Below are 52,048 nucleotides of genomic sequence, written 5' to 3'. Positions count from 1 at the left end.
CATTCTACCCTCCAAATATGATCTGGGGCTTGATATAAAATGAATATAATGGAAGAAAATACTCGTAAAAAAATCATTAAGGATGCATTTATGAACACAATTGGGAAATTGTTGATAGTTGATGACAAAAAACTTGAAATTTGATTTGATTTGTAGTTGTTTTGTACACAGTGGAAATAGAAAAGTCTTTGCCTGTACGCTATTAGTTTGGGGACCTGTACTTCTTTTGGAGAAATGTTAACATTGACGTGAGCAAGCTAAGAAGGGGAGCATACCTTGATGTCGGAGAGAAGAGGAGACCCAGGAGATGGTATGGAGTACTTGGACGATAAGTTTTCTAAACGAAAACTGTACATGCAAAGGTTCTCCTGGTCAGCTGGGGCTGAAAAGGCTGTACTGACCTTGCGCTCCCTAACTGCTCTCAGGAGGAGGAGGAGAAGGAAGAGGAGAAGGGGGAGGAGGTGGAGGAGGAGGAGCAAGGAGAGGTGGGGAACTCTGTTTGATAAGGACTCTAAATTTAACAGAACTAGTCTGAAAATACATCCCCCTATCTCTAATGTAGTCACAGCAGGAGTCTGTCCACGACCGTACAAGGAGCAGAGGAAAAACACACACACACACACACACACACATTGGAACAACAGGATTAATGTCTGAACTCACCACCTCCCCCTCTCCTACTATAGGTGAAATAAACCCTAGCCTGACGAGCTGCTGGAATACATGCTGTGACACCTCACAAGCCGAAACAAACAGATACCATACCAAACGCCCCCCCAGAGTGTTCTAGCAGGTTATATGGGGGGGGGGGGGGGTCTAGTGGGTTCAAGGGAAGTCTTAGAGGGGGTTCTAGGGCAGTGTTCTCTCAGGGGGGGGTCTAGTGGGGAATGGACTGGACGACATTCATATTGCGATTTTGTAACCAGTGGCCACCCAGAGCGCTTTACAATATTGCCCAACAATCACCCATTCATGCAAGGCGACAGCCACCCCGGGAGCAGTCAGGGTGAGGTGTCTTGCTCAGGGACACCTCAACACTCCTAGCCTAGGAGGAGCCGGGGATCGAACCAGCAACCTTGCGGTTACCAGCCAACCCGCTCTACCTCCTGAGCTACTACCGCCCCAAAGGGGCGTCTTAGAGTGGGTTCTAGGGCAGTGTTCTAGTGGGTTCTAGGGCAGTGTTCTAGTGTGTTCTAGGGCAGTGTTCTAGTGGGTTCTAGGGCAGTGTTCTAGTGGGTTCTAGGGCAGTGTTCTAGTGGGTTCTAGGGGGTTCTAGGGGGTTCTAGGGCAGTGTTCTAGTGGGTTCAAGGGGTGTTACAGTGGGTTCTAGGGCAGTGTTCTAGTGGGTTCTAGGGCAGTGTTCTAGTGGGTTCTAGGGCAGTGTTCTAGTGGGTTCTAGGGCAGTGTTCTAGTGGGTTCTAGGGCAGTGTTCTAGGGGGTTCTAGGGCAGTGTTCTAGTGGGTTCTAGGGCAGTGTTCTAGTGGGTTCTAGGGCAGTGTTCTAGGGGGTTCTAGGGCAGTGTTCTATAGGGGTTCTAGGGCAGTGTTACAGTTGGTTCTAGGGCAGTGTTCTAGTAACTAAACCCAGTGTAGTAAATGCCGGCTGAACCCCTAAGCTTCTCATTAAATGTTAAAACACGTCAACAGCATCGCTGCGACCTCTGCAACATGATCCTCAGCGTTAGTTCCCATGGAAACAAGAATAGCAGTGAGGCCGTCACCGTGGTGTTGTCGGGCCGACATGAGCTGGACATTCATTAGATGTTTTGTGGCAAAGGTTGTCCTGGGTCCTCCTAGATGTAAATGTAGCTAGGTTAATATTCAGGCCTAGTTTTGTTAGGGTTTAAATCTATGGGTTTAGGTATATATATATATATATATATATATATATATATATATATATATAGGTTCTGGTTTGGGTATAGATTAGGGTTTGGGACAGACAGACAGACAAATATATACATTGTGGTATGGATAGATTAGGGTATTGACAGATATGGGTAAGAGTATAGAAAATGGAATGATACATTTGTGAATAGGTAGATTAGCGTACAGATAGATCAGGTTACAGATAGAGTGGTTATACATAGACTAAGGTTAAGGTAGATAGATCAGGTTATAGATAACAGTATAGATAGATGAGGGTATATATAGATGAATGTATAGATAGATGGACTAGGATATAGGTTAGTGTATAGATCAATCAGGTTAAAGATAGATTAGGTTATATATAGATTAAGGTATGCATAAACTAAGGTTAAGGTAGATAGATCAGGTTAGATTATGGTGTAGATAGATGAGGGTATAGTTAGATGAAGGTATGGATCAGGATATAGATCAGATTAGTTATAGATAGATGTGGGTATAGAGAGAGTACGGTTCAGGTAGATATATCAGAGTATAGATAAATTAGGATATGGGTAGAGTAAGCTTAGCATAGCATAGATTAGGGGTTATTTATACTGAGGTTAGATTTAAGAGCATCTACAGTGACCTGGTTCCCATGATTTAAGAAGAAGAGAAGAGAGGGAGGGAGATGCTGTCTGTATTATGGTGATTAAAGAAGAGGAAGAGAGAGGGGGATATGGTGCCTGTATTGGTTTCCCCAGGGACTGTGAACTGCTGTGAACAGCTCACAGAAAGTAGAGATAAAAAACTGCTTCTCGGTAGTATGAAAGACCAGTGCTGACTGCATGCTATCAGAGACACAGCATCCGCCCCTAGACTGCAGCACTACTCCCTGTACTACACGACTACACCACAAGGGGATGTCTTTGAGCTATAGCTTTTAAAACAGTTTTCTTTTTTTTGCATATGCCATTCTGTTGGTTGTTGCTGATGTTGTTGTATTATATTAAGTACAGCAACTCATAAAATAAATCATACTCAAAAGACTTCAGGGAATCACATTTAATGTTCAATGAACTCAGCTGTTGTAAAAATATATAAAAAAACAGACAGCAAAGGTAATACAAACAGGTCGAACTCTGCTGCATTTGGTGTAGTTGATCATCTCTCTTTTAACAAACATTTACAATTATAGAAAACAAGCTGTGTGGGAACATTTCCAACAACTTCAAACCTTAACCCAGCTATAAAAAAACTAGATCAATATTTGCACTTAAAGCACCTTTAACTGAATGTTAGTTAATTGTTTTCTGCATAGACATAATGTTTAGTTAAGCATATCATAGGACTGCATGTAAAGAAGATGGACTGCTGTGCGTGCATTCCAGTATGTTTCATTAGAGATGGATGGAACGCATTGAAGTATTGTTGAAAGGCTAGCCAACTAAATGAATAGCCTAGCTAGGGATAAATATAAATTAGGATAGTTAGCTATTATTAGTCATTAGGTTGGCCAGAACCAGAATAATTAGGCTAGTTAGTTAGAACCAGAAATATTAGGCTAGCCAGAACAAGAATCACTAGAACCAGATTCATAAGGTAGGGTTACAGGGGAGTGTTCCAGTGGGTCTAGGGCTCTAGTGAAGTTTGACAGGAGGAAGGCTTAGAAAGACTTCCAGCGTATAGCTGACAGGATGGTGTGGACAAAGTAAAGGAGCGTGGCCACGTAGGAAAAGACCTGCAGCATGAGGAGACAAACAGCAGCACATTGTTAATACAATTCAACAGCACTCAGGAGGCCTTAGCACGTTGATAAGACATTACTACCATACTACAGCACCCAGGGGACATTGGCATGTTGTTAATAATACAGTATCCAATATATCTAGCTGGTAGTAATTAGTTAAAAGTTCATACTTATTATTGTGACTCGCCAAAGCAGATATATCCCACTGGTAGATAATAGTAAAGAGTTAATAGTAAAAAGTTATTATTTATTATTTATAACTAAATAGTAATTGGTCTAGCTTGCCATAGGTGAGATATACAGCTGGTTGTTATTAGTACATAGTTAATTGTTAATGGTAAGTAGTTAGTCAAAAGCAATTATTGTGACTCCTCACAGCAGAAATATCATGCTGGTAGTTAACAGTTAATAGTTAACAGTTAATAGTTAATAGTTAATAGTTATTAGTGAATAGTTACTAGTGTGACTCACCACAGCAGATATATCCAGCTGGTAGTTAAGAACCCCATCCTTCATCTCTATAGTAACTCTGGCGAGCGCAACAGAGGCACTGAGGTAGAAGAAAGCAGCAATGCCGTGGTACACAAAGTCCTGACAGCACAGAGAAGAGAAGGACCAAGTCAGGGAGGAGGAAACAGTAGGGTGGACAGTTGGATCACTCTCTGATCAAACACTCATGTTATAAATGTTGGATCACTCTCTGATCAAACACTCATGTTAGAAATGTTGGATCACTCTCTGATCAAACACTCATGTTATAAATGTTGGATCACTCTCTGATCAAACACTCATGTTAGAAATGTTGGATCACTCTCTGATCAAACACTCGTGTTAGAAATGTTGGATCACTCTCTGATCAAACACTCATGTTATGAATGTTGGATCACTCTCTGATCAAACACTCATGTTATAAATGTTGGATCACTCTCTGATCAAACACTCATGTTATAAATGTTGGATCACTCTCTGGTGATTACATACTCATGTTATAAATGTTGGATCACTGTTGATCAAACACTCATGTCATAAATTTTGGATCACATGTTTTAAAGTTTTAAATGATGGTTTAAAGAGCTCCCTACTGCAGCAGCCCAGCCGGGTTTGTTGTGGTGGGCCCCGCAGGCGAACAGCACCATCCAGAGGAAGGTCACGACGAAGCAGAAGACGGAGACGAACATCACCCAGCCCTTAGGGTTGGCTGGGACAACCAGCGAAGAGGCCACCAGGATCCAGACCAGGCCTCCAAACACCTCCAGCACACAACAACATGAACCATCACTAAACCATTAACACTTTGGTATGAGTTGGATCTGTTTAAATAGTTTGTGGCTGGGGAGTCTAATCTACGGGTAACATCACCTGGAGGTCCTGTTGTACTAGTGGTGAGTTACTCTACTGGTAACATCACCTGGAGGTCCTGTTGTACTAGTGGTGAGTTACTCTACTGGTAACATCACCTGGAGGTCCTGTTGTACTAGTGGTGAGTTAGTCTACTCTACAGGTAACATCACCTGGAGGTCCTGTTGTACTAGTGGTGAGTTACTCTACTGGTAACATCACCTGGAGGTCCTGTTGTACTAGTGGTGAGTTAGTCTACTCTACAGGTAACATCACCTGGAGGTCCTGTTGTACTAGTGGTGAGTTACTCTACTGGTAACATCACCTGGAGGTCCTGTTGTACTAGTGGTGAGTTAGTCTACTGGTAACATCACCTGGAGGTCCTGTTGTACTAGTGGGGAGTTAGTCTACTCTACAGGTAACATCACCTGGAGGTCCTGTTGTACTAGTGGTGAGTTAGTCTACTCTACAGGTAACATCACCTGGAGGTCCTGTTGTACTAGTGGTGAGTTAGTCTACTCTACAGGTAACATCACCTGGAGGTCCTGTTGTACTAGTGGTGAGTTAGTCTACTCTACAGGTTACCATCAACATACCAGTCCCCATAATTATGAAAATCCTGGGGAGTGGTGACTGCTGGTATGCTAGTCGCAGTTTTCCCGTACAGCTTTAAAAATAAATAAAATCACACATACTTCCTACAATTCATATTTGGTCAATAATATGTATTCAAACAGATCAGGAACTAGCATTATGCGGAATAAAAAAACAACTCCTTATTATGAATCAATAAAACAGCAAACCACAAACAGAATTAATATGAATACTGAGAGAATATAGAACCTACCAGTTCTGGGAGGTAGAAAATATCAGGAAGGCAGGTACATATTCCGATACCACTGGGAAGGGTTCCCAAGGGGGCTGCGTTGGATGCCATTGCTGTGTCACACCTGAGCAGTCTTGACACCTCACCTGAGCGATCGTCACACCTCGACTGAGGGAGGCAGCTGGACGACAGCCGTTGTCTCAGGGCAACCAGACAACAGGTAAAACTGGTAATCCCATGACACGGTCGACACAGTCAAATAGGAAGATGTTTGGTCATTTGTAATCGATGTACAAACCCCACCTAGGTATGTTTATCTCGCAGAATACCTCTGTAAACGGAACAAAGCTGTGACCAAACCCAACAAGCAGCTAGGTTGTAACCAAGCACTACACTCATACACTGTAACCAAACACTACAACAACAACAACAACAACAACAACAACAACAACAGGAGAGAAACATCACAACCGTAAAGATGGAAAAGGGAAATGGCTCGGAAATATAATTGAATATGTATATTTATATACAAGCATATTTATATTTATATACAAGCATATTTAAATATGAATAAGTCTAGCAAACATAGAAATAGATCTACTGGGAGCATTTATCCTTTTCTTTATCTTCTGGTCGACGATGGTCCTTACTTTATCGACTGGTAGACGATGGTCCTAACCTGTATCTACTGGTAGACGATGGTCATACCTTATCTACTAGTAAACGATGGTCCTAACCTTTATGTACTGGTAAACAATGGTCCTTCATAACCTTTATCTACTGGTAGATGATGGTCCTAATCATTATCTACTGGTAGACGATGGTCCTAATCTTTATCTACTGGTAGACGATTGTCCTAACCTTTATTTACTGGTGGACGATGATCCTTTATCTTCTGGTAGACGATGGTCCTAACCTTTATCTACTGGTAGGTGATGGTCCTAAACTTTATCTACTGGTAGACGATGGTCCTAACCTTTATCTACTGGTAGACGATGGTCCATCTTAACCTTTATCTACTGGTAGGCAATGGTCCTAACCTTATCTACTGGTAGACGATGGTCCTAACCTTTATCTACAGGTAAATGATGGTAACCCATAAGCTTTATCTACTGGTAGGCGATGGTCCTAACCTTTATCTATTGGTAGACGATGGTCCTTCATAACCTTTATCTACTGGTAGACAATGGTCCTAACCTTTATGTACTGGTCGACAATGGTAACTCATAAGCTCATCTACTGGTAGACGATGGTCCCTCATTAAGTTATTCTACTGCATCACAGCGAACAGGAGGATTCCTTTTGTTCTTTGAAGTATTCCTTTTTTTCCTGCACCGAACATGGGCCAGTATTTATTGAATATTGGTTGTTGAATTATATTTAAAAAGCAATAAATAGTATACCTACAAATACACAATAATGTGATATAGTATATTGGCTTTGTTCTCATTTCCCTGTTTTGTTCCCCTAGTAATTATCTCCATGGAGTTTTAAAGGTGTCAGAGAAACACTTCAGATAAGAGCTCAAGTATCAGCTTTCCTGCTACTGTTATCTGACACCCCAGCCGTTCATGGACAGACCATAATATCCCAGCCTGTCAAGGACAGACCCTACCTCCCCACTAACCCCAGCTGGTCCAAGACGACCATAATACCCCACTACTAACCCCAGCTATCCAGGAAAGCCCATAATACCACAGCCTGTCCAGGTCAGACCGTAATAATAATAATATATAAAATGTTACAGTCTTTATCCAGAGCCAATTTATCCAGAACCTTTCATCTTTAGTGAGTGACTAAAGATGAAAGATTGGTTGTTGACTAAAGATGAAAGCAGGTTATTTGTTGGTTAAAGGTTAAACAATGTTAGTTGTTGACCAAAGTAGAAAGCAGGTTAGTGATTGACTAAAGTTGAAGCAGGTTCATTGTTGACTGAAGATGAAAGGTTGGTTGTAGACTGAAGATTGAAGCAGGTTAGTGGTTAACTAAAGTTGAAAGCAGGTTCATTGTTGAATGAAGATTGAAGCAGGTTAGTTGTTGACTAAACCTGGATTGAGGGAAGAAGCATAAGCACAAGAAGTCCCTAGTGTATAGACTAGGGACAACCGGTCCATCCCTGACGTCTGTTGGCGCCGCTCCATCGAGATATGATGCACTGAAGCATTGGTGGCATTCCTGTCGACTGCTGCAGATGTAATCAAAGTGACAAAAACAACAGATATTGGTTGAGATGTCGTGCAAAGATAGACTAAGCTCTTCTATTGGTTGTTTCAAGCTCTGATGACCTGCTGAAGTTATCTGTGGCCGATGATAAAAGATATCAACAGCGGTATGAGGCGTTTAACCCTCATGCACTAAGAAGATATTTGCGGGATAAAATCCGATGTCAATGTCAAACTAGTACAATCATGTTAAAGGGGACATATTATACCACCAGGTGTGAGTGTGATTAGCCATTACAAGCCGTTTTGAAAATGTGCCGCTTCTGACATCACAGATGGGCGTTTCCACCTAGATGTGTGCTGGATAGATCAGTCTACCAGCCTACCAAGTGGACTGTAGCAAACGTTGCTCATCTATCCATCATACATCTAGGTAGACACCCCCACCTGTGATGTCTGAAGCGGCACATATTCAAAACGGCTTGTAATGGCTAATCACACTCACACCTGGTGGTATAATATGTCCCCTTTAAGGACAAAATCTTTCTTACTCTTCAAACACTAACACTAACCCTAACCACCCTTCTTACCCTATGAACCCTGCTAACCTACTAACCCTACTAACCATAACCCTAATAACCCTCCTAACCCTACTTACCATAACCCTACACTACTAACCCAGTTCCCTACTAACATAAACCCTACTAACACATACCCTCCTAACCCTACTAACCCATGGGATAATAGGGTTAGGGGGGTTTGTGTTCCAGATGTGGTCAGAAGTGGTTTTGGGGCCATTACGGTAAAGGCTCATTTATGCTCTACGTAAGATACACATACGGATACGGACGGAGCCTTCTGTCCGTACTCTGCGTACATTTCGTCTGTATTTCTGCACGAAACCAGGCCCCCAGAGCAGTACCTACTTCCGCAATCCACCAGTGCTCAGTGGCCAAGCCTGGTATTGCAGTTTTTTAACGGGTCCCTCAAATCATGGGGCCCGGAAGTAGATATCCCTGTTCACTCCAATACAAGTAGGGGAAAAGGATTGGAAAAGGATCTCCGCAAATTTTCTCTGGATATCAATCAAAGGCTCATAATTATCTTTGGACCATGTACTATTAAAATGTAAGTTTTCTCTTTTCAAAACGCCACCTCAAGCATTTTATTAGCCAGAGAAGGAGGGGTGGGCAGCTGAAAGGAGTAGTAGTGAAACTAATGTGGTTTCGGCTGGGCCTCCGAGAGGGCTCAGTGCATGTATAGTATCACATATAGTGAATAATTGGGGGGGGTTAGTAACTTATACTACCATGGTCGGTAAACAATGCGACTGTGCTCACTCAGACCTCTCGCTTGTGATGCTACAATGCTAACAATGAGAATAGAGAATATTTCTACATCCAGAACGTCATGCACTAGGGCGTGGCTAGGCTCCCATGATGCGGAAGCAATTCTGTCCTTGATGTTGCCCTGCGCCACTGAGCAGTTTCCATAGGAATGAATGGGCATGGTCCATGTTAGTGGTCTCACTGACCACCGCTGTCTAAAACACTGCCTGCGTTTTTGCCTCCTTCTCAATAGATGCAGTTATCTCCCCCATTGTCGCCATGTTTGTTGTCATAAACTTTTTTTTTTAAACTTTATTGGAGTAACTTTTGAATCTGAATTACGCCCTCTAGAGGATGTTTTGCTCAACGTCCATTCCAACGTAAAGGACGCATGAAAGTATGAGGGCAGTGATGGTTAGAACGTTGATAATGTACGTCTCTATTTGCGCATGAAATGGGAGCATAATGCCGCATTCAAAATGGGAGTTTCAGAGGTTCGGACCTCAAAGGACCCATGACATGTGTGTGGTGTGGTGTGATTAGCCTTTACAAGCCGTTTTGGAAATCTGCCCCTTATGACATCATAAGGGGCAGAAAGTGGGCGTGTCCACCTAGATGTGTGCTGGATAGATCAGTCTATCAGCCTACCCAGTGGACTATAGCAAACGTTGCTCATCTATCCGTCACACATCTAGGTGGACACGCCCACCTGTGATGTCTTAAGAGGCAGATTTCCAAAACGGCTTGTAATGTCTAATCACACCACACCTGGTGGCATGTCATGGGACCTTTAAGCTCAGAGGAAAGTGATTTGAACACTCTGTTAGGTCGGAGTTTTCGCTTGTGGAAGTTTCGTGTGGAAGTAAAGCAACCCGAGTCCTCCGGGTTCACGTCACAACAATGGATGCCCATTTTGCTGTCATTACATTGATAGACTAAAGTGAACTTGCAGCAAGCATTAAGAGGCAAACTTAACACCCATTAGGCTGTTCTTTATTTAGATTCCCGTCTGATGTTATATGTCTTAGGCGACATGTAGTCTTTCTCGTTATGTCTTTTCCACAACTGCTAGCTACAATATACTGTCAAACTCTTAACATGAAAAATTATATTAAAAATTCACAGACAACATATGTTGACATTCATGGCACAATTCAAACGGGACCAGAAAATAATTATTTTCTCACAATCACTTGCATTAACGATTTTTCAACCTAGAGGTACACTGGGGTTTAGCGGAAACCGATTCTGTTTAGTTCTGACTTTTTTTTATCGGATAAAAAAACCCCTGCTGTGAGGAACTTTTAGATTCCCAACGCAGTGCACATGAACGGTCGCTGCCGGGAACACGCGTAAGCGTGTGCGTCATCACTGACGAGGCGTCTCGTTATTACCAGGACCATGAACGCACCTTTATTTCGGAAGAAGGGAAGGTTTACACGTTAGAGCTGCCGAACCTCCGAGCTGTTTTGAAGGCGGCATAAAAGACGCGCTGCGTGCGGCAGAGACGTCAGCTACAATAATACGGAAGTTACTCAATGCGAGTCTATTCCTTTCGTACAATGTTAATATTCAAGTGTTATCGAAGCGAAAGAGGAGTTGACGTTTGAATGTAAGAATTCATACTAGTGTAAATATACTACTGATACATACTGTTCCACTTATTTATCCAAATACACGGGATCAAATGGATTCAAACCCTGTCCCCATAGTCTCTATGTCGAAATGTATTTCCGTCTATAGTAGGCCCTATATGTCTACATGTCTAGTCTCTAGTGTCAACGTCTACAAAGTCTAGTCTCTACTGTCAATGTCTACAATGTCTAGTTTCTGCCTGTAGTCTCGTGTCTAGTCTATGTCTAGAATGTCTGGTCTCTATGTCGAAACCTATATCTGTATATTGTCTCTATATCTATTGTCAATTTCTGTAGTCTGTAGTCTGTCTATGTCTATATCTATTCATTCTATGTGTCAATCTCTATTCTCTATTTCTATAGCTATTGCTGTGAAAGACCACCAGGTGAGAGAGACCACCAGGGGAGAGCGACCAACAGGGGAGAGAGACCACCAAGGGAGAGATACCACCAGGTGAGATAGACTACCAGGTGAGATAGACTACCAGGTGATATCGACTAGCAGGTGATATAGACCAGCAGGTGATATAGACCAGCAGGTGATATAGACCAGCAGGTGATATAGACTAGCAGATGAGAGACTAAGTGAGAAGAATGTAAGGGACTCTTACGGACATATCAACTCTATAATGAACATATTAACTTTGTAATTAACTGCGTTATGAACATATTAACTGTATTACCAACATATTAACTGTGTCATTAACCGATTAACTGTGGTAATTAACACAGTTAAAGAAATGTTAAATTAAAAATAAAAATATGGTTAAGTCATTAACCTAAACAATAAAGCTAAAATGTTAATAAGTTGGTTACACAGCTAATAGGTTGGTGTTACCAACATATTAACTGTGTTACGAATGTGTACTCTTACATATACTATTTAACTTGTTTCATCTTCTATTTTGACAGAAACCAAGTGAAGGGTGGAGCCTGTGACCTCCGGCCAGTGTCTAGGGGCAGGTGGAGGCATGTGATGGAGTGCCTCCGCCAGCTGAGGAGCCGATGGTCCAGGCTGGTGGCCACGGATCTGCTCCCGCGTGTGCGGTCCCGGCCCGTGGCCCAGGCCCTGCTCCTGTGTGTGCTGACCTTTGGCGTGCTGCTCCCGGTGCTGTGCCAGCGGATGCTCTACTCCTACTACTTCTTCAGACCCTGGTACCTGGAGCCCCTCAGTGAGACGGCCCTCCAGGACAGCTACCGCCGCGGACAGGAGGCTCTGAGCTTCTGGCAGAAAGACACAGGGGCCCACACCATCCAGACCCAGCCCGAGCCTCACCTGCTGGTTACCGTGGTGACAGCCAGGCGTACAGAGGGGCGGGACTACCACTATCTCCTGCAGGTGATGCAGCAGCTTGCAGGGCTTTTGGCCTCCTGCCGGGGGGAGCATTGTGCCCAGGTGCTGCTGTGCGACGTGGAAAGCGATCCCAAGGCGAACGAGGACGCGGCCTTACTGGAGGGAAGGTTCCAGACGGTGAGGAGGTCTGCCGAGGAGAGGAGGAGGATGAGCAGGGAGAATGTCAACACATTTGAGAAGGAGAAGAGAGACTATGTGTTCTGTCTCCAGAAGGGATGGGAACTGCTCAGGCCTCAGAATGTGGTGGTGCTGGAGGACGATGCCTGGCCGCAGCCAGACTTCTTCCCTGTGATCCAGGACCTGTTGTCCCGGAGCTTCTCCAGCGGCACCCTCTACATCAAGCTGTACCACCCAGAGAGACTGCAGCGCTACTGGAACCCAGAGCCATACCGTCTGCTTGAGTGGCTGGGCCTGGGCCTCCTGGCCTCCTCATTGCTCCTCCTGGTGCTCCCCTATTGCTCCTCCTTCTCCTTCACGCTCAGACACCTCCTGTTCTTCAGCGTGTACGTCATGGTGCTGGTGGAGCTAGTGGGGAGGCACTACCTGCTGGAGCTGCGGCGGGCATCCCCCCAGCTCTACGCCGTGTCCCCGGCCACAGAGTGCTGCACCCCGGCCATGCTGTACCCGGGGAACGCCTCGCTCCGAGCCGCTCGCTATCTGGACGGCTCCTTCTGCGTCAAGGGCCTAGCCAAGGACATGCTTCTGTTCCGCATGGCACGCTCCTTCCCCGGGGAGAGGGCCCACAGCCTGGAGCCCAACCTCATCACCCACATCGGGGCCTTCTCCTCAGTGCGGCCCAACCCCCTCAGGCCCAGCCTGCTCTGAGAGGAAGCTTCACTCAAGATCTACTTGCTGTTGCTCTCGTCTAAAGCTCAAATCCATTCTAAATATCAAATCCATCATAAATATCTAGTATCAAAATCAAACTTGCTGTGCCTTAAAGCTTAACCAATCAAACGATGTCTCTGTCTTCTAAGATCAGGGGGAATTTCAAGGTTCCGTCTTGGATTTTGTGGAAATTAATAATTTTGGCCTTCTGAAGGAATGAATGTATGTTCTGAGCTGTTTGGGTGATGTTCCCATTCCCAGGTCTCTACCATGGATGAGCTACTAGTCATATATATTCTTTATATCATATAGCTTGTTTCTCAACCAATACCATGTGGCTTTGTTGTCAATGAGCTCCTTAAAGGTTATTAAATCTTCAGCATGTATCTCTTGGGTCAAAATGGGATGATCTGTCTTTTTCTCCAACACAGAAAACACAGCTGGAGGGGTTAATCATTTGGCCTAATATCAAGCTTTTTAATACAGGAACATATGTCAAAAGTTTGAAATAACTTTTTACTGGTTTTTACTGTTTTTACTGTCTTGAGAAATATTATATTTGAATAAATACAATTACAATTAAAATGTTATCTGCTTTTTTATGTATTTCTAATAAACTACAACAGATGGGATTTTTATACAAATGGTTATCAAAATGAATTAAGAAATAGATACTTAATTTAGTAATTTTAATTTCGGCACAAGGGATTATAACATCTGATCCTTTGTATTATTGAAATACTATATAACGCTTATGGCTTCAAGCAATGTGAGATATTTATCAATGACTTAACATAAGTGAATTAGTGTGACAACTTTAGCATAGAGTCTGAACACTAGATTGAGTTTTCAAGTTTTTCACAACTGCACACATTTACTGAATCTTTGGCAAATTTTCTCAAAATAAGTGAGTTTTTTTTTTTTTTAAATAGTTTTTGAACCAGATGGTAAAGTTTTAACACCATACTGTTAGGTTGAATTTTAACCCTAAACAGGGAGTTGCAACACTGGACTGAGTTTTTACACTAGACAGTGAGTTTAAACACCATACGGTAGAGTTCAACACTAACTAGTCAGTGCATTTTAACACTATACAGTGATTTTTAACACCAGACCTGTAGAGTTTGTACACAATGAGTTTTAACACCGGACCTGTAGAGTTTGAACACTAGACAGTGACTTTTTACAACAGGCCTATGACTGCATGTTAAATCCTAGGAGTCTCGTATTACACCGAGCACTCCTCCCTTCCTTCGGTTGTTTCCGCCAGTCTACATCACATGACACTGGTCAAAAGTCTGCACATAAAGTGATGACTTCGTTCAGCTGCACCACTGACAGTAAAGAGGTGTTCATCTGCAGAAATATTTGACTTCCCCGGAGATTAGAAATGAGAGCTAAAGGGGAAACAACAGAACAGCATTCATACTGTACAAGTTAGAGAGAAACTCTGCACAACCGCATAGGCTACGTTGCAGGACTAAAAGTTTGGAGATATACTTGACATCAGCAAATCACGCAATGTCTGAGACTCCTCATCTTGAGAACATCCCAGAAGACACAGGAAAGGGATTGTCTAACGGAATGGACACGAAACACAAGGAGGTACGATTTCTGCTGATTTGAGCGTTTATCGGCGATTAAGAGTTCTCTTTTTCAGAACGATCCTATGAATGAAATGCATATTACCACCCTGATCCGCAGAAAACATCTGCACCAACAACAGCCAAGTTTAACCCTGATTTTGTCCATGACTGAAGTGGGGTCTGCTACAGTCCCTAATTTACGAATAAGTCTTGATTTAGTCCCTAATCTACACCTTATCCTTTTATTTAGAACATAAATTACACCTTAGCTCATATTTAGTCCCAAATTTACACCATAACCTTTGATTTGGAACACAATTTTAAACTTATCCCTGATTTAGTCCCTAATTTACTAGGCCTACTATACTCAGATTAAGAACATAATTGACATCGGTCTGTGTGATCAAACCAACTTCACCCTCCTGGCTTCTCTAAAATATCCGTTACTAATATAATTTGTCTAAACGGTCTTTCTTTGTGCAAGTGCATTAAGCCTGAAGATGTACATGTTGTAATCAATGACACAGGACATACTGCTTTCTGGACTCTTTGTCTGGTAAAACACACAGTTATGGGATTGCTGTATATAGTTGCATCCAAGATAAATCTCCACCAAAGCAAATTATTTCTGCACTAGACAACGCATGCGTAGTTGAAATACAGTTCGCGTCGGATGCAGTCCCACCGCACGGTCGCCTGATGGTGCTACAACATACTCCCAAATCTTAAGAGAAAATAATGTACAATTTTAACTGCTTTACAAACGCGTCTGCCACGAATGTAAACCATGGCAATAAAGCACTGTGGTATTTCAAACAAGACATTTAGAGAAATACTTCCGGCGAATTCACTGTGTTGTCCACAAACTCCGTACTGCACGACGCCCGTTGATTCCAAAGTATTATATGGATAACCACCTGTGTCTCGACCGCCGAGACATCACACTGCTGTGATTGGTTGTTTCGTGCGGTTGATGATTGGTAGGCATACCTGCCGATCAATACCTGATTTACCTGTGGTGGGTGGGTCACAATGGACTTAATACCTCTATCTTCTTCCTGAAGGCTTGGCTAGAAACAGTTGAAAAGATACACCTATCATAAGTAACCACTAACCATGAAGTTTTCCAGTAGTGCTCTGTGGGTCGGTGGTCTTATGGTGTACACACCCTATCCAGAATTGAGGAAATGAGCAAATTAAAATATACAAAGGGGAAGTTATAAAAATGGCGGGTAAATTTTTCAGTTCTTCATAATACTTTTGTTTTTTGTTCCTATAAGTAGGCCTACTACAATACATTAGGCCATAATTCTGAGTGAACTATATTGAGCGTGTTAGACCTTACCTCAGAGGCTAACTCAGTCCTCCCTCCCAGTCCACCTCAGTTTATCTATCTATCTAACGACACTACACAAGGTACATAATGTGTTGTTTAATGTGTTGCAGGAGCTGGAGCTGGCTGCGGTCTATGTATCAGACGCCCAACACAACAGGAATATCTTCTTTGAGACCCAGCCACACGCTGTCAGGTAGGACCCCTCTAGCCCATATGTATACCCTTTCTATACTATATCTAGACCCAATCCTGATCATATCTAGACCCTTCCTGACCATATTGGTGTGGTGATGCTGAATTTGTGTAGAGTAATGTATCTGTGTGGAGTAATGTATCTGTGTGGTGATACTATATCTGTGTTGTGATGCTGTATATATGTTGTGATAATGTATCTATGTTGTGATTCTGTATCTGTGTTGTTTCCAGGTTGTATCTCCTGTACAACCACTGGTTACTTGTGGTGCTGCTTTACTTCTTCATCCTGGTCAACCTTCTCCTGGCCGTAGTGGAGCAGCCTGCCCTCCTCCATTTTCCTACCTGGGTAACCCTAACCCTTACTCTACCTAGGTACACCTAACCCTACCTGGGTAACCCTAACCCTTACTCTACCTAGGTAACCCTAACCCTTAGGCCCAGTCCCCTTTCTCTCCCCTTAACAAGAACAAGTCAGCTCCCGAGCTGGCAAGTGTTCAAGGGTGGATTTTAAAGGAAAAACAGCACTCCCCCTTTCTCCCTTAAGTATTGGGAGACCCCTACCCCTTCGCGGGAACGTGCAAAATCTGGGGTTAGGGCTCAAATCTAGGGGAATGGGGAGAATTGGGACAGGGCCTTACTCTACCTAGGTAACCCTAACCCTTACTCTATCTAAGTAACCCTAGCCCTTGGTCTACCTAGGTAACCATAGCCCTTACTCTACCTAGGTACAACCAACCCTATCTAGGTAACACTAACCTTTATCCTACTTAGGTACACCTTACCCTACCTCGGTAACCTGGTTACATCTATCCTTACCTGGGTAACCCTACTCCCTCTTCTTACCAGGAGACACCTAACCCTAACTGTACCAGGGTACACCTAAACATAACCCTAAAGCCTTACAGTTGATGTGTATTTTCTAGAGCTACCTGTATTGCTCAGATCAGTCTGGCCTTGACCTCATTAAAACACTTATAAACACTTAAATCTAAGAGTGGACAGACCAATCAAAGCTACGGGGAGGAGTTTTATGTCCTAAAGTAGCGAGGAGCTCTGCAGTCTGCAGAATGACACCACCCGATAAAAGTGTAGCAATCTATGGTTTGAAAAACACAGTTTTGATTAGTGTTATTTCATCGGATTGACTGGAGTTCTGAACAAAGTAACGCTCTGCCCACTTGTGGAAATGAATTAGAGCCCAGCCAATGCCCAACTCATGATGGACTGAAAGTCCCTCCCTTAAGCTCTGATTGGTCCGTCAGACTGCTCTTCATTATATTGTGTTATATTATATTATATTATACATATTCTATACTGTTAGTATATATTATATGCAGGCCTGTATGCTGGTAGAGTTCATCTCTCTATATCTGTATCTTCATCTCTCTCTTTCTCTCTCTCTAGTAGTATATAAATATTAATAGTGTATATTATATACAGGCCTCCATGCTGGTAGAGTTGGTCTGCCTGTCTGTATTTTCCGGTCGCCTGGTCCACTACGCCAAAGTCATCCCACGAGACAAGTTCTGGAGGGACCCCAAAAACCTCTGCATCCTGGTCATACTTCTGGTACTCACTCCCTCACTCAATCACTTACTCTCTCACTCTTACACTCTCCCACTATTACACTCACTAACTCTTTCATTTACATTACATTTACATTTACATTTAGGGCATTTAGCAGACGCTTTTATCCAAAGCGACTTACAATAAGTACATTTGTCATAAGAAGTGAAACAATATATCGCCGTCGGTACAGTAAAGACGTTCATAGAACCAAGTGCAAGTACTAACAATCGCCAGGCTAACCCCATTCCCTGTATACAGCAGTGATAGCTAGCTACTGCAGATGCTACACAACTAAGTACATGCTACACAACATGCATACACAACACAATTAAGTACATGCTACACAATTAAGTACAGTGAATGAATACAACCTGCATTAAGTGCGTTCATCAAGTGCCAGGACGTTAGGGCTGCTCGATTTTGGAAAAAATGAGAATCACGATTTTTTTGGTCAAGATTGAAATCACGATTCTTCAAACGATTCTTTTTGAGTTTGAAAATAAAATGCATTTATTCTGCATTTCGGCAAAAAAAAACTCACTGCAACAGTTTTCCAAATTCTTAAACTACACAAAATGTTCAAATAAAAAAATAGAAAATGTTCAAATTGAAAATAATGTACAAATAAATATGTATCCAGCTGTTCTGTAATTTCTATAAAAATTTCAATGAATAAAATAAATATACTAGAAAATCAAATAAGACAGAACAACTTAAATAAACTTAAATTAACTCTCGTGTTTAGTGCACTGACACATTTTTAATCAAACGTTTTTTGTAAACGACACTCAACAAATTGCATTCTGTAAATTGATCCTGGCCTGGCCCATCATACTCAGAACTCACTGAAATGAACTTGTCTTGAACTTCAAAAAAAGAAAAAAAAAAATATATATATATATATATATATATATATATTTTTTTTTTTTTGCAAAAGAATCGTTCCAACACGATTTTATTAATTTGGAGATCGTTTGACCCAAGAATTGAAATCGTGATCAAAATTTGATTAATTGCACAGCCCTACAGGACGTATAGGAAACAATAGTGCAACAGACAAATAAGGGACTGAATGGCTATGTAGAGTCTAGGTGAACTCTGAACAGGTGGGTTTTGAGTCGTTTGCGAAAGCTGGTGAGCGACTCTGCGGTCCTGACATCAGCAGGGAGCTCGTTCCACCACTGTGGTCACAAAATAGAGAAGAGTTGTGATTTAGCTGATCGACCTTTGGTTGCTCTTAGTGATGGCGGTACCACTCACTTTCACTCACTCACTTGAAGTGACTTCATCTCTCCCTCTCTCAGAATTAGATTCACTCTCTCGCCCTTAAACTCACACACTGGCTTTTTCAATCTGACATTTACACTTACTCACTTGCTTACTTACTCACTCTCTCACTCCCTCACTTCTGTATTTACTCACTCATTCTTTCACTCTCTCACTCTAACACATTCACTCATTTTATCTCTCAATCACACTTACATTCACTCGGTCACTCTCACTGTTACACTCACTCAGTCACTTTCACTGTTACACTCACTCTCTCACACACACACACACACACACACACACACACACACACACACACACACACACACACACACACACACACACACACACACACACACACACACACACACACACACGCACACACGCACGTTTATGAAGACACAATGTCCATAGGAAGTGATCTTTACCCTCCTGATGTTTGCATCAGCAAATTCTTGAGGTTTCCTGCTATGACTCACAAGCTGTTTCAACAGATGCATCAAGTTGGTTGACTTGGTTGAATGACAAAGGTTGTGTCTGGTTAACTACTGTGAGCCAGACATGTCACTCGGCTGATGTTGACATGTTACTCGGCTAATGTGGACATGTTACTCGGCTGATGATGACATGTTGTAACTTAGTCTAAATGTGTTGACAGCTCACACTGGTGGACATGATCATCTATGGAGCGCTGAAGGCCACAGACAACTACGCTGTCCGCTGGTCTCGAGTGCTTCGACCACTGCTTCTAGTTAACTTCACAGAGGGAAGACAGGTACCCCTCCACTGCTTCTAGTTAACTTCACAGAGGGAAGACAGGTACCCCTCCACTGCTTCTAGTTAACTTCACAGAGGGAAGACAGGTACCCCTCCACTGCTTCTAGTTAACTTCACAGAGGGAAGACAGGTACCCCTCCACTGCTTCTAGTTAACTTCACAGAGGGAAGACAGGTACCCCTCCACTGCTTCTAGTTAACTTCACAGAGGGAAGACAGGTACCCCTCCACTGCTTCTAGTTAACTTCACAGAGGGAAGACAGGTACCCCTCCACTGCTTCTAGTTAACTTCACAGAGGGAAGACAGGTACCCCTCCACTGCTACTTGTTAACTTCACCTTCTACTGCTACTTGTTAACGTAACCTTCTACTGCTACTGGTTATTGTAACCTTCAACTGCTACTAGTAAACATACCTTATTCTGTTACTAATTAGATAAAACTTAAAGCTCCTACTTACCCTTAAGCTCCTACCAGAACCATCATCTGAGCACTAATTCCTATACTTATGTTGCTTTTCAGCTACGCAGAGCGTTTCGAAGCATCCGGAATGCTCTTCCTCAGATCCTCTCCGTCTTCCTCCTCTTCATCTTCAGCATCCTCATCTTCTCGCTCATGGCTCTCAAACTATTTGGTAAACGGTGAGTTCCTCTATCTCCTAAAGTCGACCCCCCCCCCTGCTATCTAGAGGCACTTCAGCGTTTGTCAGTCATGGTTCTGCTTTATCCCAGGTACCTTGTTAGTCTGGGTACCTTGTTAAACAGGGTACCTTGTTAGTATGGGCACCTTGTTATCCCAGGTACCTCGTTAGTCTGGGTACCTTGTTAGTCTGGCCACCTTGTTATCCGGGTACCTCATTAGTCTGGGTACCTCGTTATCCCAGGTACCTCGTTAGTCAGGGTAACTTGTTACCTGTGTACCTCGTTAGTCTGGATACTAACGAGGTACCTCATTGTTATCTTGTTATCACAGGTACCTCATTAGTCTGAGTACAGGGTACCTCATTAATCTGGGTACCTTGTTATCCAGCTACCTCATTAGTATGGGTACCTTGTTATCTGGGTACCTCATTAGTCCGGGTACCTTGTTATCCGGGTACCTCATTAGTCTGGGTACCTTGTTACCCGGGTACCTCATTAGTCTGGGTACCTTGTTAGACAGGGCACCTTGTTAGCCCAGGTGCCTGATTAGTCTGGGTACCTTGTTACCCCAGGTACCTCGTTAGTCAATGTACCCCCTTTTACATTTAGAAGACTGATCGTTTCTTTCAATTTCTCAGAGGACTGAAAACAAACAGCGGAAAGCCTTATTTTACCAATTTCCTGGAGATTGTCTTCGACCTCTACGTTCTGGTCACCACAGCCAACAGCCCGGACATCATGTAGATTTAAAACACACACACACACACACAAACAGTTATCTATATCTATTTATATACACATATGTATATATATTATAAGCAGGGCAGTGGTGGTACTGATTTGTTGTGGTTCTCCTATAGGATGCCCGCCTACAATGCCAGCTCCTTCTTTGCCGTGTTCTTCGTCATCTTCATCCTCATAAACACCTATATCTTCATGTCAGTTTTCCTCGCTGTCGTCTACAACAACTACAAAAAATACCTCAAGGTAACATCCTCATTTTCATCATCAACATAAGTACCGCTACCTTCCTCCTCTGAGGTAGACCTCTATAGCAGAAAGATACCTCGATTACCTCAAATAGCTCCTTCCCGACAGGAAGTTGACCAATATAATAATATAGGTAGTATAGGCTTCCCAAGAGTAAGTCAATCTCTACAACAGGAAGTATAAATCGCACAACTGGAAGTTAACCTCCCTAACACGAAGTAGCCCCATCACAACCAGTAGTAGACTTCTATGAAAGAATTAGACCTAGCAGTATATCTGGTCCGTCCAACAGGAAGAGATGCACCAGCTGTTAGTAGACCTCCTATAACAGGAAGTAACCCTATCCCAACAGGAAGTAGACCTCAATATAACAGGAAGTAACACCATCTCAACAGGAAGTAACCCTATCCCAATTCCCTCTCTCTATCTGATTTGTGGTCTGACCGACAGGAAGAGGTGCGACAGCTGGTGAGGACTAAGAGACATAAAATGGTGCGAGCCTTCGCCATCCTGCAGGAGCGTCGCGAGGGAATGGAGGAGCCGGTGGTAAGCCACGCCTCCTGGAACCAGCTGGTCCGTCTGGTCCAAGCAGATCTCTCTCACGCACACAGAGAGCTGCTGTGGAGCGTTGCAGACCATCAAAACCAGGGATACATAGGTAGGCTCTGTAAGAATAATACCAGGAACTGCTCCTAGGTATTATTATTAGCATTATCCTGGTCTGTGTGGGTCGTGGTAGGTCCTGGTCCTAGTGTCTCCTACTGGGTCCTGGTAGCTCCTGGTCCTAGTGGGTCATAGTGGGTCCTGGTAGCTCCTGGTCATAGTGGGTCATAGTGGGTCCTGGTAGCTCCTGGTCCTAGTGGGTCATAGTGGGTCCTGGTAGCTCCTGGTCCTAGTGGGTCATAGTGGGTCCTGGTAGCTCCTGGTCCTAGTGGGTCATAGTGGGTCCTGGTAGCTCCTGGTCCTAGTGGGTCATAGTGGGTCCTGGTAGCTCCTGGTCCTAGTGGGTCATAGTGGGTCCTAGTCCTTGTTAGTCCTACTGGATCCTGGTCCTCTGGAAGAAGTCCTTTGTTCAAACACACATTTTGATGGGTTGATTGGTAGGTAAACTGGCGTTTGTCCAGCTGGCTGACCTGCTGAACATCCAGGTGATTGCGGTAAAGTCCCGCCCACACCCTCTGCAGCGCTGGAGCCCCTCCCTCTACCTGTCCACACCCAGTCGCTGGCTCTGCCGTGCTGTCAAACACAGGTATAACCTTCCTCACACCAACCCAGTGCAGACAGCATGCACAGACACAGCACTGACACACACACCTAGTACAGACACTCATACTCATACACATCAACCCAGCACAGACCCAGCACTCACACACACCACCCACATCAACCCAGTACAGGCACATAGACGGCATGCACGGACACAGCACTCACACAAACAGGGTGGATTACGTTCATTGCTCGGTGCCAGGGCATGTTGAGTTATCATTCATGTCCAGGGTGTGCCGGGTATGATTCTGTTTATGTTTGGGGGCAGGGTGTTTGTGATGGTCTATGATGTCATCATCCTGGTGAACGCGGTGTTCATTGGCCTGGATGAGGAAGACCCTTTGATCAGGAACAGTGAGTGGTTCTTCCTCGCTCTCTACCTGCTGGAGATTCTCCTCAAGCTGTACGCCATGGAGCCCCGGGCCTTCTACTCCAGACACAACTTCTGGAACTGGTAGGAGATATCTACATCTTAAGAGATATAGACCCGACACCTTAGAGATATAGACCCTACACCTTAGAGATATAGACCCTACACCTTAGAGATATAGAGCCCTACACCTTAGAGATATAGGTCCTACACCTTAGAGATATAGGTCCTACTCCTTAGAGATAAAGGTCCTACTCAGAGACATAGGTCCTACACCTTAGCGATATAGTTCCTACACCTTATTGCTGGATCCTAAACCATAGAGATATAGACCCTATACCTGAGAGATGTAGATTGATCCTATACCATAAAGATATAGAACCAACACCATAGAAATATAGATAGAACCTACACCATAGAGATGTATAGATCCTCTACCACAGAGATAGAGCCTACAGCTGAGAGAAGGGAGAAAGAGTGCGAGAGAGAAGGACGTTCGTGTAGATATGTGTTTAAGATCTAGTCACAACAATGAGTTTGAATAGGAAATATTTGATAACAGGATATATATTCTATGATATGGATGTATGGATGGATGTATGGATGGATGTATGGATGGATGGATGGATGGATGGATGGTTCTAAATTAACTTTTTTTTCCAATTTGGCTGGTAACTTTCTAAAGTTACCAGCAACACACATGCAACACACTGTAGCGTCCTTCAGAGAGAAGGCTAGAGACGGTAGCTCGGTTCGCCGTCAATTTAGCCTATTATCGAGCAGTTCACTCACCGTGTGCCTATTGCTTTACAACATTTCCACCCTCTCCATCAATCAACATATTTTTAGGCTTCAGTGAACTATGCTATTGCTTTTATATATAAATAAACAACAGTTCAAGTTAGGCGCCGAGTGATACGGAACTCTGTAAACTGATTGGGCGTCATAGCATGTATATATATATCATATTAGCATGCAATTCTGAATATCCTTTATACTGTAAAACAAGATGTTTAGAGCTCCACACAAGCCCCATTGAACAGAATACTGTTCCATGTCCAGGTTTGATACCATCATCATCGTCTCTGCTCTGGTCGCTACCATCATTAACACAGCCATGACATCAGGTTAGTACCATGACCGCACATTCACTGAGGGACATCATTAGTACATGTATTGTCCCATCCCAAGGCTGGCCACTCACCCATCAGAGATGCATCTTTGTACTAGTAGTAGTAGTAGTAGTAGTTGTAGTAGTATTTAAGGTATAATTAATATTCTTATTTTCATCCGGTAGTTGGGGGGTACAGCAGTCGGCAGATCTTGGACATTGTCTTCACTCTCCGGGTTCTCAGACTTATCCGAGTCGTGGACAGCATCAAGAGGTACCATCGACCCCTCATAAGCACTGATTTATACATAGCCCTGGTTCAGGCTCATCATAAGAAACATGTTATAAACATACCTCTGGTTCAGGCTCATCATCAGATACATGTTATAAACATACCTCTGGTTCAGGCTCATCATCAGATACATGTTATAAACATACCTCTGGTACCAACATGTGTTTCTCCCCAGGTTCAGGGTCATTATAAACACTCTGATTAAGATTGGACCGACCATGCTCACCTTCGCCCAGCTTATCATCGTAGGTTCTCTATAATAAAACAGAATATTGTTGTTCTTTGACATTTCAAAGTTATGCTGACATGTGATCTCTCTCACACACACACACACACACACACACACACACACACACACACACACACACACACACACACACACACACACACACACACACACACACACACACACACACACACACAGGTGGTGTACTATATCTTTGCCATGGTGGGGATGGAGCTGTTTCACGGAAGGATTCAGTTCTTGGACTCGGACTCTCCGGGGAAACTCTCCTGTGGGAACCCAGCCCTGCAGGACAGCTCCTTCGCTCAGCTGAACTACTGCAAGAACAACTTCAACGACGTGGTGTCGTCCTTCATCCTCCTCGTGGAGCTGACCGTGGTCAACCAGTGGCATGATATCCTTCTGAATCAGCCTCCTCTGAGCCCCTCTTCAGTCACCTGACCTCTAACCCCAGACCTCACTGACCTCTCAGTCACCTGACCACTAACCCCTGACTTCTCATTCACCTGACCTCTAACCCCAGACCTCATTGACCTCTAACCCCTGACCTCTCATTCACCTGACCTCTAACCCCTGACTTCTCATTCACCTGACCTCTAACACCTGACCTCTAACCACTGACCACTTATTCAACTGACCCCTGACGACCTCTCATTCACCATTCACCATTCATTCAGGCTTAGGGTAGTAGGTTCAGATTAGGGTTAGTAGGTTAGGGTTCAGTTAGTAGGGTTTTATGATAGTTGATTTCCTTGACAATACAGCACTTCTGAGTAGCGGCTTCACTGCTGTCACTCACCCGTCAGCCAGACTCTTCTTCATCCTCTTCCACATCATCGTGGTCATCATCATCATCAAGTAAAATAATGTTTACATTAGTTTGATTACAGTTGATAACCATTCAGATTTGTAAGCAGAAAGATTCCCGTTTTGTGTTTCTCCAAGCATTATGTCGTGTTTCCTTCTGCAGTATCTTTGTAGCGTTCGTCCTGGAGGCCTTCTTTGTGGAGTACACCCTGGAGAAGAGCCTACTGCACACCTCCCTGGAGAAGAGAATACAGGAGCTGGGAGTGGCCCAGTATGTCCCAGTATAAACCTCTAACCCCAATAACCCTCTAAGCCTAATAACCCTCTAACCGTGTGTGTGTGTGTGTGTGTGTGTGTGTGTGTGTGTGTGTGTGTGTGTGTGTGTGTGTGTGTGTGTGTGTGTGTGTGTGTGTGTGTTCCCTCTCCAGGGATGACTTGGGGCCTTCGAACCTGGTTGATGCCATGGAAACCACAGACAACGACCTCAGAACTGGAGAACCCCAAACCAGACTGATGTTTAAAATCTCATCCACAAGTAAGTGGTCCACTTTCTGGACACTGTACCGGGGTTAAGGTTCCGGTGTGTTCCGACAGGGTACCGGGGTTAAGGTTCCGGTGTGTTCTGACAGGGTACCGGACCGTGGACAGTCTGCTTCAGCGGATGTTTGAGGCAGATCTCGACCCGGAGGACTTCGGTGGGGAAGACGACCCCGAAGAATCTTCAAACTTTAACTTTTCAAATCCCGTTTTTAGCTCAATATAATAATTGATATAAACCTGATTAAAGCATGTTCTATATGGTCATATCTGCGTGTATCTGACTAAACTGTGTTCTGTATGTTTGATATATATCTGATGAAAATATGTTTATTTGCTTCTGAAATGTTCCTGATTAAAACATGTTCTTTATATTCATATCTGATGTATCAGATTCTTAATGTTTATATCTGATATGCCTGGTTCTATATTTTTATTCTGTAACATAGCGATAAAACAGCTCTAAGATAATTAGAGATGTTCTCTAACATCAAAGCATGTTTGCTTAATAAGGCTGCATCTTAGGAGGTAGGAGTGGTAGGAGGCGTACACACACACACACACACACACACACACACACACACACACACACACACACACACACACACACACACACACACACACACACACACACACACACACACACACACACACACACACACACACAATGCAGTCCAAGACAAGCCCACAAGCTGAACATTTCTGATGATGTCATGACAGCATCATGGATTCAACCAGCTGCTGGAACATATCTTATTGGACGTTCTGCTCCATGATGGCATCACCCAGGTTCTGCTATTCATTCATGCTTCAAGTCCCCTGTACTGCTCAATGTGTGTGTTGGAGTCGAGAAACAAAAGAAAGTTCAAGTGTCTGATAAAAGTGGGTCATCTGTATTGATAAATGAATTAAGGACTGAACTTATAACCATTAGATAGACAGATCTTAATACCACAAACAAACAGTTACATCAACATTTCACATTCTACTAAAGCCCATTTAGCTACCAGTTTTAATTGTCCATATCCATAAATGTTCCAGTTAGACGTTGATGACTTAAGAGCACTTTTACAATGAAATACATTCCCACAAATGGAGAAGAAATGAAGGCTAAGAGTATTTGTACATTTGGATGTGGAATATTTTCAGATGATTGACAACACAACACAAAATCAAGACAGACTGTTGAGGTCATGAAGAAGTTGTTTCCTGTTCTGTTTGTTAAACAATGCTGTGATCCCTACTTTACCTTCGATCTTCAGGAGACGGACCAGAGGGTTTGGAGGCTGGTCTAGTCTAAGATCTTCAGGAGACGGACCAGAGGGTTTGGAGGCTGGTCTGTGATCTTCAACAGGTGGACCAGAGGGTTTGGAGGCTGGTCTAAGATCTTCAACAGGTGGACCAGAGGGTTTGGAGGCTGGTCTGGTCTAAGATCTTCAACAGTAACCATAATGTTCTCCTCCTTATACGATTAGTTCAACACCTGGAGTAGGTGGAGGCTAGTGGAGGTGGAGGGTGGTTAGAGAAGGGGGGGAAGAGGAGGGGAAGGAAGTGTAGGTTAGTAGAGCAGGAGGCTTCTGATTGGTTAGTGGAGAGAAGAGGAGGGTTCTGATTTGTTCGTGAGCTGCAGGGGGGCGGGGGGCGCGATGGGTCGGGGGTTGAGGCGGGGGGGCAGGGCACTGGAAGGCCGGATGAGGGGCGGGGGCTGGTTGAGGGAGGGGCGGGGCTGGTTGAGGGAAGGGCGGGGCTGGTTGAGGGAGGGGCGGGGCTGGTTGAGGGAGGGGCGGGGCTGGTTGAGTGAGGGGCGGGGCTGGAGGAAGCGGGCTTGCTGCTGCAGGGGAGGGGGCTGGCGATGCAGAGCGGGGGTGGCGGGAAGGGAGGGTCTCAGGAGAGGGGGGGGCTGGTGGAGAGAGGAGCTCTGGGCGATCAAAGACAACGCAGGAGACAGAGAGGAGGAAGTCAGCTGACCCTGCATGGAGGAGAGAGAGATAGGTTAGGTTATGGATTTGGTCATAGCTTAGGTTCTAGATTACTTAATTGATTAGGTCAGAGGTTAGGTTATAGCTTAGATTTTATATTAGTTCATAGATAGATTAGGAGATATGCAATAGAAAGGGTCATAGATTAGGTCATTAGGTTAGGTTATAGATTAGGTCAGAGGTTAGGTTATAGATTAGGTCATAGGTTAGGTTATAGATTAGGTCAGAGGTTAGGTAATTGATTAGGTCATAGGTTAGGTCATAGATGAGGTTTAGGGTTAAAAGGAAGGGTTAGGGTTAACAGTAACAAGGGGCTAAGGGCTAAGCGGTGTACCTCCTCGTCGTCCTCATCAGTGCTCTTCCCTGACGTGTTGGAGCTGTTTTTCCCGGCTTCACCAGGAGGGCTGCCGTCTCCGTTGGGGGCGTGGCTTCCCTGCTCCGCCTCCCATTCTTGAAGGACCTCCTCCAGGTTGAAACGCCGTCTGTAGTTTACGAAGAAGTTCTTCACCTGACCGACCGTCTTGTTACCGATGACATCCGCGATGGCCTGGAAGTCCTTCCCATACTTCCTGACCCCTGAGGAGGAACAAGAACCAGAATGACTCTTATACTACTTTATTTCAGTTCTCCTTCTGCGGAAGTCATCAGAACATCTAATGTTCAGCAGGTACAGTCAGAACGACAATCAGAAGAACATGACAAATAGTTCTTGTTGTAGTGTGGTAACAGAAATATATAGTCACAAATCCAAATGGCCCGGAAGTGGAAGGTATACCTATGCTGTCATTGTAACTGCAAGATGTAACGGTAGACAGGCAGACAGGTGTTAGAGCAACTTACCCTGGACGGCAAGAAGCTGTTCATCAGTAGTCCAACGAGCATTCATCTTCTGGTTGCTCTACAAGACCGAGAAGATAAAGATATGGGTCTCTCCATCTTAATAACCAATGGCCATGCCTACTGTGTGCAGGAGTGGACATTGTTGTGTAAAGTGATGATGGTTGTTAGACTAGTGATGGTTTTAGACTAGTGATGGTTGTTAGAGTAATGATGTCTACCCTGATTAGAGTAGTGATGGTGGTTAGACTAGTGATGGTTGTTAGAGTAATGATGTCTACCCTGATTAGAGTAGTGATGGTGGTTAGACTAGTGATGGTTGTGAGAGTAGTGATGACTACCCTGATTAGAGTAGTGATGGTGGTTAGAGTAGTGATGGTGGTTGAGAGAGAAGAGATGGTTCTGACCTCTGGAAGCCGAAAATCATCAATGCCCATTTCCACCCCATGTTTCAGACCACTGTTCATCTGCTTGGCGTTCTGAACCTGGAGAGAGGAGGAGGAGATTAGAAAAGAGAAAGAGAGATGAGAAGAGAAGAGTGGATGGAGGATCAGAAGCGAGTGGGGGAGAGTGATGAGGAGACGAGGAGAGGAGAGAGAAGGGAGCAGGAAAGGAGAGAGGGGGAGAGGGATGAGAATAGGAGTTAAGTGTAGGAGGGGGAATGAGAGAATCTTGCCTGTCTTTTGAGTGACACCAGCTCTGTGTCCAGCTGACGGAGGAGGCCGTTGGCTGCGTTGAAGCTGCAGGAGACGGCCAGCACGTCCTCCTGGCTCAGATACATCCCTTTAGGAGGACGGCACTTGGACCGCTGGGAGTGGTGCCGGTGCTGCAGGGTCTGGTACTCCCGGCGGGCCGGCCCGGGCTTAGTGGGCACGGCCTGGGCCTCAGCAGGGCTCTGGGGAGGGAGACGCCATGATTATACTATACATTATATATACTAAAGCCAATACTATAGAATACATAGTGTACTAGGCTCTGGGGAGGGAGACACCATGATTATACTATACATTATATATACTAAAGCCAATACTATAAAATACATAGTGTACTAGGCTCTGGGGAGAGGCACCAAGCTTATGCTATACATTATATACACTAAACCCAATACTATAGAATATACAGTATACTGTACTGTACCTTATATACACAAAAGCCATGACTTTCTGGACAGTGTACCAGGGTTAAGGATCTGTGTGTGTGTGTGTGTGTGTGTGTGTGTGTGTGTGTGTGTGTGTGTGTGTGTGTGTGTGTACTGCCGTAAACAAAACAGAGGTACGCATTTTTTCAAATATCCCTGCTAAGGGGTTAGAGTCAGGGTCATGGTTATGGGTCAGTGTTAGGGGTCAGAGTTAGGTTCAGGGTTCACCTCTTTCTTGGCGTCCTTGTTGGGGTCGTAGTCGCTGTCGTTGGCTTCGACTGGATTGGCCTCCTCCATCTCCTCATCACTATGGAAACATGATGATGATGTCACAATGATGATGTCATTGGACCTACATGTGCCCATGATGACATCATACCATACATGATGATATCATTAGACCTACATGTACCCATAATGACATCATACCATCCATGATGTCATTGGACCTACATGGTAGTAATCTAATGTTACATAGTAACATTACTGATGTAATACTGGGTAGTACATACTATATAGTAACAGTACTAATCTAATACTGGGTAGTACATACTATATAGTAACAGTAGTAATATAATATTGGGTAGTACATACTACATAGTAACAGTACTAATCTAATACTGGGTAGTACATACTACATAGTAACAGTATAATCTAATGGTGGTGCAGTAGGACCTGTCTTCCGGGGCGTTCCTGGAGGCCAGCTTGCGGGCCTGCCGGTCCATCAGGCTGGTTCGAGAGCGGGTCTTCTTCCAGGAGTAGTAGTACTTCACCAGGCTGCAGATGGACTTATCTGGAAGCTACCCGGAGGGGAGGAAGAGGGGGGACAGGGGGTGAGGAGGGCAGAGGAGGGGGGTGACAAGACAGACTTAATTTACATTCACTTGATGGATTTATAGTTATATAGTAATATAGTTGTATATAGTAGAGGGAGCATCACCTTCTGCTGGATGTATAGTCAGGTGCGTCATTTCCACCGGGGACGCCAGGGACATGTCCCCATCACTATTTATAATTTTAATTTTGTCCCCACCACTTTTAAAATGTGCAAACCAATTGACCGTTCGCGCTGTCCAATCACAAGAGTGGTAAGGTCCGTCAAGCTTGCATTTCGCTATGGCGACGGCTCGAGAGGAAATCAGAGGAGAGGAAATCTTTAAAAAACTGATAAGGGGTCGGGGCTTGCGAACGGTCAATTGCGATGTGATAGGTGCGCGCGCACGATGACATCCTCACAGCATGCACACCTGCTGTCTATTTTCTGGATGGCAGCCTAATAGTTGTTTTACAGACACTTTGCAGCAGCATTGAAGACGATACGTTAGCAATAGATGAAAGAGGAGGATATTATTGGATAACTAGCAGCTAGCAGTTAACTCTGAGTTAATATCAAACATCGTAAAACAAGGTAATTTGTAGGTTTCTCATGTAGGATTGCACTTACAGCGCATTTTTGCTTGCTGAAAAAGGATCTGATATCGGTTCCAGCTTTTCTCTTAGACATGATGCAGGATGAATCCAGTCAAATAGCCTTGCGACTTGCGCCTTTTTTTTGTTTTTAAATTATATTTAATGTCATCTCAAGGGGGAGGGGGGAGGGTAAACGTGTGCTGTCTGTACATAGCGTTATAATGGTGAAGTGGCTTAATTCATTTTCAAGACAGACAGCCAAAATTGACATTTTTATTCAGAAAATAGCCAGTACTTTTGCTTCCTGTAAAAAGCATGTTTGTGACACTGGATAACTAAATGGATATGGATATATACATCATCTAGCCTGCATGTGGAGGGCCACATAAGGTAAGAAATTGGTTTACTTAAACTTTGCTGCTGGTTTTGTTTGCTCGTGATGACCTGGTCAAAGGTTACCCACGGTCCTAAGCTACGATTGTGATCTGATTGTGGTTGGTGCTCCAGCTAGTATGCATTGTAGATACAGATTGCAGCTACACACGGTGCGATTGCTATGCCAATGTGGTTATAGTTGTTTTGTCTGGTTGAGATATGTGACGTTAGACTTGGAGCCTGGTATCCTAACATAAATATGTTCTGAGTCTCGCATAACCTGTGTGATTATCCTAAACTGTAGGGGATTTTATTTGCGGGCAGTGCTTGCTTATATGACGTTGTAACGAGTGAAGTCTACCTTGGTCCTTCGCAAATGTTTACAACTTTACTGGTGGTGAGGATTTGGCAGATGCAATTCTCCTCTGGGCGCTTGTTTTTTTTTCTTTTTTTAATGCATAACATAGGCTACCAGCAGCCCTTGCTCTTCTTCAAAAGGCTGATGCTCAGTATCTCGTTTCATTTCATACCCCCTTTACAGTCTGGCATTGTTTGTCTGGTAAACTTTGTTGATGTCAAGAGAAGTGTTTAATTGCCAACACTGTTTGTCTCTTTGTCCTATATGATGTGTATTAGTATTACATATCCCGAGCCAATACCCTGGTGTTTCCAACGCTGTTTGCAAAACAAGCCAAAACACAAACTGTGGTTTTCAACTTTTATTGTTCGAAAAGGATTTTCAACATCTGACAAAACACTGTAGAGCATATTGTAATGCAGCGTTGAATGGATGAATAGCTTACATAAGGGTACCCAGCACTTTTCAAACCACACTCAAGCTTATGGTTATTGTCCCCAGCACTTCTAAAAACAAAATGACGCCACTGTGTTTAGTTATATAGTAATATAGTTGTATATAGTAGAGTAGGGCTGAAACGATTACAAAACTAAGGCCAAATGTCCTTTACTATTTAAGTGGGGCTTAAATTTCAGCGTGGGATTGTGGGTATTGCGCATATTTTTTTAAAATCCTGCAACTCAGGCCAGCATAATGAGGGACAATCCCGCACAAATTTCACTTCATTGTCTGATAAATTTATAAGAGTGTGACGGTGTGAATTCGGGTCTATTGACTTCACTTGATGAACCATCTTCCGATTTTGATGGTGCATGTCCTTTGTACAATCTTTGATCTGGCGACAAACACACACAGACACACACGCGCAGGCACACAGAACCCATTGGCGCTTGCTCCTTCTTGCTCTCTTCCTCTCAAAAGTTGTACACAACCCATGTGTTGTTCTTGGCAATTATTTCCATCGCTATGAGCTTTCAGTAGGCTAATGCAAAAATGGACCGCTGGCTTAAACGTACCTCTACAATTTCAGCGTGGGATTGTGGGTATTGCGCAATCGGTAGGTACACATTCATGGTACATCAGGATACTGATATACCATGAAGATGTGACTAAGAGAGGAGAGGGAGGAACTAATAGGACTGTATATAGTTAAGAAAATAAGTCAGCAACTACTGTTTCCATAGTACATGTAAAAGGATTAAAAGTTAATGAATTCATTCTTCTTTTATTAATTTTTCAACAGAGCAAAGATAAAGCAGAAGACAGAGTACAGCGCATGAGGACATTTGTATAAGGAATTTAATGAAGAGAATCCCTTAAATTAGTGTTGGGGGCCAAATGTAATTAAGCTCGCAAGTAGTATCCCCCCAATTTTTTTAAATCCCCCCTATGTGGAGCTCTTAAGGGGGGAATTCCCCCCCCTATTTTGAAAAATGAAATTTAAGCCCTATTTGTATTCATAGTTTTAAATGTTATACATGTTTCACAGTAAGTTGACATTACTTTATTGTTATTTAATTGTTGGCACTGGCACTGAAAAGCACTAAATGGGTAAGTTGCAATAAATGGGCTTAGATTTGGAGCCAAGTGTTGGAGTTGGAATAAATACCTGTAAGTTTTTTGAGAAATAAAAGCCAGTTGCTTGGTCATTTTTACAGCCATGTCATTTCCGTTATGCATTATTTGTTTTGGTTGTTTAATAACGCAAAATTATGTTTTATCTGATTACTCGATTAATCGATGGATTAATCGGTAGATTACTCGATTGCAAAAAGATTCGATAGCTGCAGCCCTATAGTAGAGGGAGCATCACCTTCTGCTGTAAGTATAGTTATATAGTAATATAGTTGTATATAGTAGAGGGAGCATCACCATCTGCTGGATGTATAGTTGTAAAGTAATATAGTTTTAGTAGAGGGAGCTCACTATCTGCTGGATGTATAGTTATACAGTTGTATATAGTAAAGAGAGCTCACCATCTGCTGTATGCGGTGGAAGCTCTTGCCATGGAAGCTGAAGGCCTGTTCAAACAGGACCTTATCTTCCACCGTCCAGTCGTCAGGGAAGGGGGTGAAGTTGGGCAGGTCTGCCAGAGACTTCTCCACGTTGTGTTGGTGCCAGAACAACATGCCCAGGGCCTGAGGAATATAGGGGAAAAATTATTTATATTTATTTTTAATTATTTATACAAAAATATGTTATGCATATGGAATAAAGCTGAAATATAATGTTAAATAGTTAATAGTTAGTTAACATTTAACATTTTATATATATATATATATATTTTTTTATATATAGATATATATTTATATATATATATATTTTACATATTTATATTATACAGTATATGATAGTTTAATATAGGTTGATAAAATCAAGGTAATATAATCAGAATGTTTACTTGTTCCACGTTATAGCCATGCTTCTCCTTGGCAATGGAGATGTATTCATCTACTGTGGAAGAAAACACATTCAAATAAGCCTGTTTATTCATGCAATACATACATAAGCAGGTTTATTAATGCAACACATTCATTCACTTAATCAAATAATAATTTTATAATAATTTAACTTAATCATCAAATTAGGAGAATTTAAAGTGAGGAATATGCATGGTTAGAAATATTGAAAATGAAAAGCAATTAAAGTGAGTATTTAAAGAGATTAGTTCTTAAAGTGAAGAGTGTTTAAAGTGAGTCTTAAAGAAAGCATATTTGAAGTGATGAGAATTTGAGGTGATGAATATTTAAAGAGAGGAGCATTAAATTATGTATAGTAGTTTATTTAAAGAGAGGAGTATTTAAAGTGAGGTGTTACAAGATGAGTATTGCGAGGAGAACGACTTACGTTTGGAGTCAACGATGGAGTGGTATGGGGCCCAAACCAACATCCCTCCACCGTCTTTCTCTCCATCCCTGGTGTTGCCTGGCGGGGACACACCTCCATGTTTATGTGTAGAAAATGGTTGAAAGATGAACAGCAGTGGACCAGACTGGCCACCAGATGCCACCCGGGAGCAGAGAGTAGCCTCGAACACCCACGAAGCGATTCCGCTTAACGACTATCAGTTAACAGAATAAACAAGCCACCTCTACAAGTGTTCCTTCATTTCCCTCAACTCTTAAGCGTTGTATTGACTATTTTCTAATAACTGCAGTACTGAGTATAAGCACCATCGAACACGATGTGTAGGCTCCCATCTTACCAGGGTCAAAGTCCGGGACAGTGGCTTGATAATCTGCTCCCACGCGCATTCCCACATCTGAAAAAGCAAAGAGAGAAAAGCGTGAGCTTTTAATAAAATAAGGATAAACAAAAAAGAAGCTGAACGCTCTCCGGTGCAAACAAGAGAGCCCGAGGCTCGGAGTTCGAGGCTATACCGTGCTCTTCGTCGCTAGCGCTCTCTTCAGAGAAGTGTCCGTTGGACGCGTTCGACGGACTCTTGGCGCCGTTGGAGCGTCCCTTCCCCAGGTACTCGGAGCCCCTGTCCATCATGCCAGGCATCTTCTTCTATTATGGAGGGATGGGGTTGAAGAGTCTTGAAGAGCGCGAGTAATGTGACGTCACCACCAACAGCTCCCTGCCAGCCGCGCGTCTCTCTGCGACACGACTCGGGAGCACGCTGTTCAACATGTTAACCTGTTAACATTTTTTCATGTTAACATTTTACTCAGATTCACCTAAACAACACAGTGTGTTTAACGTCTGACCAGCGAACCTCATGGGCTGCCACAGATGAACCATCGCAGGGCCTAACTACTACTGCGGAAGGATTTCACCGCACCGGCGTCAAGGCAGCGAAGTGCGACCCTGTGGGACGCCCTAGGGAGTTGTTACACTATAACATGTAAAGATTCTGACTCAATACCCCCCGTAGATTACTGAAATGTTCATGTTATAATCTGATCATATGCCCTTACGTAGGCTATTTCTTTTGACGAAACGTGGTTGTGTTTTTTATACGGAGATAATGAGGGCAGTGAACTAAAGCAGATGAAGCCAGCAGATGGAGACATATCACAGCAGACACAACACAGAATATATAAAAATACATAACATAAAACAGTACAGAGGCATAACATACAGTATAGAGACCTAACATAACATATAAAGACATAACATACAGTATAGAGACATAACATAACACAGTATAAAGACATAGCATAACAGTATAGAGACATAATGAGTTAAAGAGAGGTATAGGAGAGAGATATGGATGTATATGAGTGGGAGAGATATGGATAGGAGAGTTATGGATGTATAGGTGAGAGGGAGATAGAGATATGGATGTATAGGAGAGATATGGACGTATATGAGTGGGAGAGATATGGATAAGAGAGTTATGGATGTATAGGTGAGAGGGAGATAGAGATATGGATTTATAGGAGAGAGATATGGATGTATAGGAGTGGGAGAGAGATATGGATACGAGAGAGTTATGGATGTATAGGTGAGAGGGAGAGAGATATGCATGTATAGGAGAAAGGGAGAGAGGTATAGATGTATAGGAGAAAGAGGATGATGTATGGATGTAAACCTTTAATTATGCAAATAAACTAAAGAACATGGCTCCCAAATGGTCTCACACCCCTATTCTAAACTAAATTCTCCACGTGGTTTATGCATGGCTCTCCAAATGGTCTTACGCCTAATCTAAACGGTTCTCCATGTGGTTTATACATGGCTCTCCAACGAGGATAGAGAGAGTCAGAGAGGGAGTCAGAGGAAAGAGTCCACCAAAAACCAGAGTCAATTGGCATGCTACTTGTCCCTTAACAGAGGATACACAGTTACATAGAATACCTGACCACCATGACCGACTCAAAACAAAGGAAATCTTTGAGCAGGTACAGACTCAGCGAACACAGCCTGGCCATCGGGAAGGGACGCCACAGACAGATCTGGCTCCCAAGAGAAGACAGACTGTGCTCCCACTGCACACAAAACCAACTGGAAACTGAGCTGCACTTCCCAACTCCCTGCCAGTCATAACAAGACATCAGGAATACACACTTCCCATGGATTACAAAGGCATGACTTTAAAGACACTCCAGACACTAACAAACTGCCATCTGTTGGGAGAAATACAACAATGTGCGATCACAGCAGCCAGATTTGTCACCTGTTGTGATGAGAGAAGGACCTCAAACTCCCCATAAACAGACGCATCCCACTGGGTTTGGCAATGTTAGTGATTGTTTCTCATGCCAATAAAGCTTTTTTGAATTTAATTGACAGAGAGAGAGATAATAAAGATATTGGGAGAGTCAGATACAGAGAGAGATGGAGGGAGAGACAAAGAGAATGAGAGACAGAGAGAGAGAGAACGAGGCAGAGAGAGAGAGAGAGAGAGAGAGAGAGAGAGAGAGAGAGAGAGAGAGAGAGAGAGAGAGAGAGAGAGAGAGGGGGGGGGGGGGGGGGGCTATAGGGGAGAGATAAGATAACAATTGTGGCGCAATTTGTTCACCATTCAAAATGTTATTAAAGTAAGAATAAAATTTGACAGAACTATTCTTACTAGAAGGAATTAAATCAGACATATTCAAAACGCTAAGACGATGGAAAGCTAAAACGCCAGAGAGAGAGAGTCTGAGATAATGAGATAATAAGGGCGAAAGAGAGAGAGAGAGAGAGAGAGAGAGAGAGAGAGAGAGAGAGAGAGAGAGAGAGAGAGAGGGTCGGAGATAATGAGAGAGAGATGTAGAGAGAGAGTTAGAGAGTCAGAGAGAGAGAGAGAGAGAGAGACAGGGGTAGAGAGGTAGAGAGAGAGGGGTATAGGTAGAGAGTGAGGGGTAGTGGGGTAGAGAGGTAGAGAGAGGGGGGTATAGGTAGAGAGTGAGGGGTAGTGGGGTAGAGAGGTAGAGAGAGGGATAGAGAGAGAGAGCCTAGTGTCCCGGCTCTGCTCCGAGATGGCGGGCGGGCGGAGAGGTCTGGTCGCCCCGCAGAATACATTCCTGGAGAACATCGTCCGGCGATCCAACGGTGAGACGGCAGAAATATACGATTGTGCTGCTATTATAGAGTAGGCTATCATACTGTTATATATACTGTCATATATACGGTCACATAGACTACAATGACGCTTGCAGCTTACAGGCACGTTCAAGCTGGCCAAGTGCCGGTGGGTGTTTTGAAAGATCATCACAGACACTGCGGTTAATTAGACTGCAACCGGTCACAATACGGTTCACAGCGGGACCGATCCGCTCAGGAGAGATGTTCAAGCGGTTCAGCTCGTCGTGCCTCACTCAATTAGCCACCTTCCTGTTTGACTTTCAGTTTGGACTTTGACACAAACAGACCCGGCCGTTGTATAGTAGGCTATATATATATATATATATATATATATATATATATATATATATATATATATATATATATATATATATATATATATATATATATATTATACACAGTTTCACGGTTTACTTTAAATCACAGCCAGACCTTTTGTATATAATAAACATTATATTTGTATATAATAAACATTATATATACATTATATATATATATATATATATATGATATACGGTCTAACCATATTTTAGATATGAAATTTATAATGTCTTATATTCAAGCTTTATTCCATACTTCAGCACATAGACAAAGTTGAACATTGTCTATGTGCTGAAGTATATTACACACACAACTTTGAAAGTTCTAATCTATAATATATTAAATATTAATATTATATATTTAGTTAACATATATACTGTATATTATACTTTAACTCATAGACCGAGTTCATATGTATAATATGTCATAGATAAATTATGCATCATATATATTTATATCATATATAACCATCTAACCAAAGTGTCAGACAGACAGACAGACAGACCAGCTAACCATGTGTCTTTTCAGACAGACAGACTGACCATCTAACCAATGTGTCTATTCAGACAGACAGACAGACAGACAGACAGACAGACCATCTAACCCATGTGTCCTATCAGACAGTAACTTTGTGCTGGGGAACGCTCAGATCGTGGACTGGCCAATCGTTTACAGCAACGATGGCTTCTGCCACATCTCCGGCTTCCACAGAGCGGAGGTGATGCAGAAGAGCAGCACCTGCAGGTATCACTCTATCACTCCATCAGGCTCACCCTCTATCACTCCATCAGGCTCACCCTCTATCACTCCATCAGGCTCACCCTCTATCACTCCATCAGGCTCACCCTCTATCACTCCATCAGGCTCACCCTCTATCAGTCCATCAGGCTCACCCTCTATCACTCCATCAGGCTCACCCTCTATCAGTCCATCAGGCTCACCCTCTATCACTCCATCAGGCTCACCCTCTATCAGTCCATCAGGCTCACCCTCTATCACACTATAAGGCTAACATTCCAACAGGCTAAAACACTTTAAGGCTAACACTATAAATCCATCGCTCTATAAGGCTAACGTCTCTATTAGGCAATCATCACTATCACCTTTTCATTATTACTATACCTCATCTGTTGAGATATATTTTTGGTCTCCATCTCTTGATTCTTAAATGTAGCACTTGGAGCACTTTGCTTCTTTGATGAATTGTATGCACTCACATGATTATTTGAATTCCTGGGTTGTATCTTAATGATTAGTGGTCATTCTATCTTTTGAAACAATCAGCTTAATTAAAAAAACTTAACTAACACTAATTATTCAGCGCAATCACTGCAATTAAGAGGAATCATTTAAAAGTGGCAAAACACAGTTATTTATTCACCATTCCATAAAGCAACCATTGCATCTTCCCAGTTCATTGTAATGTCAATGTTGAACCTGTCCAGACTCAAATGTCCAAAAATAAGGTATCTGCTTACACTGAGCTTGCAACCAAAATGACTAAAGGAAAAGTAATCCAAATGGATGATCTCATCAGGTCAGGTCTGCCCACCAGGCCTGAGTCAATCCGGTGGGTAGTAATAGTGAGTTTGAGGCTATTATTCATGCTAGATATCCAATGTGAGGACGACTAATTACTCTCAACAACAAGACACATTTTAGTTGACAAATTTAAGTATAATCACTTGGAAGGTGAGCCCTGTTCCAAACGGTCTTTTTCCCTCTCTCACTTATTCCTACTTCCTAATTGAATTTCCCCTCAAATTCAATTTTCTCCTTAGCTCCGCCCCCAAACACGATGCAAATCACATGACTCCCAGAGTCAGGTGACTTGTTTGTTACCATGCCAAGTGAAAACAATTCATATCACTTTATAAAGATTAGGTAATTACTTTAACAACATAGAACTCTGTCACGCTCTATCATTCTATCACTCTATGCCTTCATCTATCTCTTAGAGATCACTATATATCACTCCATCACTCAATCTATCACTCTGTCGTGAGTAGTATAAGTCTATCACTGTATCATTATCTTTCAATCACTATATAAATATAGCACCCTATCAGGCTATCTATGAAAACATAACTATATCCATCTATTACATTATCACTTTTGTATTCCATCAATGTATCTATCAGGCTATCAAAGTATCACTCTTTCACTTTATCTATCACTATATCACTCTATGCCTCTGTCACTCTGTCTACCTTCTTCTCTATCACTCTATCACTCCATCAAATCTCTTTCTCTCTCTCTCTATCACTTTATCTGACAGACTGTATGTGTGTTTTTGTGCATGCACTTGTGTGCATGTGTGTGTATGTGTCTGTGTTTGTGCATGAATGTGTGTCTGTCTGGGTTTGTGTGTGTGTCTGTGTGTGTGTATTTGTTTGTGCATGTGTATGTGTCTGTGTTTGTGCATGTGTACATGTATGTATGTGTGTCTCTGTTGCATGTGTGTGTGTGTGTGTGTTTGTGTGCGTGCCTGCATGTGTGTGTTTGTGTATGTGTGTGTGTGTGTGTGTGTGTGTGTGTGTGTGTGTGTGTGTGTGTGTGTGTGTTTCTGTGCGTGTGTGTTTGTGCGTGCTTGTGTTCAGTTTCATGTACGGGGAGCTGACTGACCAGGTCACCACTGAGAAGGTTCGGCAGACGTTTGAAAATTATGAGATTAATTCATTCGAGATTCTGATGTACAAAAAGAATCGTGAGTATCCTGATTTTCAAAACATATTACACATTATCACGACATATTACACATTATCGTGACATGTTTTACATTATCATGACATATCATGAAATAGTTAGAATTATTATGACATATTTGTCATTATCATGAGATTCACACTACATATTACAAATTATCATGACAAATTTCCCATTATTATTAAATCATCATGATATATTACATATTATGACATATTTCACATTAAAATTACATTATAATGATTATGATCATTATCATGACATATCATGAAATAGTTCACATTATCATGACATTATCACAACATATGTCACAATATCATGAAATATATCACATTATCCCAACAAAAAATAAATAATGATATATATTGCTACACAACTAATCAAGTTCCTGACTCTCTGCAGGGATGCCCGTTTGGTTTTATGTAAAGATTGCTCCCATCAGGAACGAACAGGACAAGGTGGTCTTGTTTCTGTGCACCTTCAGTGACATTACCGCCTTCAAGCAGCCAATCGATGATGACACATCAAAAGGTAGACATATGGTTTATATTGCACTTTCTGATATTTCAGACTCAGAAGTTTATAGAATGTTCTAATACTATAAATTATTCTTAAATTGTTCCATCTGGGAATAGTGTCTACAACGTCTGTTTTGTGATCTGCTTGGTTGCCAGGTTTGTTTTTTTAATCTGCTTGGTTGCCAGGTTTGTTTTTTTAATTTGCTTGGTTGCCAGGTTTGTTTGTTGATCTGCTTGGTTGCCAGGTTTGTTTGTTGATCTGCTTGGTTGCCAGGTTTGTTTGTTGATGTGCTTGGTTGCCAGGTTTGTTTGTTGATCGGCTTGGTTTCCAGGTTTGTTGTTTGATCTGCTTGGTTTCCAGGTTGGGGTAAATTTGCGCGTCTAACGCGAGCGTTGACGAGCAGCAGAGGAGTGTTGCAGCAGCTCGCCCCAGCCGTCCAGAAAGGAGAGAATGTCCACAAACACTCCCGCTTGGCTGAGGTAAAGTGGTCCTTTAGGTTCTCTCCAGGTCTTCATGGTAACTGAGTGGTGGTTTAGGTTCTCTCCAGGTTGTCTTGGTAACTGAGTGGTGGTTTAGGTTCTCTCCAGGTTGTCATGGTAACTGATTGGTGTTTTAGGTTCTCTCCAGGTTGTCATGGTAACTGAGTTGTCCTTTGGGTTCCTTCCAAGTTGTCATGGTAACTGAGTGGTGGTTTAGGTTGTCTCCAGGTTGTCATAGTAACTGAGTTGTCCTTTGGGTTCCTTCCAGGTTGTCATGGTAACTGAGTGGTGGTTTAGGTTCCCTCCAGGTTGTCATGGTAACTAAGTGGTGGTTTAGGTTGTCTCCAGGTTGTCATAGTAACTGAGTTGTCCTTTGGGTTCCTTCCAGGTTGTCTTGGTAACTGAGTGGTGGTTTAGGTTATCTCCAGATTGTCTTGGTAACTGAGTGGTGGTTTAGGTTCTCTCCAGGTTGTCATGGTAACTGAGTTGTGGTTTAGGTTCTCTCAAGGTTGTCTTGGTAACTGAGTTGTCCTCTAGAATCCTTCCAGGTTGTCATGGTAACTGAGTGGTGGTTCAGGTTCTCTCCAGGTTGTCTTGGTAACTGAGTTGTCCTTTGGGTTCCTTCCAGGTTGTCTTGGTAACTGAGTGGTGGTTTAGGTTCCCTCCAGGTTGTCTTGGTAACAAAGTGGTGGGTTAACAGTGTTTTCTGGGACAGGTTCTTCAGCTGGGGTCTGACATCCTGCCTCAGTACAAGCAAGAGACCCCTAAGACCCCTCCCCACATCATCCTGCACTACTGTCTCTTCAAGACCACCTGGGACTGGGTGATCCTCATCCTCACCTTCTACACCGCCATCATGGTGCCCTACAATGTGTCCTTCAAGACCAAACAGAACAACGTCACATGGCTGGTGGTGGACAGCATTGTGGACGTCATCTTCCTGGTGGACATTGTTCTCAACTTCCACACCACGTTCGTAGGTCCGGCAGGGGAGGTGATCTCTGATCCGAAGCTCATCCGAATGAACTATGTGAAGACATGGTTCGTTATTGACCTCCTCTCCTGTCTTCCTTATGATGTCATCAATGCCTTTGAAAATGTTGATGAGGTTGGTAATAAAAGTCCTAAAATATTAGAAGGAAATTGCATGAAACAGCAACTAGATTAAGTTCAAGCATTAGTCTCAAATATAATGCAACTTTCAGTGCAGAAAATCACCTTCCTGGGATATTTAAGACACAAAAGCATAAGCCTCAATTAAATTATTTTTCTTAAGGAGATTTGAGGGGCTCTGTGATGGCCCAACAATAGGAATATAAACCCTAACATGAACCTTGTCTCTGAAGTCCTTAGGAGACAGCTATACCCATCTAAGACCACATTGAGCTAAACCTGACAATATCTCACATCTATCACCTATACTGGTTTGGGGTTGAATGGTAAGGAGTAAGATGGTTAGGAGTTAAAAGATTGGGGGACATATTATTAGGGGATAGATGGTTAGGGGATAGATGATTAGGGGTTAGATGTTTGGTTGGGGTTTGATGACTAACCTGTGGCTTGTTTTGCAGGGGATCAGCAGTCTCTTTAGCTCTTTGAAAGTTGTGCGTTTGCTGCGACTGGGCCGGGTGGCAAGGAAACTGGACCACTACATTGAGTATGGAGCGGCGGTGCTCCTGCTGCTGGTGTGTGTGTTTGGTCTGGCAGCCCACTGGCTGGCGTGCATTTGGTTCAGCATCGGAGACTATGAGGTGATTGACGAAGAGACCAACAGTGTGAGGATGGACAGCTGGCTGTACATGTTGGGGGAGGCGGTGGGCACGCCTTACCGTTTCAACGTGACCGGGGCGGGCCGCTGGGACGGCGGTCCGAGCAAGGACTCGGTCTACATCACCTCGCTGTACTTCACCATGACCAGCCTCACCAGCATCGGCTTCGGGAACATCGCGCCCACAACCGACGGGGAGAAGGTCTTCGCTGTAGCTATGATGATGATCGGATGTGAGTGACAGTAACTAGCCGTTAGTGACTAGTAATTTAGAAGACTTCTGGTTAGTGATGGTGGTCACTAGGTGTTAGTAACTAGTAATGGTGGTAATAAGGGTTTGGTGACTAGTTATGCTGATAACTAGTGGTGATAAGTGATGGTGGTACATAGGAGTAATTAATGATGGCAACTAAGGGTTAGTAATGGTGGTAAATATATATACTGCAGTATTACTGTAGATACAAGGATACTATAATACTATACTGCAGTAGTACTGTAGATACCAGGATACTTTAATTGTATACTGCAGTATAACACTAGATACCAGGATACTATAATACTATACTGCAGTAGTACTGAAGATACTATGCTGCAGTAGAAAGTGCTGCTCTACTGTTGCTCCCCTTGAGGAAAGACCTCCAGGAAAGGAACATGTCAGTGTCATCATTCTGATGACCGCTGCTTGGTAAAGTCAACATTTGGGTCTGAGGTGACATGTTCAGGCTACTTGGAAATGGATGACAGTGCGTATGGAGTCAGGGAGCCATGTGGAAATAGCTGACCCACTCAGAAAGCTGCTGACATAGTGTTACATCATCTGTATTGCATCTCACAGCTCCAACTGGGGCTAATAGGATATATATATATATATATATGTTACCTTTTTATTAACATGTTTGTCCAAAACATTTGAGTCTTTAACTTTATGTCCTACAGTCTTAAAGTTAGGGCCTTAACAATTTCAAAACACCATTTTAAAAGGGTATGTATACCTGTTTGTATTGCATATTATAATTCAAAGACATTTTATGTTTCTATTTGCAGCTCTGCTTTATGCCACCATCTTTGGTAATGTGACCACCATCTTCCAGCAGATGTACGCGAACACCAACCGCTACCATGAGACGCTAAATAGCGTTCGAGACTTCCTCAAACTCTACCAGGTCCCAAAGGGTCTCAGTGAGAGGGTCATGGACTACATCGTCTCCACCTGGTCCATGTCCAGAGGCATCGACACTGAAAAGGTACTGACACCTGGTCCACACTGAAACCTGGTCCATAGTGACACCTGGTCTACACTGGCACCTGGTCCACACTGAAACCTGGTCCATACTGACACCTGGTCCACACTGACACCTGGTCCATAGTGACACCTGGTCCACACTGACACCTGGTCCACACTGACACCTGGTCCACACTGACACCTGGTCCATAGTGACACCTGGTCCACACTGACACCTGGTCCATACTGACACCTGGTCCATACTGACGAGTTACTGACTGTTCAGCTTTAATGTCTGGATGTCATAGGGTAAACTATGATATAATTAAGCAATAGATCACGACAGGCTGTGGTATACGGTCATTATACCACAGTTAAGGGGCGTTGTCCGTCCCTCCGCTGCGCGTCGGGACGGCGACCCCCTTCACTGTGGTATAATGAACGTATACCACTGACTGAAGTGATCTATTGCTTTTATAAAACGGTTATGTAAGTATGGCGAAATGAAAGTCATAGACACCCTCAATTTTGAAAAAGCTAGAAAGTCGGAAAAGCATTTTTTTTAACGAATACAAAAAAGTAGTCCCTCCTGGCTGCCGGCAAAGTGTACGGCGGTTGCTATGCAACCCACTGTAGCATCCTTCAGAGAGAAGGCTAGAGTTCACTCACCGTGTGCCTATTGCTTTACAACATTTCCACCTCTCCAGCAATCAACATGTTTTTAGGCTTCAGTGAACTATGCTATTGCTTTTATATATAAATAAACAACAGTTCAAGTTAGGCGCGGAGTGATACTGAACTCTGTAAACTGAACGGGCGTCATAGCTGTGTGTATACGCTCAATATACAACAGTTGGGAACCAATCAGATCGCTTGATTTAAGCCACCCGTTTTATAACATGGGATATTTGATATGGTATCAGGGGTTATGGTTACAGAGGGTATACTATGTTGGGATATATATGGGATATATGATATGGTATGACGAGTTATATGTCGCTTTTCCACCGACAGTACCAGCTCGACTCGACTCGACTCGCCTCACCTTTTTTTGCGTTTCCATTGGCAAAAAAAGTACCTGGTACCTAGTACCAGGTACTTTTTTTAGTACTACCTCCGTCGAGGTTCCAAGCGAGCGGAGTAGGTACTTTTGTGTGACGTAAACAGGCTGCTGGCAACTGATTGGCCAGCGGCTGTAAATGGGAATAATCACTCAAAGTTAAGTTGTGTCCGGCGTGGTTGGAGTCCACGGACCCACTCCCGAGGGGGACACTGATCAGCGTTTCGCCGTGTGTATCTCTCCTTTCCCAGGGCTAGAGTTAGGCTGTGCGTGGTTGTGTGTGTCCGGCGTGGTTGTGTGTGTCCGGCGTGGCTGGAGTCCACGGACCCGCTCCCAAGGATCAGCGTTTCGCCGTTTCGTTTTAGTGTCGTTCCTTTCCCAGGGCTTGAGTTTCACCTCTATCAACGTTACTGTATGACAACAATAGACGCACAGTCATTGCGCTTTTTATTTTATTTTATTTCCCATCATCATAACCTTTCCAGGGAATCAGGAAATAGTCTTGATCAGATTCATATTTCCCGGGAATCACGTCTCCCGTGATTAAAACCTAATGACGACCCGCCCATGTTGGAGAGGTTCTTTTCTACGACCCGCCCACATTGAAGAGGTACTTTTTTAGATGGAAACGCGACGTGCCTGGAACCAAACAGAGTCGAGTCGAGGCGAGTTGAGTCGAGTCGAGCTGATACTGTCGGTGGAAAAGCGACAATAGTTACAGCGGGTGTATCATGGAGTAATCTACCTTTCAGTTATTTAATGTCTAAGCCTTTACTGCTTATCCCTTGTTCTCTTCCCTCTGTAGGTCTTACAGATCTGTCCTAAGGACATGCGGGCAGATATCTGTGTCCACCTCAACAGGAAGGTGTTTAAAGAGCACCCTGCCTTTCGCCTGGCGAGCGATGGCTGTCTGCGAGCCCTGGCCATGGAGTTCCAGACCGTGCACAGCGCTCCGGGAGACCTTATCGTCCACTCCGGGGAGAGTGTGGACAGCCTCTGCTTCGTGGTGTCAGGGTCACTAGAGGTCATCCAAGACGACGAGGTGGTGGCCATTTTAGGTGAGCCTCAACCCGTAGGATACTACCTTGTAGTATGGACTAGTAGTACAAACTAGTAGTAGGATCTAGTACAACTAGTATGACAGAGAAGATACATAATAGAACAGTACAGCACTAGTACTGCGCAGTACTAGTGCTGTTCTACTGATTGATCAGGGTAATCTCATGTCATTCCTAACCCACGCTTTCTAGCTGAAGCAGGACAATTTTGGCTGATTTTTGTAAGGAAAGCACCATTGTAAAACTAGGGTTTGGCAGCTCCCATAGCTGTACCTACTACGACCCCTACTAACAACAATACCGCCAATAATACCGCTTCTAACATCAATAATACCATCAATACTTCTAACATCAATAACACCAATACTACCGCTACTTAAACCAATACGAAACCTACGAACACCAATACAACCAATACAACCACTACTACAACCAGGGCCGGCCCAAGCCTTTTGGGGGCCCTAAGCAGAATTAGTTTCAAGCCAACCCCCTCCCACCACAGCGGAGTCATCTGTGCTTGATTATTATTGACGCAAACGGCACACCATGTCACATTATAAATTGCATTAATACAGGAATGGATGGTGAACTAATGTCCCCCTGGGCAAAGAAGCATAAAGGACCCCCTCCTCCAATTTGTGCAAAAGTGGGTGTAAATGGGGGAGTTGGGCAGGTCTGGGGGTCCTCGCCCAGAAAATTTTGAATTTGGTGATTTCCTGTATGCTGGTGCATCTTGGGGATGACCAGCTGGAGATGGGCAATAAAAAAAAAATTGTTCAGATTCATAGCCTATAACATGACTTGCTGGGCCTGCACAAGCAAACTAATATAGCACAGGGTTTAGCTGCCCCCAAACCATAAGTCTACTTTAAAGGCCTAGCCTATATTTTGGTCCATATTTGATTAGATATATCACATCACATATCGTGTGATATTTACCTGAGGGGCCCCATTCAGACATCAACCCATTTAACTCATTTTGTATGATTAAGGAAGATTGTATGATTAAGGAAGCAATATATAAGACATGGGCCCCATTGAGAGGGTCATCCACCCCTGTATTAATATAGTTGTTATTTACCCCAAACCAGTGTGTTTTTAACCTCAGAGGATACTGAAATCACAAATCTATATCAAACTCTCATATTTGAAGTGAAACACTAAGTGTGGTTTACTGAACTTGAATTAAAAAAAAACGTAGTTTGCTTATGCCTCGGGCCGGCCCTGACTACAACCCATACTAACACCAATACTACCACTACTGACACCAATACTAACACAACTACCACCACTATGACCCCTTTTAACAGCAATACCACAAATACTACGACCCCTAGTAACATTTATTTTGCACATCTGGACATAGACAATGTCCACTAGCATACCAGCCAACTCCTTCAAGGAAAGTTTTTATTGGTTTTCACAGGAAGAAGACATGAACAAATAAAAGTAATAATCATAAAATACAAATTAAATAACTGTTGTCGAAGACAAGTCAGCTATCCAAACATTATCCAAGTCTGATAATAATAATAATCAGGTATTCTTGTGGTCCGTGCCCATATCAATTTGCCGTTTTCAGATTTTATTTTTAAATATGAAGGAAAATGGATTCCTGCTATTGAATCCATTACATTGGTAAAGAAGATCTTGTCTTCTCCTTGCCTCAGCAACACATCGTCATTACATCTTCCGTCTGATCTCCCCCTTGTTCTCTGGCCTTCAGTGTCTCTCTCCCCCTCCAGGGAAAGGAGATGTGTTCGGTGATGTGTTCTGGAAGGAGCCAACGTTAGCACAGGCCGGGGCTAACGTCCGGGCCCTAACCTACTGTGATCTCCACATCATCAAGCGCAATGCCTTGCAGAAAGTACTGGAGTTTTACACAGCCTTTTCAGGGCACTTCTCCAGGAACCTACTGCTGACCTACAACCTGAGGAAGAGGGTCAGTCTTTAGAATCGATGGTCATAATGTCGTTAGTCTCTCTCTCCTCTTGCTAGGTTCTGTATCTTTGTTTTGTAGTGTATAGTATGCAGTGTATAGTACTCAGGGCTAGCAGACACTTTTATCCTAAGCGACTTACAATAAGTACATTTGTCAGAAGAAAGAGAAACAACAATATATCGCTGTTGGTACAGTAAGAACGTGCCAAGCACTTACAATTGCTAGGTTAACCCATTCCCTGTATACAACAAGGATAGCTAAGATAAGATGCAACATGATGCTAAGTACTACCCTAACCCTGTTTTCTAAATATTACAATGTGAGAGTTTCTAGCTCTTAAATGTGAGAGTTGTTTTCTTGATCTTTCAATGTGAGAGTTGTTTTCTAGCTCTTCAATGTGAGAGTTGTTTTCTAGCTCTTCAATGTGAGAGTTGTTTTCTAGATCTTTCAATGTGAGAGTTGTTTTCTAGATCTTTCAATGTGAGAGTTGTTTTCTAGCTCTTTCAACAAGTGAGGACTTCCTAGATCTTGAGCACTTTTGTTTTCACAGATGATCTTCCGGAAGATCAGCGATGTGAAGCGGGAGGAAGAGGAGATGTTAAGGAGGAAGAACGAAGCGCCGCTCATCATCCCTCCGGACCACCCCGTCCGCCGACTCTTCCAGCGCTTCCGGCAGCAGAGGGAGGAGCGGCTGGCGGCGGAGCGGGCGGGGCAGGGGCCCGTGGAGGACGCCCACGGGGGCCCGGAGACGGCCAGCATCCGGGTGGAGCAGCCAAGGCTGCAGGGGGCCCTTGCCTCCACTTGTATCGTCATGGTAACAGATAGCCCGGCTCCAACTGCTGTATGTTCCGCATCCACAGTCTCCAGAGCCATCCTCCACCAGAACCACCTGGTGGGCTGCAAGTCTGCAGAGCCCCATAAAGCCAAAGGCTGGGGTCGTTTTAAAGAGACGGTGGTGAAGGGGGAGTCCTGGAGCAGTGTTTCTAAAGCAGAGTCTTTGGATACCCTTCCTGATAGAACTAAATCCCATGGTGAGATGTCCCTGAAGAAAACAGACTCCTGCGACAGTGGCATCACTAAAAGTGACCTGCGACTGGACGACGTTTGTGACGCGGGAACTCCACAAGAGAGCCCTGTCCAGCCCAACATTAAACAGAGCTCCGGTTCAAGCCCAGACCAGGGCATGCAGGCCTTGCTCCTGGAGTTTAAAGAGGAGCTGAGGGAGGGCATCGGAGCCCTCGACGTCCGCATGGCCGCTCTAGAGGGGCAGCTGGCCGAGATGCTGGAGCTCCTCCGATCCGGAAACACCTCGGGATCCTCCTCTCATTGTTCTCACCCACCCTCCCCTGTCTCTGAAAAGAACAATATCTCAGAGGCTGAGGTTCAGTAGTTTAATACAACTACAGCATCTCCTGAACACAGATTCATTAGTTTAACACAAGGGGACCTGTTACTAAACCGAGGTTCAGTAGTTTAAAACAGAGAGAGCTGTTACTAAACTGAGGTTCAGTAGTTTAACACAAGGAGAACTGTCACTATACTGAGCTTTGGTAGTTTAACACAAGGGGAGCTGTTACTAAACTGAGCTTTGGTAGTTTAACACAAGGGGAGCTGTTACTAAACTGATGTTCAGTACAATGAGAGCTGTTACTAAACTGAGGTTCAGTAGTTTAACACAAGGAAAGCTCTTACTAAACTGAGCTTTGGTAGTTTAACACAAGGAGAGATGTTACTAAACTGAGGTTCAGTAGTTTAACACAAGGGGAGCTGTTACTAAACTGATGTTCAGTACAATGAGAGCTGTTACTAAACTGAGGTTCAGTAGTTTAACACAATGAAAGCTGTTACTAAACTGAGCTTTGGTAGTTTAACACAAGGAGAGATGTTACTAAACTGAGGTTCAGTAGTTTAACACAAGTAAAGCAGTTACTCAACTGAGGTTCAGTAGTTTAACACAAGTAAAGCAGTTACTAAACTGAGCTTTGGTAGTTTAACACAAGGAAACCGGTTACTAAACTGAGGTTCAGTAGTTTAACACAAGGAGAGCATTTACTAAACTGAGCTTTGGTAGTTTAACACAAGGAGAGATGTTACTAAACTGAGGTTAGCGTCTTCCGAATTGATTATATATGATGCAATACTTAACTCAAAGAATCAACAAGAGCATGACATTTTTGAACTGATCTTGGCAATAATAATATGTTGGTGACCAGCTCCCTGTGAATATTGCTGTTCATGGGAGGACTGAATATAATGTCAATCATGAATGTTGGACAATGCCTTTAAAGTCATATATTTAATTAAATTGTGTATGTCAATGAGCATGTAGGTAGTTTAGGCAGTTCTAAACCATTAGTTATAGTAAGAGCAAAGGACTTCTTGATTCTTGTTAACTGTATATTGTGCAATAATGACTATGTACAACCACACTGGGAAAACCCCATTCGTTGTTTTCTAAAAACAATGTCAGGGCTTCATGAAATGGGTTTCCATGGGCAGCTACAAGGGCCAGTACTACTAGGGTTATGGTTAGCATTAGGGGTAGCACTTTAGAATATCTGCAACTTTAAAGCATAAATAAAGTAAATTGTAAATTGTGAATTCATTGCTTGCCTATCAGTATTTATGTATGAACAATGCTTGATAAATGAGAAATTTCACTTTGCTATTGCTTTAAATGCTTTTCACCGTGCTGAAAAGTTGCAGTTATTCTAAAGTGCTAGCACATTAGGTTACCATGGCGAATGTTAGCAGTAACTTCCCATGGTTAAGGAACTAGATATTAAGAAAGCACATGTGGCTGTGATAT

At 43.3% G+C, this 52,048-nt stretch overlaps 5 protein-coding genes across 5 annotated transcripts; 3 read left to right on the top strand and 2 right to left on the bottom strand.

Annotated features, from left to right (window-relative positions):
* Positions 1-3,510: 3,510 nt before the first annotated feature.
* On the bottom strand, positions 3,511-5,869 carry LOC311340334 (myelin and lymphocyte protein-like; the record flags this gene model as incomplete). The annotated part of the gene is made up of 4 exons (XM_084465235.1): positions 3,511-3,585; positions 4,066-4,185; positions 4,677-4,844; positions 5,780-5,869. The coding sequence occupies 4 exons, from the start codon at positions 5,867-5,869 to the stop codon at positions 3,511-3,513; spliced, it is 453 nt and encodes a 150-aa protein (XP_084321361.1).
* A 4,861-nt stretch (positions 5,870-10,730) lies between these two features.
* pgap4 (post-GPI attachment to proteins GalNAc transferase 4) lies at positions 10,731-13,628 on the top strand. Its single transcript, XM_084465499.1, has 3 exons — positions 10,731-10,860; positions 11,246-11,336; positions 11,795-13,628. Exon 3 carries the CDS (start codon positions 11,859-11,861, stop codon positions 13,059-13,061), a length of 1,203 nt encoding a protein of 400 aa, XP_084321625.1. The 5' UTR covers positions 10,731-10,860; positions 11,246-11,336; positions 11,795-11,858; the 3' UTR covers positions 13,062-13,628.
* An 808-nt stretch (positions 13,629-14,436) lies between these two features.
* tpcn3 (two pore segment channel 3) lies at positions 14,437-26,430 on the top strand. Its single transcript, XM_084465545.1, has 19 exons — positions 14,437-14,669; positions 16,097-16,179; positions 16,413-16,527; positions 17,622-17,750; positions 19,678-19,794; positions 20,317-20,435; positions 21,074-21,175; positions 21,296-21,422; positions 21,876-22,083; positions 22,530-22,674; positions 22,960-23,145; positions 24,124-24,188; positions 24,359-24,446; positions 24,640-24,709; positions 24,889-25,102; positions 25,476-25,566; positions 25,679-25,786; positions 25,944-26,050; positions 26,145-26,430. The coding sequence occupies exons 1-19, from the start codon at positions 14,586-14,588 to the stop codon at positions 26,276-26,278; spliced, it is 2,292 nt and encodes a 763-aa protein (XP_084321671.1). The 5' UTR covers positions 14,437-14,585; the 3' UTR covers positions 26,279-26,430.
* Positions 26,431-27,068: 638 nt separating this feature from the next.
* On the bottom strand, positions 27,069-35,812 carry rcor3 (REST corepressor 3). The gene is made up of 12 exons (XM_084465045.1): positions 35,530-35,812; positions 35,355-35,411; positions 34,997-35,074; positions 34,551-34,603; positions 34,126-34,287; positions 30,682-30,806; positions 30,235-30,313; positions 29,545-29,763; positions 29,276-29,353; positions 28,872-28,929; positions 28,366-28,607; positions 27,069-28,021 (listed from the first exon to the last, which is right to left on the bottom strand). Exons 1-12 carry the CDS (start codon positions 35,651-35,653, stop codon positions 27,638-27,640), a joined length of 1,659 nt encoding a protein of 552 aa, XP_084321171.1. The 5' UTR covers positions 35,654-35,812; the 3' UTR covers positions 27,069-27,637.
* Positions 35,813-38,058: 2,246 nt separating this feature from the next.
* Positions 38,059-50,629, top strand: LOC311341088 (voltage-gated delayed rectifier potassium channel KCNH1-like; the record flags this gene model as incomplete). Its single annotated transcript, XM_084465995.1, has 11 exons — positions 38,059-38,131; positions 39,106-39,229; positions 41,086-41,192; positions 41,594-41,722; positions 42,071-42,189; positions 42,905-43,297; positions 43,761-44,190; positions 45,002-45,201; positions 47,045-47,297; positions 49,043-49,239; positions 49,790-50,629. The coding sequence occupies 11 exons, from the start codon at positions 38,059-38,061 to the stop codon at positions 50,627-50,629; spliced, it is 2,865 nt and encodes a 954-aa protein (XP_084322121.1).
* Positions 50,630-52,048: the final 1,419 nt, after the last annotated feature.

This window comes from Micromesistius poutassou, assembly GCF_964030765.1.
Source record: "Micromesistius poutassou genome assembly, chromosome: 3".
NCBI classification, from domain to species: Eukaryota; Metazoa; Chordata; class Actinopteri; order Gadiformes; family Gadidae; genus Micromesistius; species Micromesistius poutassou.
The sequence above is the reverse complement of the archived record's forward strand: the minus strand, read 5'-3'. Positions and strand labels throughout refer to the sequence as shown.

Bases quoted from the DNA above. Each gene is read 5' to 3' on its own strand.
- pgap4 (XM_084465499.1), top strand. From the start codon at position 11,859: ATGGAGTGCCTCCGCCAGCTGAGGAGCCGATGGTCCAGGCTGGTGGCC.
- rcor3 (XM_084465045.1), bottom strand. From the start codon at position 35,653: ATGCCTGGCATGATGGACAGGGGCTCCGAGTACCTGGGGAAGGGACGC. The intron at 29,764-30,234 runs GTGAACCCTGAA...CTCCCTCCCCAG, and splicing joins ACAAGGACGCCAAGAAAGAG to AGCCCTGCTGAGGCCCAGGC. The intron at 28,608-28,871 runs GTAAGTTGCTCT...GTTCCTCCTCAG, and splicing joins ACAGCTTCTTGCCGTCCAGG to GGGTCAGGAAGTATGGGAAG.
- tpcn3 (XM_084465545.1), top strand. From the start codon at position 14,586: ATGTCTGAGACTCCTCATCTTGAGAACATCCCAGAAGACACAGGAAAG. The intron at 16,528-17,621 runs GTAACCCTAACC...TATTATATACAG, and splicing joins TCCTCCATTTTCCTACCTGG to GCCTCCATGCTGGTAGAGTT. The intron at 22,675-22,959 runs GTATAACCTTCC...GTTTGGGGGCAG, and splicing joins TGCCGTGCTGTCAAACACAG to GGTGTTTGTGATGGTCTATG.